The 72089-nt window shown below is 35.5% G+C and overlaps 4 protein-coding genes across 6 annotated transcripts; 1 reads left to right on the top strand and 3 right to left on the bottom strand.

Moving 5' to 3' along the window:
• Positions 1–41040: 41040 nt before the first annotated feature.
• Positions 41041–48199, bottom strand: LOC137806869 (PHD finger protein Alfin1). 2 transcript variants are annotated; one of them, XM_068607208.1, is made up of 5 exons: positions 47740–48199; positions 47623–47655; positions 45921–46149; positions 41664–41793; positions 41041–41564 (listed from the first exon to the last, which is right to left on the bottom strand). In XM_068607208.1, exons 1-5 carry the CDS (start codon positions 47834–47836, stop codon positions 41292–41294), a joined length of 762 nt encoding a protein of 253 aa, XP_068463309.1. In that variant the 5' UTR covers positions 47837–48199; the 3' UTR covers positions 41041–41291. The 2 variants fall into 2 exon arrangements, with proteins under 2 accessions (XP_068463309.1, XP_068463310.1); XM_068607209.1 differs by having other exon boundaries at positions 41667–41793; positions 47740–48189.
• A 1585-nt stretch (positions 48200–49784) lies between these two features.
• LOC137806870 (GTP-binding protein) lies at positions 49785–54238 on the top strand. 2 transcript variants are annotated; one of them, XM_068607211.2, is made up of 9 exons: positions 49785–50171; positions 50267–50411; positions 50505–50729; positions 50955–51214; positions 51488–51714; positions 52001–52126; positions 52936–53121; positions 53386–53523; positions 53618–54238. In XM_068607211.2, the coding sequence occupies exons 1-9, from the start codon at positions 50129–50131 to the stop codon at positions 53924–53926; spliced, it is 1659 nt and encodes a 552-aa protein (XP_068463312.1). In that variant the 5' UTR covers positions 49785–50128; the 3' UTR covers positions 53927–54238. The 2 variants fall into 2 exon arrangements, with proteins under 2 accessions (XP_068463312.1, XP_068463311.1); XM_068607210.2 differs by having other exon boundaries at positions 49959–50171; positions 51482–51714.
• Positions 54239–56695: 2457 nt separating this feature from the next.
• On the bottom strand, positions 56696–59075 carry LOC137806871 (UDP-glucose 4-epimerase GEPI42). The gene is made up of 7 exons (XM_068607212.2): positions 58448–59075; positions 58133–58373; positions 57831–58058; positions 57671–57752; positions 57504–57586; positions 57300–57391; positions 56696–57020 (listed from the first exon to the last, which is right to left on the bottom strand). The coding sequence occupies exons 1-7, from the start codon at positions 58690–58692 to the stop codon at positions 56936–56938; spliced, it is 1056 nt and encodes a 351-aa protein (XP_068463313.1). The 5' UTR covers positions 58693–59075; the 3' UTR covers positions 56696–56935.
• Positions 59076–68580: 9505 nt separating this feature from the next.
• Positions 68581–71482, bottom strand: LOV1 (NAC domain containing protein 35). The gene is made up of 3 exons (XM_068607213.2): positions 70715–71482; positions 70111–70379; positions 68581–69466 (listed from the first exon to the last, which is right to left on the bottom strand). The coding sequence occupies exons 1-3, from the start codon at positions 71001–71003 to the stop codon at positions 68801–68803; spliced, it is 1224 nt and encodes a 407-aa protein (XP_068463314.1). The 5' UTR covers positions 71004–71482; the 3' UTR covers positions 68581–68800.
• Positions 71483–72089: the final 607 nt, after the last annotated feature.

Here is a 72089-nt window from a genome sequence, read left to right as displayed (position 1 = left end):
GGGGGTGTTCATGGTTACCATCAGGGCTCCAAGTGAGGAAGGGGTCGCCCCATCAGAGATAGCCCGAGTAGAGATCGCCCGAGAGAGGCGACCCGAACCAGTCGGGGAGGTTATGGAGAGGGAAATTGGAGGTAAGACATTCAAGCTTGGCAAGTTGCTAGGCCAAACGGCACTGGACTAAATCGCCGAGGTCATAGCACGACATCTGGATGCCTTCGCATGGTCCGCCTCGGACATGCCAGGCATAGACCCAGACTTCCTGTGCCACTGCCTCACCATGGATCCTAAGGTCAGGCTTGTCCTCCAGAGAAGAAGGAAATTCAACGAAGAAAAGCGACAGGTCATTAAAGAAGAAACAAAGAAGCTGTTGAACGCTGACCACATAAGGGAGATCCAGTACCCCGAATGGTTGGCCAATGTGGTCTTGGTGAAGAAGGCCAACGGGAACTGGAAGATGTGCGTTGAATTCACCGACCTCAACAAAGCATGCCCGAAAGACTCCTACCCTCTACCAAGCATCGACGCCTTGGTGAACAATGCTTCGGGCTGCAAGATGTTCAGTATCCTGGATGCTTTTTCTGGATACAACCAGATTAAAACGCACCCCAGGGACGAGTGTGCATTGTTCATGACAAAACTATCTTGCTACTGTTACACAGTAATGCCTTTTGAGCTGAAAAACGCAAGCGCCACCTACCAAAGGCTGATGGACAGAGTGCTCGCGCCCATGATAGGGCGAAATGTGCAAGCCTACGTGGACGACATGGTAGTGACCTCGCAGGTAAAAGATCAGCATGTGGTTGACTTGGAAGAGCTATTTACAACGATAGCTAAGTACAGACTAAAGCTAAACCCCGAAAAGTGCGTGTTCAGGGTGGAAGCAAGTAAATTTTTGGGTTTCTTACTCACCGAGCATGGGATAGAGGCGAACCTCGAGAAGTGCGTTGTAATCCTCACGATGAGAAGCCTAATCTCAGTGAAGGAGGTGCAACAGTTGACAGGGCAGATGGTCGCTCTGTCCAGATTTGTATCAGTTGGAGGAGACAAGGGTCACCCTTACTTCCAGTGTTTGAGGAGGAACAACAGGTTCATTTGGACCATAAAATGTGAAGAGGCGTTCCTCAAGTTGAAAGAATACCTGGTCAGTCCTCCAGTGTTGTGCAAGCCACAGTTAGGTACTCCACTTCGCTTGTACTTCTCTGTGATGGAGCGGACGATCAGTTCGGTCCTTGTGCAGGAGTAGGACCAAGTGCAAAAACCCATATACTTTGTAAGCAAAGTATTGCAAGGGCCCGAGGTAAGATACCAGGCCCTGGAAAAGGCGGCTCTAGCAGTGGTATTCTCAGCAAGGAGACTTCGCCATTATTTCCAAAGTTTTACAGTGGTGGTGATGGCAGACTTGCCTATTCGTAAGGTCCTATAGAAACCAGACGTAGTGGGAAGGATGGTACGATGGGCAGTAGAACTCTCAGAGTTTGATGTCCAGTAAGAGCCTCGAGGTCCTATCAAAGGCTAAGTCTACGCAGATTTTGTGGTAGAGCTCTCATCGGCAGATGCGCACCAAGAGGAAGCCAACTTCCGGTGGGTGCTCTCCGTAGACGGGTCCTCTAACCAACAAGGCAGCGAGGTAGGTGTCATCTTGGAGGGACCGAATGGGCTTTTGATTGAGAAGGCCCTACGGTTCGCCTTTAAGGCCAGCAACAATCAGGTGGAGTACGAGGCCCTCATTGTTGGCATGCTGTTGGTGAAGGAGATGGAAGCACAAAGTCTGTTGGCAAAGAGTGACTCCAATAGGCCAGGTGACTAGAGAATACCAGGTCAAGGACCCTCAGATGGTCGCATACCTTGGGTATGTCCAGATTCTGAAGGGGTCATTCGTGGTGTTCAAGTTGGAGCATGTCCCAAGAGAGCAAAATGTTCGAGCTGACTTGCTGGCTAAGCTCGCCAGTTCGGGAAGGGGGCAGGCAGAGGACGGTCATACAGGAGACCCTGAAGACACCTCGAACATTTATCGTAGATAACTGGGTGGGGGTGCACCAGATCAGCACGACAAGAGGAGGGACGATGAGTCATCGGTCGTTGACCCAAGAGACACTGCAGACCCCAAAGATAAGCATGTATCCAGTCTTGGGGGAGGAAGCAATGCAGGTTTGCCTAGTCGAAGGAGGAGAAACCTGGATGACGCCCTACAAGCGCTACTTGGCTGATGGGGTACTTTTATTGGAACCCGCAGAGGCCAGGAAAATCAAGAAAAATTCTGCCAAGTACACTCTCATTAACGGAGAGTTGTTTAGACACGGGTTCACCCACCCAATCTTGGTATGCGTAAGCTGAGACCAATGCACACGCACAATGGCGAAGCTCCACGAAGGGATATATGGGAGTCACATCGGTGGACGATCTCTAGCATCAAAGGCCATTCGTGCGAAATATTATTGGCCGACCGTAAGGGAAGACTGCACGAGGTATGCACAGCAGCGCAAGAAATGTTAGCAACACGCTGACTGGCACAAGGCGCCGCCAGAGGAGCTTAGGTCGATTTATAGCCCTTGGCCATTTCATACGTGGGGGATCAATATCCTGGAACCTTTTCCTTTAGCAATAAGGCAGATGAAGTACCTCGTGGTCGCCATAGAGTACTTCACGAAGTGGATCGAGGGTGAGCCAGTGGCGCAGATCACGACCCACAAGATCACGCACTTCGTGTGGAAGAATATAGTGTGATGTTTTGGGGTGCCGAAACGTTTGGTGTTTGACAATGGCACACAGTTTGCAAGTCAACAACTGGGCAAATTATACTTAGAAGTTGGAATAAAGCAGGTGTTCGCATCAGTCGAGCACCCTCGAATGGGCAGGTCGAGTTTGCCAACAGACTCCTGCTCAGAAGTCTGAAGAGGAGGCTTGAGAAGGCCAAAGGAACTTGGGCAGAGGAAGTTCCTAGAATTGTGTGGGCTTACACCACTCCCCACTCCACCACCAGAAAGACACCCTTAAGCTTGGTGTATGGGTCGGACGCGATGATTCCAATGGAGATCTAGGAGAGCTCGCCACGCTTCCAGAACTTCGTGGCTGAAGAGTCCAACGAAGAGAGGAAGGTGAACCTGGACCTACTGGACAAGGTTAGGGAGGAAGCAAGAATTAAAGCTGAAGCATTGAAGAGAAGGGTGGAGTACAAGTACAACTCGAAGCTGAAGCCTCACCAATTCCAAGTCGCCAACCTGGTGATGTGGAAGGCCCACCCATATCAGCTAGAGAACAAGTTATCCCCCAAGTGGACTGGTCCTTTCAGAGTGATAGAGGCCCCTGGGAATGGAGCATACAAGCTTGAGACGCTGGAGGGAGGCATGATTCCTCGTACATGGAATTCGACCAACCTCAAGTTTTATTTCAGTTGAACAGTAACATTGTACATTGTTCTTAGGGAACGCTTTTTTCCCTTTATTAGGGTTTTTTAATGAGGTCACCCAATAAATTTCTATTGAAGTATATTCTCGAATTTTTGTACAATGCAGATACGAACTATTCCCTTGCATTAGAGGTCTCCAGAGCGGGAAAGGTAGGTTCGTAGAGAACACCCCCCCTCGAGTGAGAACATCAAGGTTGAACGAAATAGTTCACCAGTTAAACCCTCCTCGCCTTTGAGCAAAGATGAGGTCAGTTTCGAGTTAGTTCCCTTGCGTTAGAGGTCTCGAGAGCGGGAAAGGTAGGTTTGCAGAGAACACCCCCCCCCCCCTCCCTCAAGTGAGAATGCTAAGGTTGAACGAAATAGTTCACCAGTTAAACCCTCCTCGCTTTTGAGCGAAGATGAGGTCAATTTCGAGCTAGTTCCCTTGCGTTAGAGGTCTCGAGAGTGGGAAAGGTAGGTTCGTAGAGAACACCCCCCCCCTCCCCCCCTCAGGTGAGAACGCCAAGGTTAAACAACCCAGTTCACAGCTAAGTCTTTCCCAGGCTTTATGAAGCAGGTTCGAAGAGTGACCCTCAGAAGTTCGCTCACCTTTGTGTAAGAGGGTAAGCTCAGTTACAGGTTAGCACACACAACCTCGCTGTCTGAGGAAGAGCCTACAGTGGGGTCAGGGTGAGTAAGCGTGCTACCTAAGGTTCAAGTATTGGTCAAAGGTGTTGTTAGAAACATCAACGCGAAGTACAACAGTTAATGATCCTAAACGAAGAATGCAAGTTAGGCGAAATGAAAGAGCGACATTCAGACATGTCAAGACCAAGCAAGTTATGCGCGAAGTTCAAACAGATCAAGTTTGAGAAAGATAAAGTAGTTGAAAATTTAAAGCATGCAAACAACTCAGATAGTTGAAAGAAAATGGTGCACTCATATACAAAGAGGAATTGTTCACTGGGGGACCAAGTACAACCTATGATGGTGGCACCCTGGGCACGATCTGCCCATCCACCACACGATTTGATGTGGTGAAGGGTGAGGCGTCCATCTCAGGGTGCGTGCAGGCAACCTGAGCAAGGAAGTCCTCGAACCCTGCAACATACGCATTGGCAGCGTCCTCGATCAGCTCGGCCTCAACTTTTTTGAAGTTTTCAGCCTGTTGAGTGAGCTCAGCCTCCATGCGACCCAGCTGCACCTCCTGATTGGTGGCTCTCTCTTCAAGTCTAGCCATCTTGGCCTTAGCCACCTCAACTTCCTTCTTCAGCTCCACCGCCCTAGTGCACAAGGGCAAGACTTTGGATTCAAGCTCCGTATACTCTTGACCTTTTTCATTGAGCCGTTTCTTGATCTCTTTCTCGGTCTGGCGGAGACTGCTTAGCTCCTAGTCTAGGGCGGTTTCCCGGTTGGTGAAGATCAGGACCAACTGGGCCAGCTCTTCCTTCTTTTTTTCTTCCGCCAGTACCAAGTCCTCTTTAGCCTTCGCCGCCACCAAGGCCAGCTGCTCCCTCATTGCCTTGGCCTTGTCAAGGTAGGCAGTTGCTTGGGCAAGGAGCTCACCAAAGCCAAGTCCCAAGCTTTCCCTGGTCGTGTCCTCGCAAACCTCCGCTGCTACCCGTTGTTGGAAGCCCTTGAGGGTGTGCTGAAGGACGACATGGAGCTTGGGCGCAGGTGGGGTTTGCCCATCACTAGGGGCGCTCTCCCTACCACCATTAAGAACGAGAGGGCCACGAGGTGAGGAGGCACTTGGCAGGTGCTCCCTAAAAGAGGCAGGGCGACCCTCGGTTGTGGAGTGTGAGGTTGCAGCTATCATCGGCCTGCGTCTTTTGAAGACAGGCCCCTCCGTTGAGTCCTCGTCAGACGCAATTTCCAACACCCCCTTGCCTTTCTCAAGGGGGGCTGAAACGGTTGATGCTTGGACGGCGATGAGGGGGACTGCAACGATGGGAGCGGAGGGAATGGAGGAAGGAAGAGTGGGGGAAGGCGCGCGGCGGCAGAGACGGGAGTGGGAGGAGAGAAGGCACCCGCGGCCCCAAGCGCCCCTGAGTGCCGAGCAAGGGTGTTAGCAAGCCTCGCCCATTTTTCCTCGTTCAGTACCATACCTGCACCAAGGTCGGAGCCCAAGAGGTCAGCAAAGCAATTCAGAATACAAGAGTAAGCATGAGAGCATAAAGAGGCAGAGTATGCAAGTATGGCAGTATTCTAATAGAGGAGCTAAGAAGCAAAAACAAAACTCAAGATGTGCAAGATGACCAAAAACACGCAAAGTAGGTGAGAAAGGTATGGAAACAAGTACCGATATAGTCTTTGAGGTCAGGAGGGTTGAACTCATGCTTAATCAACTAGGCAGTGTTGAACACCGCCCCTAGGCTGGTGAAGACCTGGCAGAGCTCGCGATCCTGAGGAGTCAGCTCCTTAAGATTCCTCGGCTTCTTGAAATCTAGCTTCTTCACCCAATAGAGTGGGAAGCCATCTAGAAGTGTGCGGTCGTAGTCATTACAACACACTCTGAAGAACTTCTCTTTGAAGCCCTTATACAATTGTTGAAACAAGGTGAGGAGAACTCTCCCTACCACCCCATTAAAGCTTACCCAAAGCTTTTTCCCTAGATTCTTGGCCTCGAAGAAATAGAGGAACACGTCCATAGAGGAGGCGTGTCCGATGTGGTTGCAGAGAATACTGAACGCCTTCACGAAGGCCTAGCTGTTAGGATGCAGTTGTGCAAGGGCCACGTTGATCTCCGTCAATTGAGCCCGCTCGAACCTTGTGAGCAGCAAACGAAGTTTGATTCGTTTGAAGACGGTGGCGTGAAGGAAGAAGAAGGGTTCCTCGTTGTTTGTGCGTTCATTAGCGCACACGGGTTCGCCCGCAGTGCAGGGTTGGACGAATACATAAGCATCGCACTCTCGCCCAAACACACGAAGCATGTGAGCGGCCTCATCCTCCCTATGTTTCATCACGTCCTTACAGGAGGTGAGAGCGGAGGTCTCAACAAGGAGGTCCTCAGAGGCCCAGGGGTATAAGGCTCTGTAATATACTTGTGGATGAGGGTTTGAAGTTGTTTTGGTTCTAGCCATCTGAAAGGGAGTCAAAAAGGGAGAAGAAAAAGAAGGAAGAAACGAAGGTTCAGTGGAAGATGAAGGAAAAACCCAGAAAAACCTAAAATAGGGGTGCAACGCAAACGGGGAAAACATAAAGTGCAGAAAACCTAAATGCGAGAATTTAAACAGTCCCATACAATTATTCAACAGTAAGATAGCAGAGCAAGGGTGAGAAATGCACAAAGTTCATACCTTTTAGATCGAGATGGTGGAAAGTCTTGAGCTTTGAAGAAGGAAGGTTAAGATAGAGAAGTGCACTAACTCTTGTGATGCAAGTCTTGATAGAGAAGTTGTTGATGTTGCTATACTTGCCGAATCTACTAAAAAAGATTGTGCACTAGCAGATGGCTCTGACATAGTTTTGGAGGTAATACAAGAAGAGGAAGAGCAGATGTTACCCATCCTTCAAGTAGACACTGCTAGTGGAGAAGAAGATGATATTATTCTTCCATCCTTAAAGCTTCAAAGAATACAACCTCCACTATTTAAGGTGAAGCCCATATCACTCATTCCATCATCTCCACTGGCTACACCTTCTACCATAATTGGAACATTTGAAAGCACCCTCTACCAGCCACCACCACCTTCTAACTTACATTTCATTCCATCTCGCACGCCAACTAGATCATCTACCCTAGCTAGACTGTCTAGCCTTAGACCACCACCCTTAGACGATCCCCAAACAGTTACCCATATTAGATCGTCTATATTGAATAAATTTACATCTTCCATCTATACTTTGGACAATACCATCATCCATTCATGGAAGAAACTGTACCATTTCACACGCCCTCCAGACCTACCCCAGTTCTATGCACTATTTCAAGGCTTCTTCATCATAATATTTTTGTTACATAGTTTACCAATGTACTGCATGCTTTGGTTAGATGCTCCAGCTAATAGTGTTTCTACACCACTGTGGATGAAGAGTCTTGGCTTATACTGTAGAGGGGATGGTTGAAACAACTCCGGCTGCCACTTCCCTCAAGCTGAATGAGGGAGTACTTCTTCTCTCACTTTTATTATACACATTTATTTATTGATTTTACATTGAGGACAATGTATGATTTAAGTGTGGGGGAGGAGAATCATAGTTTAGGATTTATCTTTTGTTGATTTATTTTTGTGTTTTTTTTTTCTTTTAATTGTTTGAATTTTTTTTTGCTTCTGTTAAAATAAATGAGCTTTTTTAGGATTGTCTAATGGCTGACATGTTTTATAATTCTTGAAAATCTTGGTTTCTTGATCTTTGTTGTTTGGATTTTCTTAAAAATTGATAAATAAGTTGGTTATGAGAAATTTTGGGTTGAATCTTTTGATAGAATGTCCCAAGTGAGTTTTGAGCCTTAATTGATATATCATTTAATACTCTTTTTAGTGTGTTTTCACTCATGTTTGCTTATACCCTAGAACTTAGCTTGATTCTTTATTTTACAATTGTGATTTACATGTATGAATTGATATGATAGAGGCATTCTTTGTTTAAATTAACCCACTAGCCATATTAGCCTACCTTTATGATAATCCATTTGTTAGCCCCTTGAGCCTATAGCCTTTTTCTTATTTTTAACCCTCATTACAAGCCTCAAAACAGAAAAACCATGTTTGTCCCTACCTTAGAAGATAAAAGAGCTTTGAAATTATTTGGGAATAGGTTTTTGAATAAGTGTGGGGGTGTATGTCACTTTCATAGTTTACCTCTTCAGTTTTTTTTTTAAAAAAAAAGGAAAAAAGAAAAAAAAATGGATATAAAAAAATGGATAGAAAAAAAAAAGAATACAACAAGAAAAAGAAAAACAAAGCAAAATAAAGAAAATAATAGTGGATCCTCTAATACATTGGATTGACTGTCTACTATATGAACAAAAATATATCTTGAAATAAAAAGAGTAGTTGAATTGTCATAATACTTACACTTGTTTTTAGACCTACCCACCATTGCTCCTTTGTTTTTTTATGGTTTTAAGCCTCTTTTCCCCTTTTACCTGCCTTTACCTTAGCCTCATTACATCCCTTATGAAGTCCTTTTGATCTTTGATTGCATGTTTTTTTCGGTTGTTGTGAATATTAGAGTCTTGCTAAGCATATGGTAGTGTTTGTCTGCATGGGTGCTGAGCGTAAATACAAACCCTAAACACTTGAGAGTTTGAGAGTGTCCAATGAAGTTTTGTCAATTTTAATTCAACCTTCGATTTCAATTACCTACTTGTATATTAAAATATAGGAATTTCCATTCACATTTTTCTTGATTCCTTGATTTCTTGAAATTATATCATGTCTTTCATTATGAATTCTTAGAATTTTCTATTTGTTATTTGCATTGTTTTTCTTTTCTTTCTAAACCTTAGAATGTTTTGCCCGGGAGTACAAAAGGATAAGTGTGGGGGTATTTGATGAGCATATATTTATTCACACTCACTAGCCTTATTCATAGATTATTGAACTATAATAATAAATAAATCCATTGTTTTAATTAATATTCTTATAATTGGGTTTATTTGGGCCTTAACTATTATTATTGTTAATTTTGTGTTTTTAGAGTAAATTATCCAGAGGAAGCATCTACCTTTGTGAATGGGCCAAATATGCAAAAGTCCAAGTTCCTTCTTGAACCAAAACAGAAAACAAATTATGAGGAGAAGAAAGAGAAAATAAAATCTACAATATCTCAGAAACATAATTGGAAGCAAATCTTCTGCAAAATACAAGAATTCTGGAAAGATAGAAACTTGGAAACGGTTAACAAAATATAAACTACAATATTCTCTCAAGATCCTTAGAGCAGAAAAGCCTATAAAAGGACACAAGCATCAAGGAGAAAAGAGAGAGCTTCATAGGGTTTTCTTAGTTTATTTTCTTCTTAGTAATTCTTTTGTTTTGCCTCCGCATGGAAGGCTAAACCTTTTTGGTTGATTCTTTTGTAATTCCCCATTGAGTTCTGAGGTTTTGTTCAATAAAAGTTTCGATTTTTAATTCTCTATAACAGTTGTTTTTATTGTCTAATCTCCTGGAAAACTGGTTTTTGTGAGAGGTTGTACTTGAACGCATGATTGAGAGTCTTCCTTATCTTAAACTTTGGTTTCTTAGTTAGTTCCATTGTTCTAATTAATTTCTTGGGCGCATGATTCAAGGGAGAGGAGGTAAGCATTCCCATGGAGTATACGCATGGAACAAAGTGGGTATTGATTAAACTAGTAGACGCATGCTTTACTAGTGAGTTTCAGTTGAATCAGATCGGCGCATGTTCAATCTGGTTTAGCTCTGTTGGAGGATTGAGAAAAGATTAATCTTTAGAGAACCTGTGAAGAATTCAATGGTGGAAGAACTTGGGATCAACCGCTTTTTATTTGCTATTTTAATTTCTTTTATATTTTCTGCACAACTATCTCAAACCCCCTTTTCATCTTTATTGTTATTGCTAACTTTTATTGCTTGCAGATAGATTTTAAACCCTGATCAACTGATTTTACTATTGGATTCGTTGGGAGACGACTTGGGGACATTTGTCCACAATTATACTATCATCTCTCTAGTGTTAGACAAGTCTACGCTAGAGTCATATTAATTTGACAGCAAAACGACAGCTATCAGTCCCACTAGCGGTATGCCTAGAGTGTCACGCAGACAGTACGCTCAAAGGATCGAGGAGTGGTCAAACATCGGTCATCAGAATATGCTAACCTCGGACCTCGACAAGTCAAATAGCAAAGCTGGGCCACGAGAGGTGGATCCCAGACCACTCACTAGTTAACAGTTAGGGAGAAGCCTAGGTCACGAGGGTCCATGCGTGTGGTGCGGATGACGCGTTCAAGCGTAACACAAGTAAAGAGCAACTGGAAAAGATACGACCTGAGAGGGTCACGTTCTAGGGATGAGCTGCATGCATGGCACGTGAACGGCTAGGGCACTCCCAGGGACAGGTGACCCTAGAGATCAGGTGCACAAGTTGGCACCCAGGTGGTCATCCCGTTAGAGGTTGCACTCTAGTAAGGGAGCCTTACGCGCTAGGTTGCCCAAAGAGTGAGTAATAGCGACGCTAGGGCCCACCCTCTGAAATCTTAATTTGGGTAGCGGAAACAGTGGAAACCCTAGGCTATATAAAGGGTAATAATAAACCTAACAAGGTACACTATTCATTTGCGCCGCTTCACACACAGAGTTTACGCAGAGCTTTTACGCTTAACAGTTTTGGTGTTTCCTAGCCCTAAGATTGACTTGAGCGTCGGAGTGCAAACAGCCTCTAGGGCGCCCTTTGTCTTTGTGATTTTAGGTGTTTGATCGAGAGAAAGGCACGAACAAAGGCACAAAAAATTGGGAATAGGAGTATCGTGAGACGTACAAAGACAGTCGAGTCAACCGGTAGGAACATAAGATTTTGAACAATTTAGAAATTTAATTTATTTCTGAATTTTATTTAAGTAGAACATTAAGTAATTTAGGTTTGAAATTACAAATTTTAATAATTTAGAAATTTTATTTATTTTAGATTTTTATTTAAGTAGAACATTAAATAATTTTGAGTTTGCATTAATTTATAAATTTTAATAACTTAGAAATTTTATTTATTGTTATTTTTGTTTATAACACTCAATAATTTAGGATTTTTATAGGTTTATAATTTTGAATAATTTAGGTATTTTATTTATTGTAAATTTTTATTTAAGTATTACATTAAATAATTTAGATTTGTATTTATTTAGGATTTTGAATAATTTAGGAATTTTATTTTTTTGAGATTTTTATTTATGTATGATCGTAAATAATTTATGGTTTGTATTTATTTAGGATTTTGATTAATTAGGAACTTAATTTATTTCCGAGGAATCAATGACACTACAATTACATTGAATAGTTACTATAGTGACTAAATTAGAGATTATTTTATAAACTAAAAAAAATTGTTTTTAAATTAGTTTCTATTATTGTTAAATGGTTTCTAAATTAGTAACTAATTAGCTACCAAGGTTTTTGCTACCAAATTTAAAATTTAAATAATTGATAGTTAAAACTTGTTAACTAATTAGATACCAATTTAGAAACTATTTAACCATAATAAAAACTAATTTAGAAACCCAAATTTTTATTAGTCTCTAAAATGATCTCTAATTTAATCATTATAGCAGCTAATTAGTTTTAATTTTTAAAATTGGTTTATATTTCATTGTTTTCTGGTAATGTGTCAATATACTGTGGACTTAAAAAAAACATATCCCACATCTTAGAATTTTGAATGCATGTATATAACAATGTTTGGAATGTAACCTAAGTATAATTCTAAATGCACATCAAAGGGTGTTGTACAAAATTAATAATTTCATCATAGAATAGAACCTTTTTTTTTGCATGGCCTTGTTTCTTTACGGAGATCCTGGAGGTCGTTTGCCATAGAAGAAGAACGCAACAAAAGATGAGAATGAGTAAAGATTAGAATGCAAAAGAAGTGTTTTAAATTCTATCCCAGACTATCAATTATATTCTAATTGTAATTTTAATTTTAATAATAATTGTAATTTGAATTATTATAGTAATCTAATATTAATATTAATATATTAATAATATTTATTCACGAGCATTCATTCTTTTTACAGAAAATTGTGTTTTTTTTATACAAACTTAGTTAAAATCATTTTTAATTCGAATTGATAAGATGAATGTTTAAATTTAAAAAAAAAATTTGTTTTTCATTTTTGTCACCTAACTCTATCCAGACAAAGGCATTCATCGAAGATATGTAACCCATATAGTTTTGAAAACAATAGATAATTCTTAATTTTGTAAATGAATAATAAATTAATCATAAAAATACGAAATATTTGATGCCTAATTCTGTTTGTGAGAGGATCACTCATTGAAGATAAAAAAAAAATTAAGGACAAATAACCATTTTAGTAATGATATTTATAAATAGATGGCAATTTAATTTAGATTTTTTATTATTGTATAACTTAAATACAAATGACTAACTTAATGACAAATGAAACAATATAAAGTACAACTTAAGATTACATTGATTTGATAACATGCTAATGATAGAACTTTAGGTTTTTTTTATCAACGTCTGTGTGCACAATGGATCTACTATAGAAGTGAGAAAGAAGATTTTAGAAAGAGAGCTAAATGCAAAGCCTTTGGGCTTGGTGAAATTTTTCATTTCATTTGTGATTCGTGAGTATCATCCTATGCTTCATATATGACATGTCATAATGGATAGATATGAAATGAAGGAGTAAGAATTAGAATCCATCATTACACTTAATTAATATAAATAAATATATGAAGAATAACCACTCTGGTGAAATTAAATAATAATAATAATAATTATTATTATTATTATTAAATAGCATAAACGAGGGAAACACAAATACATTTTTAAAGTTGGATTAAATGCGCAAATTACATGGAAAAAAAAATATGAAAAAGCTAGAAATAAACCCTGAACAAAATATTCATGATAACAATGTATTTGAAAACACAATCTGTTCATAATAACACAACTTACATGAACATATTGCAGAAGAAAACTGGAAAACGTAGAACAAAATTGGAAACACAAATTAAACTGGAAACACAAATTAGATGAACAGATTGCAAAAAGAAAATATGCCCTAACACACCTTCAGAAATCCTAACACCTCTTCACATTGGGTCGATTCCCTCATTTTGGGCTAGCTAAAGCACGGGCCCATTTGCTTCCCATAAAGACTCAGGAAGCCTCACAATGCACCACGTGTAAAACATTATTGTTTGGGTAAATATGATTTTTTGTTTTTTTTTCAAAAAACATGGGAGTGACACGTGGCAGATCTTTCTGTTTGTGCTTCCTAGAAATGTTATAAGTATAGATTGGATGATCATAGCTCTTATGTAGATCACTTATTCGAGGTCAAACATATCTATATCATTGGAGAAAAATTTGTCGTTAACTTGGACATAAAGGAATGCAGTTGCGAAAGATGGATGTTGACTGTAATATCTTGTTGTCATGCACTACATGCAATGAAATTTGTGAATTTGGATGCAATTAACTTCATTTCATTTTGGTCCAATAAGGCAACATATGCAGAGGTGTACAACTCAATTATCTATCTAGTGAACGGTGAACAAGTGTTGGAGAAACTAAAATGCCAAATGTTTTGTCACCTCCCACAAAGAAGATGCTTGGAAGACCAAAAAAGAAGAGAAGGTTGGAAGCATGGGAGGTAATGAAGAACAAGACTTAGTTTGGCCAAACTAAATTAAAGAAAAAAATATGGTATATGTCATAAGCTTAGCCACAACAGAAAGTCATGCACTGAAAAACCATCTCAACAAGCTCTGTGTGAGGCAGGTCCATCTGAGGCAACTCCAAGCCAATGATATCCATCATCTCCCCCTTCTCAACCAACAGATTCCCAACCACATCAATCATCTCAACCAGCTCCAAGGACAACAAGATCAAGTGCAAAATTGAGTAGACCCAACACGAGACTTATGTTACAGTCTAAGAGAAGGCACTTTTAAAAGTCAAGATTGATTTTAGTATATAATTGTGTATTTTGAAAAACAATTATTGTAGCCTCATGTTAATGTATTTTCGAATGACATTTAGGTTCATGTTCATGTAGCCAATGTGTTTGATAATTTTGGCAGTACATTGATATTATCAAGTGGAGAATACACTTCTTATTTACATGCACTGAATAAAGTTGTACATGGATGGTAAGTTTGGTAGTACATTGATGGCTTTGCTTATTTGGTTTGCTTCATGGTTTCATTTTATATTATACAACACATTTTCTATCATTAAATTTCATTCTACATTTGGCATGATACTGAAATCAAATTCAAATATTTGGTTCATTAATTAATACTCAAATTCAAATATTTGGTTCATTAAAATAAATTTTCATTACTTATACTAAAATAATAAAAAAATTGGGATAACCTCAATACATTGTACTAATACATATTACATTAACTCATTCAATCACAATCCTAAAGGAAACACATACATCATGGGAATTTTAAGAAAATAGTCAACATAACAATGTTTAGTACAACAACAGACAATCCTACTAACATTTTAATCCACGTTCTTGACACCTTAAGACATTTTTCCAAACTACAAATCTTATTTCTTTCTCTTGCAATAATTCCATCTTTGTCATCCTCAGTATCTTCAATGCACCATCTAAAGAAATTGCATCTCATGCTTACGCCATTCCTACTTTGTATTGGACAAAACGTTAATCAAAATAATCAATATCAAATATGCATATTTTTTTTCATAAAACACAGTTCAATACATCTCGCCTTGTACTTTGGACACCCCCAAAATTGTATCCCACCATTTTTTACAGTTGTTGCTATCAAAACTGCAAATTCTATCCAATTGCACATAAGAGTAACCAATGTGGTCTTTCTCCCACCATCATGGCTACAATTGGACCGATTTTGCTCTCTCATCCAATTACAGGTGCATGATGATGCAGATGTATACCTATAGCCAGACATTCATGCCCACTCAAGGAAACACCAAACAACAACAAATCCACAAAAGTAAACTCCTTCCTCCTATCAAAAAATCCATAAAACTGAACTCCACAACAACCTCCAACACACCCTAGTATTGAACCACCTCCACAAACGACCCTAGTATTCGTTGATAGACCACCCTCCAAAAACATTAACGAATGGGAGAAATCCTAACCCCCAAACTTTTCTAATATCTTCCAAACCCCTCCACTTTCCACCTCACTTAACACCCAATCTCATTTGTCATTTAATTCACATTCCAGATCAACAATTTTCTCTGCCACATAAGCAACACTTGACGTCGTTGGGAGGGAGTTAACATAAATGACCATTTTAGGTACTTTTTTAAAATCAAAGGGACCAAATTGATTTTTTTTAAACCACTATACTAAATTGAATATTGAATCTAAATGTATGGACCAATAAGATAATTATACCTTTATTTAATAATGTTACAAGGATTTGGATCCCATGTGTTGTTTGCTTGTAATTTGGGACCAAGGCCCTTCTTCATATAAAAAAAAAAGAGTATTGAGAGTAAAGCTCTTTCTTCCTGCACCCTCATGATTTTCTCTTGCATCTCTGTAAAGTGTGAAAAATGTCAAAAGTACCCTATTCATGCAAATTTGTTGGGAAAACTTTGAATTGAGTTATTCAAAAAGTTTATATTGCACAATTTGAGAATTAAAATATTTGGTTTTGCATTTCAAATTTCATAATCTAGTATTATTTAATTTCAATATTATTTAACATTTCAAATTATGCAATCCACAATGAATTTCTAGATAATGCATTTCATATTGCATATTCCATAATGTTAAATGTTATGCAATCCTAAACATAGCACAAAAAATTTTAACTTCTGCATTATGTGATGCATAATTAAGTTTTTCCACTCTGGATTAATCAATCTATAACTTTGTTTTTTATAAAAAAAATAAATTTGAAAGTAATTAATAATCCAAAAAGTATATACAAACATAATGAATTGTTTGAAAAAATGTGTAGTTTCAAACTTCATGGTGGGAGTGTTATGCATGGTGTGAATGCAAAAGAACTTCAATCAACCTTAAAAGGTCATCAACAACACTCACTTATGCATGCATATATAATACTATTTCTTCTTACTAAAATTGCATATGAAAATGATGAAGATTTCCACTAATACTTGTCTCTACTCTTTCATGTTATCTTTGTTTCAATAGATAGCTCAAAAGACATTGTACTAAAGCATTGCCAACATTTACTTGTTAATATGTTATACCTTAGTCGAACATGTCACTTAGAGCCATAAGAGGTGAAAAATAATGATAAGAACAAATAGAAAGTTATGAGCTTATTTAAATATGCACAATCTAAGCGAGGAAGTATGATATGGGAGAATGAAGATCCAACAATTGTCAAAACTATTTCATTATGTTTATAATACTTTTCAAATTATAAAAAAACATTTGGACTAATTTCTTTTATAGAAAAAAAAGTTTTGGATTGACTAATTTGAAATGGAAAAACTTAATCCATATTATATAATCCAATAAGATGTAAATGTTTATGATATTTTGTTCCTTGTTGGTTCTATAGTTGCATCGTCATGAAATACGAAAACACATTAATCCAGAATGCACAATCCAAAATGTAATAAATGCATTTTGAATTGTGTATTTCAATATTGTAAGTAAAGATGGCTTAAACAAGAGGGGAGTGAATTGTTTATGAAAGTTTTTCGCAAATAAAGACTAAGAATGAAGTTCTTTAATGATTTACAGAAAGAAGAATCAAAGAAGCCAAAAGCAATGAGCAATAAAATTGTTATCAATAAAACAATCGATGATATTTCGATATAACCGGTTGTTTATATCACAAAGATAAAAGCAGGTATAACCAATTTATAAAGCAAGAATATTAGCCGATTCAAATATGAAATAATCGGTTGATTATGACAGCAAATCAAATATCAAACAAATTATAATAAAGAGAGATAGAGAGATTTACACAATCAGATGATACTGGTTCACTCAACCCTGAGTTACATCCAGTCCTCAGAACAACTTCTGAGTATTCCACTAGTAATCAAAACCAAATTACAACACACACCACAAAGAGGTGACTTTGAATCCCACAACATCAACTCACCCTCTTTGCACCAACACACACCTCAAGTTAGAATTGTTAGAATATATGGCCTTAAACGAGAGGGGGGGTGAATTGTTTACAATGGGTTTTCGAAAAAAATTTCAACTAGAACAAAATCCTTTGTATGAAACTCAATCAGAAATACAGTTAGCCAAGATATAAAGCACAAAACATCAAAGTACCAGAAAAACAATCGGTTGTTTCTTCGAAACAATCGGTTGTTTATACCAGCAAAGCAATAACAACTGAATTTAAATGAGTTTAAGGGAAGAAAGAGATACACAAACAGTTTATACTGATTCACTCTTAAACCAAGAGCTACATCCAGTCCCCAAAAGTCACTGCGCAATCCATTAAAAAATCAATACAGATTACACACAAACCACCAAAGAAGTGACCTTGAACCCTTCAAGAAACACACTTCCTTTGGCACAACACTCACCAAGAATGTTGATCTTGACAACCGCAAGAGCACACAACACTCCTTGGCAACAACACCAGAATTTACAAAGTATTTAGAACGAATTACACTTGTTTACAAAATAAACTGAAATCAATACAGATGTAATCCTATGCCACTATCTCTTGAGAAAACCAAAGCTGAATGTGAATGTTCAAAAACTTAAAAGCAATCTTTCACAACTGAAAAACTCAAATATGTTTTTCTTGTTTGTTATAAAACATAAACAAACTATTTATGGTTTTCAAAGATTGGTCAAAGCATTTAATAGAGGAGCGCATTCAGTTGAAAAACATTTAAAGAACATTCAACTAACAAAACATATTTTCAAACAAACAATCGATTGAAATCACAAAATAATTGATTGTTTTGGTCAACCAACCAAAACAGTTTTCAACCTTTTCAAAAACACCTAAGAGTAAAACAATCGGTGTTTCGACAAAACTACAAGTTGTTTTTTTACTTAGTTTGAAAAACACTTTAAACTTAAAAGGTTTTAAAAACATTTTAGCTTTAGATTCAACAAAGAGTGGATTACACAAATAAACTACTCATATCCTATCCTAAACACAGCAGCAACTTCAGCCTTGCATCAAATACTTGGATTTGGATTCTTCAAAGCCTTTGATCACTCTTAATCAGCAATCTCCCCCTATTTGATGAAGACAAATCCTTGGTTGCTTGTGTTGGACTTGTTTGAATCTGAAGCAGTTCCTACAAAACAAAACTTTATGCAATACACATCATCTATAGTAGTAGGTTAGAAAAGTAATTCACTAAGCATTGTATCAGACAAACAACTGGTTGTTTCCTTGATTCAATCGGTTGTTTCTATCAGCAGAAGTAGAAAATAGTTCCAATTTCTGAAATTGGAGAGATTTAATAGTTTAAAACATTTTATAGAGAGCAGACAACACAAAAACCAACCAATTCTCCCGCTATTTGTCTTTACAAATAGACTTTAAGAATTAAAAACAGTTTAAGAGAGATTTTGAGAGTCAAGAATGCCTAACTCATTTCTTAAGAAGAAAAACATTTCTTTTTGTAGAGGTTTTGTGAATATATCAGTCAGTTGCAGTTTTGTTTCAATGAATTTCACTTCAATCTCCATTGTTCACATGATACCATATGAAGTGATGACGAATCTCAATGTGCTTAGTTCTTGAATGTTGAATCTAATTTTTGGTGAGATTTATAGCACTTGTGTTGTCACAAAGCAAAGGAACCTTGCTTATCTTCAATCCAAAATCTGCAAGTTGTTGTGTGAGCCAAAGTATTTGTGCACAGCAGCTCCTAGCAGCAATGTATTCAGCCTCTGCAGTAGAAAGAGCTACACAAGCTTGCTTCTTACTGTGCCAAGAGATAAGGCTTGATCCAAGAAGATGACAAGTTCCACTTGTGCTTTTTCTGTCTAGCTTACACCCTGCAAAATCAGAATCTGAATAACCAATTAAATGTATAAGAGAGTAAGAAGGATACCATAGACCAACATTTTTTGTTCCTTTGAGATATTTAAGAATCCTTTTTGCAGCTTTGAAGTGAGATTCCTTGGGATTTGCTTGATATCTTGCACAAAGACATACAACAAACATGATATCCGATCTACTTGCTGTGAGATAGAGTAAGAAGCCAATTAAACCTCTGTATTTTGTTTGATCTACCCCTTTTCCAGCAGCATCCGCATCCGTATAACAGCTTGAAGGCATAGGTGTGCTTGCTTCCTTGGAACTTTCCATTTCAAATTTCTTGAGAATTTCTTTGCAATATTTTGATTGGCATAGAAAGATTTCATCCTTTGTTTGCTTGACCAGCAATCCAAGAAAGAAAGGAAGCTCTCCCATCATAGACATTTCAAACTCACCTTGCATTGCTGCCACAAATTCTTCACACAAACTATCTTGAGTAGCACCAAAGAAGATGTCATCAACATAGATTTGCACTAGGATAATTTCAGAATTTGACTTCTTGATGAAGAGAGTTTTCTCAATCATTCCTTTTTCATAACCATGTGACAAAAGTGTTACAATGTATGGCTTTAAACTAGAGGGGTGAATGGTTTAAAGAGGGTTTTCGCAAACTTTTAAGTCTAGAATGAAATCACTTCGAGAAAACTTGATTAAGAAATCAATTTTCCAAAAACACAAAGCAATTTAGCACAGCACCAGAAAAACAATCGGTTGTTTCGCAGAAACAATCAGTTGTTTATACCAGTTCACAGATATAAACTGAATTTAAAGAGTTCAAGGGATAGAGAGAATGCACACAGAGGTTTATACTGGTTCACTCTTAACCAAGAGCTACATCCAGTCTTCCCAGAAACCACTGGGGAATCCACTAAGCAATCAACCCTAGATTACTTACAACACCACCAAAGAAGTGACCTTGATCCCCTCAAGACACACACTTCCTTTGGCTCAGCACAAACATCACTAAGAATGTTGATCTTCAATACCTCAAGAACACACAACACTTCTCAACTTCACACACAGAGTTTCTTCAAAGTACAAAAGGATTACACTTGTTACAGAAAAGATCTGAAATCAATACAAGATGAAAATCCTATATCACACTCTCTTGATCAAAGCAATCTCCAACTCTTCAAGAGCAAAATCAGTGAAAAACTCAAATCTGTTTTTCTTTTATTAAAACTAAGTTCTTGTTTGTTACATAATCTGGACAAATTATTTATTGCAATCAAAGACTGGTCAAAGCATTTAAAACTGGAGCGTAATCAGCTATAAAATCATTTAATGCTCAGTCAAAGCACAAAACAGTTTTCTGTTACGGTCCCGAAACAAACAATCGGTTGAATGCTCGAATCAATCGGTTGTTTTGGTTTGACAACAAGTCAACCATCAAAAACAGTTTTGAACCTTTCTAAAAACACCTAAGTGTAAAATAATCGGTTGAAACAACAGGTTGTTTTTCACTTAGTTTGAAAAATACTTTCAATTAAAAGGTTTGAGAATGCTTAACCTTTGGATTCAATCAAGAGTGGATTTAACACAGATAATCTACCCCAGATCCTATTCTAAAACACATCAGAAACAACAAGCACATCCTACCTTCCATCAACCTTCAAAGGGTTTGGATTCTTCAAAATTTGAACACACTTGATTCAACAATCTCCCCCTATTTGATGAAGACAAAACCCTGGTTGCTTGTGTTGGATTTGATTGAATCTGAAGTAGTTCCTGCAAGACAAAGTTTAAGAAAGGCAAAAATATCTCTGATATAGGGTTAGAGCAAAAAACTGAAACAGTATATCCGTAGTTTTAAAACTAGCATAAATAAGGCTTACTTAAACATTCATACACAACATAGAGTTTTGCAGAAATAAAAGATAATGAAAGACAACACAGCATAAATCTCCCCCTATTTGTCTTCATAAATAGACAAAAGGAAGAGATAAAAAGATAATTGTTTCAGATCATACAAAAATCGAGAATAGAAGCAATAAAACTGATACAAGACCAAAAAAACAATCGATTGTTTCGTGAATTCAACTAGTTGTTTTTCCTTTAATCATCTTTGCCATAGTGAAGTTCAAAAATCTGATTCTGAATAGCTTATATATGTTCATCCAAGGTCATGAACCGTGTATCCATGTTGTTGAACCTGTTGTCAATACTCTAGAAGTTGCTTACACACAAATCATGAAGATTTCTTTGATTCTCGGAAAATCCATCAAGCCTATTTACCATGTATCTTTCAAAAGAAGACATGGATGGCATTTCATCTTCTTGATTTTCTGCACTGGTTCCAGCACCTAGATTAATTCCAGGTTGTTCCTCATGGTGAAAATCCATGTCAGCAGCTTGATCTTCTTCATCAAAATCAGCAGTTGCAGCACTTGATGAAGCACCATGATCTCCTTCTTTGCTCAACCATTTCCCATTTATTTTAGTGAATCCCATCTTGCTAAGAGAGCCATTGTTCATCTCTTGTGTTGACTTGACCAACTCAGATGTCTCATCCTCAATATTCACTTCAAAATAGAGCAAGAATTTAGAGATTAAAACAGCATAGGGATAATGATAATCACTTAACCTTATGGCTTTTTGCATGTGTTCTTTGATGATGTGGATCCAATTGATTTTGATCTTCTTCATAATGCAGTAGATGTATACTAGGTCTTTTTCTGTAAGGACAGAATGGTTGCTCCCCCTTGGAGTAAGAATCCAAGTTACAATAAGAGCAAGCACCCTTTCATCTAGCTTTAAGCCTCCAATCGAACAAGTTCTCACTTGGGCATTTTGATTCTTCAAGCAACTCTTGTAGTATTTGACTTTGTTGAAATCCTCCACTACTCCAAGATTTCCCTTGTTGATTCTTAGGCCAACATATTTCAGACCAACAACAGCAGTCCACACATCATAAGTGATCTCCATGTCAACTCCCTTCACATGAGAAACAAGGTGGTTTCCCTTAAACTTGAGATTGGTGTAGAACACCCGAATCAAATCAGGGTATATGTTCCCATTCATCTCCAAGAACCTTCTTAGAGATTGGTCCTTGAGCAGCTTCCTTACATTATCTAGCTTTTGGCTTTTCAGCCAATCAAAGGAAACAACTTTGGGGTTGTTTATCACCTTTGTGCTAGTTTCAAACCTATACCTTTCAATGAGCTCATTGTCTCCAGAAAACCAACCCTCTAATCTCCCTCCAGACCTCACTGCTCTGGTTTTGACCCTCTTTGATGTAGGAGGAGTTGATTCCATGACAGCAGAAAAAAGGGGCAAAGAAGACTCACACAAGGAGAGCAAGAGTTGTTGCAAGAGATGGCTCAATTGATTGTTCTTATGAGAGAGAACAACTGCAACAGAATTTAAAGAAACACAAAACCAAACTGCATTCAATGATGTGAGTGGGTTCCAGTTTCTTAGAGAGAAAAGACTTGACCAAGACCAGCACAGAAAAAGCAGAAAATCACATGGTCATCACATGTGATCTATGACTAGTCATAAAAGCTCTTAAATTTTCAAGATTTTTGGAATATATTCCTTTATGACATGTTGTAACTTCCTCCAGAACATAAACAGGCTTTCAACACAACTTTATTGACCCAAATCTTTTCGTAATTGTTATCTGCAACAGACAGAAATTAAAAAGAAATTAAATCCATTCTTTCACAGTGTTGTCAAATACAAAACAATTGGTTGTTTCAAGGAAACAATCGGTTGTTTTTCTGCAGCAGTAAAACAGATTTTGAATTTTAATCATGAGCAGAAAGGATTCAAAACAGATGTATTTGATCTTGTATTTGATCTTTTAAAAGAGATATTCAAGCATGAATATAAATTTAAAAAGGAATTAAAGATAGAGATAAGGAAGGTCTTATCCTTTATGATGTTCCTTCAATGAGACAAATGTCTTTTGATCAAGAAGCCTCTTTTGACTATTGAGAACCTTGGACTGATACATAACATTGATTCAACTTCAATGTTGATCTTTTCCTTCCAAGAACCTGATCAGATGACTCAGTGCCTGATGTTTCTCTAGATTCCATCACTTGAGCTACAAGACTCATCATCTCCTTCAGCAATCAAGCATATGTTTTCCTTTTCTTCTTCACTTGATGATGAACTTGATGAGGAGACTTCATTCTCATCCCAAGCTATGTAGGCCCTTTTTTACTTTCCCTTCTTTTCTTTGTAGCTTGACTTCTTCTCCTTGCTTTCTTTATTTGGGAAATTTTCCTTTATGTGCCCTTGCTCACCACAACCAAAACAAGTATAGTTATTGGAATTAAAATCATTACATTTTTTTGTTTCCATACCTTTCTTTGTTAGTATCTTTATTGCGGTTCATTTTCAAGAATTTGCTAAACTTTCTAGATAGCAAACTAAGGTTCTTTTTATCACTTTCATCACTGGATTCCTGCTTGCTTTTGTGCTTGACAACTTTTAAGGCAATGCTTCTCACATGCTTATCTTCACTTTCTTGAACATTGAGTCTATTCATTTCTAACTCATGTTCCCTAAGCTTACCAAACAAAGAAGCCATACTCAATGATGTTAGATCTTTCGATTCAGATATAGCAGTTACCTTAGGTTGCCAAGATCTATAAAGACATTTGAGGATCTTGATGTTTAGCTCTTCTTTTTCAAAGGTTTTTTCAAGGCTCATGAGATGATTGATGATGTGCGTGAACCCTTTTTGAACTTCAGCAATTGTCTCACCCTTGAGCATTCTGAATATTTCATACTCTTGGATTAGAGTATGCTTTCTAGCTCTTTTCACCTCATTGGTACCTTCATGAGTTACCTCCAAGGTGTCCCACATTTCCTTTGTTGATTTGCATTGAGAGACCCTGAAAAATTCATTTGAATTCAAAGCAGAAGTTATTATGTTTTTAGCAATGCAATCAAATTTGGCCTTCTTGCTTTCAGAATCAGTCCATTGAGACTAAGGATTTTCAATGGAAGATCCATCTTTTTCAAATTTTGGAACAAAGGGGCCATTTTCAATTGCATCCCAAATACCTTTGTCAAGTGATTCTACAAAGATTTTCATTCTGACTTTCCAAAATTGGTAGTTCAAACCACAAAACAGAGGTGGTTTGTTGATTGAAGCACCTTCCTCAAAAGGTAGTCTATCAGCCATATAAAAACAGTTTTTGAATCACACTTGAATAAATTTCAAGAACCAAGCTCTTGATGCCAATTGTTAGAATGTATGGTTTTAAACTAGAGGGGGGTGAATGGTTTAAAGAGGGTTTTTGCAAACTTTTAAGTCTAGAATGAAATCACTTCGAGAAAACTTGATTAAGAAATCAGTTTGTCAAAAACACAAAGCAATTTAGCACAGCACCAGAAAAACAATCGGTTGTTTATACCAGTTCACAAATATAAACTGAATTTAAAGAGTTCAAGGGATAGAGAGAATGCACACAGAGGTTTATACTGGTTCACTCTTCACCAAGAGCTACATCCAGTCTTCCCAGAAACCACTGGGGAATCCACTAAGCAATCAACCCTAGATTACTTACAACACCACCAAAGAAGTGACCTTGATCCCCTCAAGACACACACTTCCTTTGGCTCAGCACAAACACCACTAAGAATGTTGATCTTGACAACCTCAAGAACACACAACACTTCTCAGCTTCACACACAGAGTTTCTTCAAAGTACAAAAGGATTACACTTGTTACAGAAAATATCTGAAATCAATACAAGATGAAAATCCTATATCACACTCTCTTGATCAAAGCAATCTCCAACTCTTCAAGAGAAAAATAAGTGAAAAACTCAAATCTGTTTTTCTTTGCTTAAAATTAAGTTCTTGTTTGTTACATAATCTGAACAAACTATTTATTGCATTCAAAGACTGGTCAAAGCATTTAAAACTGGAGCGTAATCAGTTATAAAATCATTTAATGCTCAGTCAAAGAACAAAACAATTTTCTGTTACAGTCCCGAAACAAACAATCGGTTGAATGCTCGAATCAATCGGTTGTTTTGGTTTGACAACAAGTCAACCATCAAAAACAGTTTTGAACCTTTCTAAAAACACCTAAGTATAAAACAATCGGTTGAAACAACAGGTTGTTTTTCACTTAGTTTGAAAAATACTTTCAATTAAAAGGTTTGAGAATGCTTAAGCTTTGGATTCAATCAAGAGTGGATTTAACACAGATAATCTACCCCAGATCCTATTCTAAAACACATCAGCAACAACAAGCACATTCTGCCTTCCATCAACCTTCAAAAGGTTTGGATTCTTCAAAGCTTGAACACACTTGATTCAACAAAAAGGAAATTGTTAAGCCTCTTATACCACTGCCTTGGAGCTTGCTTAAGCCCATATAATGCCTTTTTCAACTTAAAAACATGATTAAGATGTTGATGATTCTCAAAACTCGGTGGTTGCTCAACATACACTTCTTCATTGATAAAGTCATTAAGAAAATCACTCTTCACATCCATTTGAAAGAGTTTGAACCCACTCATACAAGCAAAAGCCAGCAACAACCTCACAACTTCCAATCTTGCAATAGGGGCAAAGGTTTCTCCATAGTCAATCTCTTCCTCTTGATTGTAGCCTTTGACAACTAGCCTTGCCTTGTTCCTTGTAATTACTCCATCCTCATCAAGCTTATTTCTGAAAACCCATTTAGATCCAATTATGTTCATCTCATCTGTCTTAGGAACCAGAAACCACACATCATTCCTAGCAAACTGATTCAGCTCTTTATGCATAGCTTCCACCCATTTTTTCATCTTTAAGAGCTTCTTCAATAGACTTTGGTTCAACTTGAGAGACAAAATGATGGCATTCTCAAGGATCTCTTCTTGGATGTATGGTAAAAATGGTGCGGAAGCTTATGTATGAAATGGGCAAGGTCCTCCTAGGAGTTATGGTGACCTTGAAGGTGCATGAAGAGTATGGAAGAAGAGAGGTTCGGCCAGCCCTTTGATAGATGGTGAAGGAAGATTAAAACCTAGAAACTAGGTAAGGAGCAAGTACGGCACAAAATGGGCAGCATAACATTACTCAATTTAATCTTGCAAATACAAGTGATGGGCTTCTCCTTTTATAGGCTAAGGAGGGCGTAAATGTTAAGCTAATAAAAGATGAAAGGCTAGCCAAATGAAATGGAAATGTGAAGGCACATGGCACATGAAGCACATGGTCGTTCCTAGTGGAGAATCTTTTAGAAAACGTGAGCTAACTAGGTTAAATCAAAAGGAGACAAGTTTATGCTTTCTAACACTACACTAACTACTAAGCCACCCCTAATGGGCCATGTATAGGTTCCTTTCCCTTCCATCCGTTGCTTGCCCCAAATGTGCGTGGAGATGCTTGGCCATGGACCTAGTGATAGGTCCTAGACGGTCTAGGCTTCCTCCTAGACGCTCCTTTTGTAGCCGCCCCTCTTCTTGTGCTAGACGCTCCATACTTGAGTCTAGACGCTCCCCACATGGCTCTAGACGGTCTAGACTTGGATCTTGTCTTCCATAGTGTGATGAGCTTGGCCCTCCTCCATCATCCCCTCCCCCTTGGAAAGGATTTGTCCTCAAATCCAGTTCGTCCTCGTTGTCATTGGTACCTACAAATGGAGAAAGATCAATTACATTAAAAGTATCATGTACTCCATATTCAAGAGGTAGGTCCAATTTGTATGCATTGTTATTGACTCTCTTGAGGATTTGAAAGGGTCCATCACCTCGGGGACTTAGTTTGGACTTCCTTTGAGTTGGAAATCGGTCTTTGCGAAGGTGAAGCCAAACTAAGTCTCCTTCCTCAAAAATTATTTCTTTCTTCCCTTTATTGTTGTATTTGGTATACTTTTCATTTTGTTGTTGTATTTGGATTTTAATCTTCTCATGCATTTTCTTCACAAAATCGTCTTTGATTACTCCTTCCTTAAGCACAAATTCTTGTGGATTAGGAAGAGGTAACAAATCCATAGGTGTGAGAGGATTAAATCCATATACTACTTCAAAAGGAGAAGCATTAGTAGTCTTGTGGACTACTCGATTGTAAGCAAACTCTATGTGGGGAAGATACTCATCCCAAGATTTATGGTTTCCTTTCATGATAGCCCTAAGCATAGTCCCAAGAGATCTATTGACTACTTCAGTTTGGCCATCCGTTTGAGGATGACAAGAAGTTGAAAATTGTAGTCTTGTTCCAAGTTTGCCCCAAAGAGTTTTCCAAAAGTGGCTTATGAACTTGGGATCTCTATCGGATACTATACTTCTAGGTAGACCATGAAATCTCACCACTTCTCTAAAGAAGAGTCTGGAAATATTTTGAGCATCATCTACCTTGTGGCAAGGAATAAAATGGGACATTTTGCTAAAACGGTCCACTACCACAAAGATAGAATCATGGCCTCTTGCAGTCCTAGGGAGCCCTAAAATGAAGTCCATGCTAATGTCTTCCCAAGGAGCATTTGCAATCGGCAAGGGAGTGTAGAGTCCATGAGGCATTGTTCTAGACTTTGCTTTTAAACATGATATGCATCTAGAACAATGTCTTTGGACATCTTTTCTCATGTGTGGCCAACAAAATTTTTCATTCAAAATGTCTAGAGTCTTATCAACTCCAAAATGGCCCATGAGTCCTCCTTCATGTGATTCCTTGACAAGGAGTTTCCTATGTGTGCCTTGGGGAATGCAAAGTTTTCCTTCTTTAAAAAGATACCCCTCGGTCACATAGTAACCTCCTTGCGCCCTATGTTGACATTGGGCATAGATGGATGAGAGTTCTTGATCCTCTTGGTAAAGCTCTCTTATGTGATCAAATCCAAGAATTTGGGCACCCAATTTTGAAAAGAGTGTATGCCGTCTTGAAAGAGCATCGGCTACTATATTGGTGCTTTCTTTCTTGTATTTGATTACATAAGGAAATTGTTCAAAAAACTCCATCCATTTAGCATGTCTCTTGTTGAGCTTGTGTTGGCCCTTTAAATATTTTAAAGACTCGTGATCACTATGGATGACAAATTCTTTGGACACAAGGTAGTGTTCCCAAGTCTTTAGGGCTCGCACAAGAGCATAGAGCTCTTTGTCATAGGTGGGATAGTTGAGGGTGGCACCATGGAGTTTTTCACTAAAATAGGCAATGGGGTGTCCACCTTGCAACAATACCGCACCTATGCCTACTCCCGATGCATCACATTCTATCTCAAAAGTTTTGGAAAAATTTGGAAGAGATAGAATTGGTGCATTGGTGAGTTGAGCTTTTAGCCTTTGGAAGGCTTGCTCATGCTTATCATTCCAACAAAATGCAACATCTTTTTTAACAAGTTCATTCAAAGGAGAAGCTAGGCTTGAAAAATTAGGCACAAACCTTCTATAGAAGCTAGCTAACCCATGAAAACTCCTTACATCACTTACATTTTGTGGAGTGGGCCACTCTCTGATGGCTTTGATTTTCTCGGGGTCAACATGCACCCCCCTTTGGTTAACTATGAAACCTAAGAAAACTACACTATCTACACAAAAGGTGCACTTATCCCTATTGGCAAAAAGACTATTTTTCCTAAGCACTAGAAGAACTTCCCTAAGGTGACTTAGATGGTCTTCTAGGGTCTTGCTATACACTAAGACATCATCAAAATAAACTACTACATATTTACCTATACAATCTCTCAAGGTATGATTCATGAGCCTCATGAATGTACTAGGGGCATTAGTGAGCCCAAAGAGCATCACCAACCACTCATATAATCCAAACTTGGTCTTAAAAGCAGTTTTCCATTCATCACCCTCTTTGATTCTAATTTGGTGATACCCACTTTTAAGGTCAATTTTAGAGAATATGGTTGACCCATGTAGCTCATCAAGCATGTCACCAAGCCTTGGGATTGGATGCCTATACTTGATGGTGATGTTGTTGATTGCTCTACAATCACAACACATGCGCCATTTTCCATCTTTTTGGGGCACCAACAAGACAGGTACAGCACAAGGGCTTAAGCTCTTTTGAACCCAACCCTTCTCCAACAAGTCTTGAACTTGTGACTCTATCTCCTTGGTTTCCTCGGGGTTAGTTCTATAAGCAGGCCTATTTGGTAGGCTTGCCCCCAGAATGAAGTCAATTTGATGTTCTATACCTCTAATGGGGGGAAGTCCAATGGGTCCCTCATTAGAGAATATATCTTCAAATTCACTTAAAAGTTTTTCTACTTGAGGAGGTAGACTCATGAGTTCATCACTTGTGGCAGTGCATGCAAGTGTTCCTTTACAAAAGACTAGGTTTGGTTGTTCAACAAGAAGCAAATTTTCCAAAACGTTTTCAAAAGGCTTTTCTTGTTGAGCAACCTTGCGGGAAGGAACACTCTTCTCCCACGCCTTTCTATCCCTAAGGATTTTCTCTTTTTCTAGCACTTTTTTTTTTGTTTTCCTCATCTCTCTTATGTTTCATTTGTATTTGGTCTTTCACCACTTGAGAAGGTGGTAAAGGACTAAGTACAAATTTCTTATGCTTATGGGTGAAGGAAATCTCGTTAGTGAGACCATCATGCAAGGTTTTCTTGTCAAATTGCCATGGTCTCCCTAATAAGATGTGGCAAGCTTCCATAGGCACTACATCACATAAAACTTTGTCTTTGTAGTTCCCTATGGAAAACTTGATTTCCACTTGCTTATCTACACTTAGTTCCCCAATTTCATTAATCCATTGTAGTTTGTAAGGTTTTGGGTGAGGAACTACTTGTAGATTAAGCTTATCAACCATTCTAGCACTACAACAATTACAACTAGATCCACTATCCATAATGAGGGAACATATATTTTCTAAAACATTGCATCTTGTATGAAAGATGTTCTCCCTTTGTGTTTCCATGGATGTGCTAGGTTGATTGTTGAGGGTTCTCCTAATCATTAGCAATTCTCCCTCTAAAGGAGCTACCCTCTCATCCTCTCCCCCTTCCTCTCTCTCACTAGGCTCATCCTCTCCACTAGTGTATTCATCTACACCCTTTAAAAACAAAGTCCTTTGGTTTGGGCATTGTGCTTGCACATGCCCTCTTCCATAGCACTTAAAGCACTTAACATCTCTAGCTCGGATGGATGGGGTGGAGGTTTCTTTTGTTAAGAGTTTGGTAGTTTCTTTTTGGTTTTTCTCTAGATGTGCTACCCTCCCTTCTATATTCTTTCTTGGGATAAAAGCTAGAGTAGGAACTCACCCTTTGACTTGAAGTTTTGCGCAAAATTTGTTGTTCAACTTTAATGCAAAGTTGAACCAAGTCATTCAAGTCTTGGTAGGGAAGGAGTTCTACCCTATCTCTTATCTCAAGAGAAAGGCCACTAAGGAACCTAGCTATGGTGGTGTCCTCCTCTTCCCTAATGGATGCTCTCATCATGTAGAGCTCCATTTTCTGCCTATACTCCTCTACACTCATATTTTTTTGTTGGAGTCTTTGGAGCTTGTCCATTAACTCCCTATGGTAGTATGAGGGTATATGTCGACGTCTTAGGGCTCCCCTAAGGTCATTCCAATACATAATGGGAGGTTCCCTATGAAGACTTTTTCTCTTTCGAGAGAGGTCCACCAATACATGGCATTCCCTTGGAAGCTAAGGGTGGCTAAGGGTACCTTGCGTTCTTCACTCACCCTATGGCAAGCAAAGAGTTGCTCTACTTTCATCTCCCAATCTAGGTAGATTTCTACATTCTCCTTAACATGGAAGTGAGGTAGGTCTACTCTAACCTCCCTTGGCCCCTCTTGCTCCCTTTGCCTATTTCTTCTAGGGGGTGGTTGGTAATAGTCATTGATTCTAAGGCTTCCCTCCCCTAGAGACTCATTACTTTTAGAATGGGATGTATGAGTATGAGTTTTTTTTTATTTTTGAAACTTCTCTTCCTTGGCTTTAGTCAACTCATTGATTTTAGTATCATTCTCCAATTGTCTAAATGAAATCATTTGCACAGCTTGTGAAACTTCTTTCAAAAGAATTTTCAAAGATTTTACTTCACTTTCAATAGACTTTGCAGAATGAGAAGAAGAAGACATGACTAGAGCTTTGTGTGTAGAAGTATTTTACCTTGAGAAAATTTAAGGAAGTCAAAGAAGGTAGCCTTCCAGGTAAGGGAGGTGAGTCACAGTGTACTACTTAAATACCAAGCCTTGCCTTAGCCAAAGACTATACCTTAATGTCTTCACACAAAGTTTTCTCTTAGTAAATCACTTAAAACACAATTAAGTTGGAGAAATCAAAATTTTAATGCAAGAAAGCAATGCAAACTAACTAATTAACCAAGCAACAATTAACAAAGCTTTAAGCAAAACAAGACAATTAAAAACGTAACTATCTAAAGCAAAAAGATGCAATTAAAACAATTAACAATTGCTAAACTAGATAGTTCCACACTAGTCGGCCCTAGGTGAGGCTTCTTGGACACTTGGAGCCCTTGAAGACACACTCACCGTCTAATCACGTAATTAAAGAAGTAATTAACAAAAGTTAAGTTGCAAAGAAATAAAGAAAACTCCCTTTGTTGATCTTTTTTGCTATTGGCACTTCCTTGGTTGTCTTTTCTTTGTTGGGCCTTCCAATGTTTGTGGTGTTTTTGGTAGGTATTTGTTTTCTGCCCTTGCCTTTGTTCCTCTTAGAATTAGGGAATTAATTCTCCAATCCAGCACCTATCAAGCAAACTATACCTCACTCAAGTCAAATTTCCACTCAAATAAGCACCAATTGATAATCAATCCACCACCAAATTTAGAGGCCAAAGAATTAAAGCAAGAAACAAGTTAATTGGAAAAACAGTACCACACAAATGGAATTAAAATATGACAACTAGAAAGAGTTCCAAAGAAATATTAGACAAGCAAATAAAGGTACTCAAAGAAAGGTAGGCACACAAAATGGATCCTAAGAATAGCACTAGAATTGATTTCAAAATCAAAAACAGCACCACTGAAAAAATTGTTGTGGGCCAGAGAGCGTGATTTTCCCCGATTTATGCTGAGCTGTCCTTTTAAGATTTGCTTCTGAAAATTTATATGCCAATAATTCAAGATCTCAACTAAATTCTGGCGTTGGTTTCACTCCAAACGCATAAACCATTGTTTTTTAATAAATTTTCTAAAATTAGTGTTCAGTTACGCCAACTGTAGCGCCAGATTTGCACACTGTTTTTATAATATTTATCATTTTTTTTCTATTGACTCTTTTGAACTGATTCTTTTTTTGTCTTTTCTGTAACACCTCAATCTTTCATAATCCAGAGGATCAGAAATTTCCTATGTGGGAAAATAATTTTCTTAAGCAAAACAGCCAGCACAGAGTTATGCAAAACAGGGGATTCTGTAAATCTGAAGAAAAAAAAAACAGCAAGATACCAAAAGAAAAACACAATGGAATTGGTGAAAAGGAATTTGTGTAGATCTAAACACAAATATGAACTCAAGCTAAAAATATTAGGCACCAAAGGATCAAAAACACAGCAGATTCAAAACAAACATTTAGACCAAAATCAAGAAACAAATAAGCCAAACAAAGTACTACTATGATTTGATGACATTTTGGAAAAACATGACTAGACAAAACACATATAGATTCAGAAATTAAAAGACTCAAAGAGCATAAAATGAACCAAATAAAATTGCAATAAGGACTCAAATACCTAAAATAAAAAAACAGCAACACAAAGTGTATGGAATCCTACCAAAAATTGCACAAAGATTGCTCAAGAACAATTGAACAAGATGCACCGATTGGAATTTCCAAACAGCACACCAATTCAAAGCAAAAATTAAAAAACAGCAAGACAATATGTAATGTAAAGAACAACACGGATTAAAGAAGAACTCAAAATGAAAATGACCAAGAAATACTCATCTTTGAAGAACCTATGCTCATGATACCAAATGATGGCATTCTCAAGGAGCTCTTCTTGGATGTATGGTAAAAATGGTGCGGAAGCTTATGTATGAAATGGGCAAGGTCCTCCTAGGAGTTATGGTGACCTTGAAGGTGCATGAAGAGTATGGAAGAAGGGAGGTTCGGCCAGCCCTTTGATAGATGGTGAAGGAAGATTAAAACCTAGAAACTAGGTAAGGAGCAAGTATGGCACAAAATGGGCAGCATAACATTACTCAATTTAATCTTGCAAATACAAGTGATGGGCTTCTCCTTTTATAGGCTAAGGAGGTCGTAAATGTTAAGCTAATAAAAGATGAAAGGCTAGCCAAATGAAATGGAAATGTGAAGGCACATGGCACATGAAGCACATGGTCGTTCCTAGTGGAGAATCTTTTAGAAAACGTGAGCTAACAAGGTTAAATCAAAAGGAGACAAGTTTATGCTTTCTAACACTACACTAACTACTAAGCCACCCCTAATGGGCCATGTATAGGTTCCTTTCCCTTCCATCCGTTGCTTGCCCCAAATGTGCGTGGAGATGCTTGGCCATGGACCTAGTGATAGGTCCTAGACGGTCTAGGCTTCCTCCTAGACGCTCCTTTTGTAGTCGCCCCTCTTCTTGTGCTAGACACTCCATACTTGAGTCTAAACGCTCCCCACATGGCTCTAGACGATCTAGACTTGGATCTTGTCTTCCATAGTGTGATGAGCTTGGCCCTCCTCCATCATAAAAGGAGCATGCCTGCAGAAGTTTGAGATAGAGCTACGTGTAGAAACACCCTCCTTTATCTGCCCAATGATGTTCTCCACTGACAGATCTCTTGGTATTCTGCATTCTTTAGGCAACTCACTCTGCTGCAGAATTTCCAATCGGTTGTTTCGATGAATCAACCCGGTTGTTTTTCTGCACAGCAGTCCAGCTTCTCCAAAATGATGTTCTACTCATCCTCTTCTGTGTTGTTCTTTGAGACTTGAATGCTTTTGTGATCAACTTCACCAAACACCACATGAACAGATTCTTCTACTGTCATGAGCCTCTTATTGTAGATCCTATAGGCATGGCTATTTAAGGAATAACCAATAAAGATTCTATGGTCAACTTTTTCATCAAACTTTCCCAGATTTTCTTTCCCATTATTCATAACAAAACAGCTGCATCCAAACACTCTTAGGTGACAAATGTTTGGCTTCCTTCAATTGAAGAGTTCATAGGGAGTTTCCTTCAACATTGGCCTTATTAGCACTCTATTCATCACATAGCAAGAGGTGCTAACAGCATCAGCCCAAAAATACTTGGGTAAGGAAGATTCACTTAGCATGGTTCTTGCTAACTCTTCAAGAGATCTGTTCTTTCTTTCTACTACACCATTTTGTCGAGGAGTTCTTGGTGCAGAGAAGTTGTGTAAGATCCCCATCTTCTCACAGAATTTGCTGAATTTCTCATTTTGAAATTCCCTTCCATGATCACTCCTTATAGAACCAATGTTGCTATTTTTTTGTGTTTTGTAACCTTCTAGCAAGCTTTTTGAAGGCAGAGAAGGCATCACTCTTTGATTCCAAGAAGAGAGTCCATGTGTACCTAGAGAAATCATCCACAATAACAAGAGCATAATAGTTGTCACCAAGAGTCATGGTTCTTGAAGGTCCAAACAAATCCATATGGAGCAGCTCAAGAGGTTTTAAAGATGAAACAACATTGTAATTTTTAAATAATTTTTAACTTTTTTCCCCTTTTGACATGCTTCACATATGTGGTCCTTCTCAAACTTAAGCTTGGGCAACCCAATCACAAGATCTTTTGAGATTAATTTGTTTAAGTGATTCATGTGAATGTGAGCAATTCTTCTATGCCATAACCAAGATTCATCATGCTTAGAAAGAAGACAACCTATAGAACAATGAGAAGAAATATCCAAGAGATAGACATTGTTGATTCTCTTACCAATCAACATTACCTCTTTTGTGTTAGGAAGGCAGATTTCACAAGAGTTTGTCTTGAAGATTACTTGATAGCCTTTGTCACATAATTGGTTAATGCTAAGCAAGTTGTGTTTTAGTCCCTCTACATACAAGACATCATGAATGAGCAAGATACTCTTGTCTCCTATAGAGCCTCTTCCAAGAATTATTCCTTTGTTGTTATCTCCATATGTTACATGGCCTTCTTGTTTGAAGGTGATGCTCACAAACTTTGATTTATCTCTTGTCATGTGTTTTGAGCAGCCACTGTCCAGATACCACTATTGCATGCTCTCCATCAAATTTCCCTACAAAGTAAAATTTCAAGTACAAAGATTTGGTCCCCTTTTAAATGTGGGTCCTTTTGATTTACATTCATCACTGGGAACTCCAGAATCTTTAAGAATCCATCTCATAATGCCTTTAGGAACAGAATTTTTCCTAATTTTATAGAATCTAACAGAATAGCCTCTTTTCATGCGATAAAAGCATGTAACAACCGGTTGTTTCGATAGAACAATCGGTTGTTTTTCTGGCAGTTTCGAAAATGACTTTGAAAACTTGTCTTGCTTGTTCTATGGATTAAAACCTAATCCAGCTTTTCCAAAAACACAATTTTGAGATGCCAAGACATTCTCAAAGTTGGATTTACCCTTTCAAAGCTTATCCACAGTTCTTACAAGATAATGAACTTTCTTTTCAAGATTTTTACAATTTTCACAAATAAGAGAGTCACACCTTCAAGAAGAGTTTTTGAAAAGAATTTCAAGGTTTTCAAAATCTGTTTTTGAATTTTCTAATTCTTCTTCCAGTGATTTGACTCTGTTTTCAAGCCAGTTGTTCATTCCCTTCAATCGGTTGTTCAAGAGAGTCAATCGGTTAGCTTTTTCATGTGTTTCTTGAAAAGCTTGAAGCAATTAACTGTAATTTTCAGTATTTGAAGAATTAGAGGAACTTACACTGCTTGAATCATCTCCCTTTTTGGCCATGAAGCATAGATTGAGACCTTTTTTATTCTTCCTCCTTTTTCTTCTTGTCTTTGATTTTTTTTATTTCAGTGGTACTCTCATGAGTTGCTTTGAGTGTATCCCACATCTCCTTAGCAGATTCACATTTTGAGATCCTGAAAAATTCTTTAGAATCCAAAGCAGACGTTATTATATTTTTGGCAATGCAATCAAACTTGGCCTTTTCACTTTCTTCATTAGTCCATTGGGACCAAGGTTTTTTAATAAAAGATCCACTCTTTTTAATCTTTGGAGAGAAAGGGTCATTTTCAATTGCATCCCAAATCCCTTGATCAATGGATTCAACAAAGATTTTCATTCTAACTTCCCAATACTTATAATTCAAACCACAAAATAAAAATGGTTTGTTAATTGAAGCATCCTCCTCAAAATGTAGTTTTCCAGCCATTGAAAAAAGATTTTAGGATCAAACCTGAGTATTTTTCAAGTACCAAGCTCTGATACCAATTGTTAGAATATATGGCCTTAAACGAGAGGGGGGTGAAATGTTTAAAAGGGGTTTTCAAAAACTTTTTCAGCTAGAACAAAATCCTTTGTATAAAACTCAATCAAAAATTCAGTTAGCCAAGATATAAAGCACAAAACAGCAATTGTTAGAACATATGTTAGAATATATGACCTTCAACGAGAGGGGGGGTGAATTGTTTAAAAGGGGTTTTCGAAAACTTTTTCAGCTAGAAAAAAATCCTTTGTATGAAACTCAATCAGAAATACAGTTAGCCAAGATATAAAGCACAAAACAGCAAAGTACCAGAACAACAATCGGTTGTTTCTTCGAAACAATCGGTTGTTTATACCAGCAAAGCAATAACAACTGAATTTAAATGAGTTTAAGGGAAGAAAGAGATACACAAACAATTTATATTGGTTCACTCTTAAACCAAGAGCTACATCCAGTCCCCAAAAGCCACTAGGCAATCCACTAAGCAATCAATACAGATTACACACAAACCACCAAAGAAGTGACATTGAATCCTTCAAGAAACACACTTCCTTTGGCACAACACACACCAAGAATGTTGATCTTGACAACCGCAAGAGCACACAACACTGTTTGGCAACAACACCAGAATTTACAAAGTGTTCATAACGAATTACACTTGTTTACAAAATAAACTGAAATCAATACAGATGTAATCCTATTCCACTCTCTCTTGAGAAAACCAAAGCTGAATGTGAATGTTCAAAAACTTGAAAGCAATCTTTCACAACTGAAAAACTCAAATTTGTTTTTCTGGTTTGTTATAAAACATAAACAAACTATTTATGGCTTTCAAAGATTGGTCAAAACATTTAATAGAGGAGCGTATTCAGTTGAAAAACATTTAAAGAACACTCAACTAACAAAACATAATTCTGTTAGGATTTTCAAACAAACGATCGATTGAAATTACGAAATAATCGATTGTTTTGGTCAACCAACCAAAACAGTTTTCAACCTTTTCAAAAACACCTAAGAGTAAAACAATCGGTTGTTTCGACAAAACAACAGGTTGTTTTTGACTTAGTTCGAAAAACACTTTAAACTTAAAAGGTTTTAAAAACACTTTAGCTTTAGATACAACAAATAGTGGATTACACAAATAAACTACCCAAATCATATCCTAAACACAGCAGCAACTCCAGCCTTGCATCAAACACTTGGATTTGGATTCTTCAAAGCCTTTGATCACTCTTGATCAACAAGAATCCCACTGACTTTACAGGATTTTACCAACACTTACACAAGTTTATCAAAGTACAATTACAGGAAATTAAGCAAGAATAGAAAACACCTAGAATTACAAAACCAGAAGCCCTATGATCAGTTCTTGCACCAGAGCAAAGCTTTATCAACAATCTTGCTAAACTTTGAAAAAATTCTTTCAAAAACGAATCTTTAAACTCTCTCTTGATTCCACAACAATGTGTTAAACTTGTATTTAAAACATTTGAAAGAAGGCTATATTTATAGCTTTTGAAAACTAGTCGTTTAAGGCAACATAACAGAACCTAAATCAGTTTTGATCTCATTCAAAACAGTTAAAACAGGTTTTCAAAAAACTGTTATGAAAACACACATTTAACCGGTTGAAACCACGATTTAACTGGTTGAATGAGTCAAGCAGTTGCACAGTTGATTCAAAAAGCAGTTTCAAAACATCCAGCCAGCTAAGTGACAAACAACCGATTATTTCAATAAATCAACCGGTTGTTTTCCCTTTGCTTGGAAAACACTTAGTTTCTTAAAACAGCTTTGATCAAGCTTTGCATAGGCTTTAAGGACTAATCTTAACAAAGATTCTAAAGAACCTAATCTAAACCCAAACCCAGAAAGCAGCACAACTTCAGGCTTCATGTGGATTTGAAACATCAAAGCTCCCATGCTCAACTAATATGTATAAATACATTCAAATCGATAGTGTTGATCTGTAAAAAGGATATGGAACAAATTGTCATTGTCATTGATGTCGGTGTGTTGCCACCATTCGCTACATGACACAATGAACAAGTAGGATTTTCTATGGGACAAATTGATACATTGTTGTTACTGAGTTGCGCTAACCATGTGACTTGTAGATTGTGGCAGGGTGAGGATTGAGGAAAACTGAATTTGGTCTCCCATGGACACAAGTTAAGTAAGTATGGGATCCCTTATCCCTAAATTGAGGTTGTGATATTTAACACTGGGTTGTTGTCACTGTGCAACATTAGTTATTAAATCGGTGATAAATGTTCCATATTAGACTATGTTGAGAGGTGGCACCGTGACACCAACAATTTTCACCTTTCTATTGGTGAGATTACCATTACTCTAGATTATATGTCAGCTTTGCTGCATCTCCCCATTATAGGTCAATTTTGTTCATAAGTGAAGTTATATTTCACATTAGTGTCATCATTATCGGTTGAGCTCTTTGAGGTGAAGTTTAGTGACGCCATAATAGAGTTGAGACAATATCATGATGCTCACCTCGAACTAAGTCGGTTGCACATTTGCCACAGTTGGGAGTATACAACTCTCACTCATTTGTTGCATCTAATAGGGTGTACAACATTTGTTGCAACATTTTTCAACATATCATATTTTCGTTATTCAACAATTTGAGGATGTGTGGTGGGTACGCATGGGAAGCTGACAGACTCACCCACATGTATCACCAGTTGGAGGATGCTTTTGCGCAAAGCAGTTAGGAGGTTATGTCACGCTATTATAGGTAAATAATATACAAAATTTCAACAACTTAAAATTATTTTTAACAAAATATATCAATAATTTTGAGTTCATGATAGATCATGAGTAGATATATGAACACTTTCCAAAGATGGAAACGAGATATATGAATCTCACATATAAGGAGCTCCTTCCTCGAACGTATCATTATGTCACAGGATGCTATATATGTACAATTAGCATTGTGCGTCTGCAAATCGATGGTCTTACCAATGTTAGGATGCTTTGAAATCCTTACAATGACCATCATCCTAGTCTATTATTTGATGTGATAATCATGTTCTTGAGATATATTTGGCTAAAGGTGTGCTAACAACCATAGTGTGTATTACAGTAGTTTGGATACAAGCAGATGATTACTTAGGCTCCCCACCATTGGAAGAAGGTGTAGTTATTATTATCGATGATCGATGATTGCAGTTTGTCGACCATCTTGTTAGCAGTGTGACACTGACTTCACATCCCTCAACATAAGCAGTTAGATACATGTACTAGCTCAGATCATTGTCACACCCCACATACTTCCTTGGACGGACGAAAATCTTGTGTTATCGTATGTATAGTCTAAATGATAGTTAGACACTACAACATCATAACAAGAGCATATTTATTTGATAATTTAGTTACATTGTTCTCATGTTTCACCATCATTTATTATTTTAATATTTTTTTAAGTGTCTAATATAATTTTTACAAATACATATGATATTAAAGAGGATTGTCGACTTTCTACTAAACAAAAAAAATACTCCAAAAATGAAACTCATTATACGTTATAGTAGTCTATGACATCACGGATGAAAAAACCATTTAGACCAAATATTTGCATGTTGTATGGAACAAATGATAAAATCATGGTTCCAGTTCTTAGAACAAATACTTAAGTTTTATATTTTATATTTGACAATTATATTATAGAATTTATTTTATCATTAATATATAAAATATTGTCATAATATATTATGTTTACTTTACGTTATACTTTTGAAAAAAAATTGTATTAAATAAATTATTTATGTTTAAAGTACAAAAACAAGTCTTTAAAATATATTAATAGGATTTGAAATCAATTCTATAAAAATATTAAAAAATGAAAAATGAAACGTCTTGAATTATATATTTTGAAATACATATTTTATATTTTATATTACATTTTAATACATCATCCAAAATATATCCAAAATATAAAAGATAGAGTAATTCGGATTGCACATTTCAAAACATAAAAAATTATTATAAAATATGTAATTTAGAATATACTTTTTCTTCTTGGATTATACATGTCAAATTATATATTTTATATTTCAAATTTTACATTCACGATACAAATTTACAAAATTAAATTTTCAGATTATATAGAGATGACTTTTTAAATTATGAAGGTGCTGGACGTAACCCCAATAACATAGTATCATACTAAAATAATATCCTTTGATAAACAAATAGTCCACCGCCCATTGATTTAAATCTGTTATCCATATTAATAGTTCATTTTGATAATTGGACCAGCTTATATTTTGCTTCGAAGTTCAAATCCAAAAGGAACTGAAATTTTGCTTCAAATTATCTTTTCACCCGATTAAATTTGGGAGCAGATTATCGGTTCAAAAACAGGCATTCTAAGCATATAGTGATGCACGGCCAACAATTTGTAATTCTTGCTTTAATTCCCTGAAAGATTACTTTGAACCTGCTAACAAGACCCGCCTCCAATGATGGAAACAAATATTTCGGGTGCGACAGAATATCATTGCTCTTTGCTTTTTCTTTCTCAAAATTGACTAACAAAATTAAAAACCGGTTCAAGCAATATCAAAGCCCCTTTGTGGACACTACTGATCTTAATTGATTTCCGTTGAAGGCACACTATATAACAGTGGTTCCCACCGCATTATAATGTAGAAGTAAATAAAATGTTTATTAAAGCAAAACCAGAAACTGCATAATATATTTATATAATATCTTCGTTGTCAATGACTACTTAACACAATTCCCAAGAAGATTAGACAGTAGGAATGAACACAGTAGCAAAACTTGAAATTCCATCTGCATAGTCATTAAAGTGCACCATTGACTAGAACAGGAAGCAATTTTCACTTGTAAAAATGTTATCAAACATTCTAAATCTTGTCTGTTTAATTGCTGATGGATCCAAAGGTTAGTGCTTTCAAACTCTAACCCTCTTGTTACTGCAGCTGGGGCACTTGTATTGCTTGATGTGCTCAGCCTTAGCGGGAGTAATTTTAACACATTTACCATGGAACCATCTTTCACACATATCACAACAGATCCAGAATTCATCAGTGCCATAATTATCACCGCAAGCACCACATGTTGCACCTTGTTCATCATCTTCTTCTTCTTCCTCTCCACTCTCATCCTCCTCTTTAGGTGGTGCAGACATCTTCATCCCCTTGGCTTGAGACTCAGACTGACGAGACTGTTAACAGGAAGCATCCAAAACAGGAAGACCGAAGTGACTTTTCACACAAGGACAGTTATACAAACATAAATTAAGAAATGATTGAAAACTACGTACCACCTTTCCACTTGATTTGAATTTGCTACCATTGTTGTGAGCAGCTGGTTGATCCTTTGATTGCTTAACACTTCCAGTCACAAGTTCGAAGATTGTTGGCAGATCATTTATCATCTGAAAAAGCCTTTTCCTGAAAATATCCATTTGAACCAAAATTAGAAGAACCTCCTAAAATGATATCATATACGATCTTCAAACCAAGTATCTCAATATTTGTAGCAGTGTACTTTTTCTTCTTGGACTCCTTGAGTCTGTTTTTTTCATTTTGTTTTCATCACCCTCCCTACCCCAAAGACCAAACTTTCCGTGAAAGACACATGATTTATCTCCCAACTTTTAGTATTGAATTCAATCGGACTACCTTTGTACTCAGATATTAAATTGAGTACCACAAGTAGGTACCGAGATTAAAGGGACCAATGGGAGGCTCAAATATACCCCAGAAGAAGAATATTAGTAATTGGCCTTAGTTCAAATATATAGAAAATATCTACTATTATATTGACTGTATCACAGTATTTCTCAATATGCAAGAGAATACTATCCAAATTTGTATACTCTTAATTTCTTTCCCCAATACCTAGAACCCTATAATTTCAACAGGGTCCATATGAACTCCCAATGTTGTTCTTTGTCTTTTAACTTTAGTATTAGTAATACATCTTATTTGTGATGATTTAAGTATCCATATTCCTGCACAAGGGTCTTAGGACTCACCAGTAAAAAGCTGCAGTATCACTACCAATGCTGGGGACCTTAAAAATTTAAGTAAGCCACAAGCAACTATCCCCACCTTCACCCTTTGAACCCATCCTTAAATTTGTTTGGCTTAAATATACTTTTCATTCTTATAACCTAATCTTTTTTTTTTGTTTTAGTCCCTAAACATCTTTTCCATTTGATGTTTAATTTATTGACATTGTTACTTTTAGTTCCTGCTGTCATAATATTATAAAATGACGACAAGGCAAATAAATTGCCACATTATCATGTATACATGAATATCTACTTGGCATATACAACATGGACATCTTTTACCATGTCACCTTCCAAACCCATTATGGTATGGTAGTGGCCTATTACCATACTCCAAAGCGACTTTACATTCTGACCATAAGCACTTTCTATAAAATTTTCTATACTTCCTTCATCACCCGTAGAAAACCAATTTAACTACACCACAAACCAACTTCACATATGATTGCTTCCACTGTCCAAGTACCACAAGTAGCAACCTTCTGCATCCATTCCCCCCCATAGCAAGACTCAAATTTCTGTCTTCTTCTACTCTTTCCCAAATCCCCTTTCCTACTAACACATTACTAAATCCATACATACAGTTTTAACCACATCCAATTTACTATGTTGTTTCATTGGTTCTAATACAGTGGCCCAGAGGAAACACGGGTTATGGCCAATTATTCACTTTCTTTCTAAAATCTCAACTCTTAAGATAACCTTTTCTTCACTCTGCTTGGCTGTATTGACCCTTCAATTATCACTTATGCTTGGCTCTGGTTTCTTGTGGCTTTGGTTTACAGTTATTATGTAGAATTCAAGGACTTTGGAGGCAATTTTGATCAGCAACAAGTTGAGGACGTTGGGTTTGGGAGACTAAGGCATAGAGAGGGAATACCTCATGGGGTTAGTTTGTAGGTCTGTGTAAGGGTGGATCATTGCCATAGTATTTTGATGCAATACAGCAAGAAGCTTCAACAGTGGCATGGAGTAGTGGCAGAGGCATATTTTTTGCTTTAGTTCCTGGTTTCATTTGGGAAGAAGACAGGATTGCCTTTTTTTTTCTCCATGCTAGGAGGATGTGTATCAAAATCCCTCCCTAATTCTAATTTCTGTGTTGCACTCAATTTCCTCCCTCTTTATTTTGTTTTTGCTCACTTATTTTTGAGGTTAGTTTTCTTATGACTTGCCTATGGCCAAAAAAATTATCAAATAAAGTTTATCCTGTATATTCACCAACAATATATCACCAAACTCCAACGATTTCATACTTTACTATAACAAGTTTAAAATTCAATTAGAGTGTGAACTTAAATGAAAAGGAGCATAAAGTGAAAATGAAGAAAATTTAAAACTGAGAGTACAGAGAAAATTAAAAAATAAATCGTACCAACAAACAGAAAAGGAAGCTCCTCTAGACAAATATTACAAATTTAACAAGTAATTATCTCTACAGTTAAAACAGTTTCCAAGACTAAAGAAATAGATAGTCACGGTACACAAAAGGGTTAAAAGGAGAATAGGGATACATTTAGACATAGACATGGTCAGTCAGTATCTAGCAGGGTGAGAAAAATCGTGATTGATATGCAATTTATAGACAAGTATAAACCTTAAACAATGAGGAAGAATATGCACGGTCATGCCATTGGTTTCTTGACAAGATAGAGATGAAAAAAACTGGTATTTTGGTCTCTCAACATACTCTTTACTTTGATCAAAACTTTCAAACACATCAATCAACAATATAATTCTGCAGCTGAATTCAACCACCAATGAAATTCAGCCTTTAATGATTGGGCACATAACAATTGTCTTAAAAGGACTGGATTAAGTCAAATTTGGAGACTGTGGTGACACTTGACAAAGTCATTTTTGTGTCCCATGTTGAGGTAAATCCAATCTTCAAGAACCAATACATAAATTAATAAAGCCGAGTTTTATTGAAATTTCACAACCCATTTTTATAAGACTTTCTAATTGTCACTTGCATTAATCATTCTTTTTACAAAATTCCATTATTTTAATCCATCATAAATAATAAATATTTAGTACAAATTGTTTTTCTCTATCTTGTTAGGGGTGCGTACACAAACCCAAGTCCGTGTGCAGACTGTTAAGAACCATATCCTTGCTGTTTCGAGCCTGTCTTTAAAACATGCAGATAAACATACGAGATTTTTATGTTCGGCTGGTTTAGTCAGTGAACTTTACAGACGGGCTAACCTATTACACATTTAACATAATTTATTTTTAATACTGAAACAAAAGTGCAAACTATAGTAAAACAATGGTTCAAATGTTATAGGAGATGCCTAAATGTTGAAACAAACAACAAAATGCCATCATATTTTAGGTATTTAAACAATTTAAATGTTTTTATTAGAATTATTAACTACTGACTATAGAGACAAACAATTTAAATGTTGTAATATTTTTAGTAATTAAAACAATTTTAATGTTTGTATGTTTAACTTTTGGCACAATTTAGTTTAACAATGTAAAAGAAAAAACTATGTAATGGTATAAAAAATGTTCTCTTTTTCGGAAAAGCTTGACAGGCTAGCAGACCGGTCCATTTATCCATGGCTTAGGGGACCAGCAATAGATGTGGACAAAAAACCCATTTACTTTGCAGGCCAGATTTATCCAGCCCATTTAAAACACAGACTTCATGGGCCGAACCTTAAACGGGTTGGGTGTATACCCATCCCTATCTCTTAGGAAGATTTGAAAGTAGAAGAGTTTAATTTTTAAAAATTAAAACTCCACCACCAATTATTCTCTTTCTGTCATTATTTCCTAAAGAGGATTTGGAAAATATTACAATTACAGAAAAATTAAACATTACTAACTGAATTTTAACAAACTGTCTTAAAAAATGTGAATTGGTTACTTATATATTCTTGGAAAGTGGCTTTAGGCCTAATTCAACCCTACAAAACAAGTTTGTAAAGTGAGGTTGACTATAATTTGGTCACATCTCTAGTTGGCATCGGATCTACAAAGATTATCGATGTCTTTTATTTTCGAACAATTCCATCCACAGTATGCTTATCCTGTAGAATTAAAACTGCAATTAAGTTCACAAAAACACACAGAGAACCTTGACTTTCATTTGGTTCGGCGTTTCAAGAAAATTTACACATATTGCTACGTTTCATCTTTGACAGTGGACTGCAATAGATTATTGAAACATAAAAATTCTTGCAATATCTTACTGTCGTAATGTATAGAAGAATTCTGTAATGTATAAAAGAATTCGACGAATTATAACTTTTATTCCAAAAACTGTGTACTGCTTGAATCGAGTGATGTAAACAAGTTAGATGTATCAAAGAACTTCAAAACTAGCAGGGCAGGGCTACAAAAAGCCAAATACTTATTGGAAAAATACAAGGAAAAGATGGAAGCAAGTTTAGAAGGTTGTAGTTCTACAGTAAATAATATAAAATAAGTTAATAAGGCTAATAAGAATAAAATGTTTTGCAAGTGTATAATAGAGAACGGGATTCTTACCTTTCATTCTTACCAAATCCAAAGCGGGCACCAAAGTAGAAAGCAACAGCAAGCAGCCATGAGTCACTGTGAACTGCAACCAGTGATAACCAGTCCTTCTCTTGCATGCCATCCCTGGCAAAGTTTATACCTAATGCCGGCTCAGGAAGTTCAGGTGGCACTTCCTCAACAGGCAAATTTACTTCCCAGGTTTCATTTGGAAACCCATATAGACACAGATTCTCCTTCTCTACAATGAGAATAACATATTGTTAACAAAAACATTACATGTAACACTTCAAAAATACTCAGTCTTTCAGGTTCTTCCTACTTTGGAGGACAAATTTTGTAGATTAATAACATAATGTTAAGAAAATACATTACGTATAACACTTCGCTTTTGGGTTCTTCCTATTTTGGAGGTCAAATTATGTAAATTACTTCAATAACCATTCATATATTTTCTATTCAAATCAAATTTAATTGTAGAAATTGCATTTTGGTATAGTACTTTATTAATAGGACAAACAATTATTCAAGATTGATACTTTGCCCCCATTCTTTTTTAAATTCCCTTCATATAACCATTAATTTCCTTCTAACAACTTTCAAACATTGCGCAGTCGGAAAAAACCAACAACCCATGGTGAAGATTAAAGAAACCGAGTGACACGCACTCAACCTTGTAGTAGTGACACTTGTGCACAGTGACAACCAAATTCACATTAAACACGTCAAACAACAAACATTTGCAGTAGAGGAAGAAAACAAAATTGTTGTTAGCAATGGTTCAACATCACCCGTAGATTCTCACATTTAACTGAATGCATTTGAATCATTGTTACTATCAGTTCAACATCACCCGTAGATTCTCACATTCAACTGAATACACTTGAATGGTTGTTACTAACGGTTCAACGTCACCAGTAGATTCTCACACTCAACTGAATACATCTGAATGAGCATTACTAACTGTTCAACATCACCAGTAGAGTCTCACATTCAACACATAACAGCTATGAAACTTAAACGGCCTGATATATATCACATAAAAAAATATACACAGGCACCCAAGGAAGGAGGGGGGAAAGGGTTAAAAAAAAATCCGAAAAATGAGGAGGAAAAAAAAAGGAAAATGAGGAAAGAAAACGTATAGAAATAGCAGAAGCCTGGGATAGCATTATATTTGATATTATATGTCCCTCTCTGATTTCATACATACACAAACCCTAAGCGTATGCGTACTCTCAACTAGGGAGCTAAGGAGTTACACGGTGAGCAGTAGTGTTAGTTTTTTTATGGAGTGGTAGATGCTAGTTTGATCGAAGTAGAGGAGAGATTTTTTTTTTTTTATCAGCAAAGATATTACTCCCTCAAACTAAAACTTTCCTTTTTTTTTAAAATAATGGTTGTACCGTTTTTTTTTTCTTTGAAAATTGATCAGAAACCTTTAACCTGTCCCCCTCCAACAATTTGCGTTTCTCAATGGCTTCCGAAGGAGAAATTCAAGCAGTGCAGACAAATTCTCAAACATTAATGGATGAGCGAGCGCGAGATAGATGTGTGCTTTGTAAAGTAGAATGATACTCCAAATGGGGTGTAACAGTTGAGAAAGGCAGCAACATTGATAATTGGGGAGCATAGTAAAAATAGCGAAACAGAAGACGAATAATGGGTACGAAAGCAGAGAAAAGAGCAATAATTGAAGAAAACCGAAACCCACCAGGATCGCACTGCTGGTAAAACTTTTCAACGTCTGCAAGAAGAAGAGAGTGTAAAGAGAATATGTTATGATAACTGTAATGAATAAAAGTAAAGAAAAAAAGGAGAGAAAGAGTACCAGTGGTGAGGGCCTTAATCAAACCAGAGCGTCTGCCCTTAAAGTCGGTGAAAACCTCTTCGACAGTTCTGGGTACTGGGTGCGGTACTCCTTCCATCTCCTCTCTTCTTCTCTGCTGGACTAATTCAATTATCCACCCACGCCACCCCAACCAAGGAGGTTTTTCTTTGAGATATATCCTAGGCTAGGGTTTTGTTTTTGCCCTATCAGATAGAGAGAGATTCAGGGAAAAGGAATTCAAATAAGGAGAAGCAAAAGCATGAAAGAGTAATAGTTGCAGTGATTGAAATAAGAAGGAAGATGCATTGGAATTTGGTGGTGTGGTTTGCAGAGAGAGATAGAATGATGGATGGGGTTGGGAGAGAAACAGAGAGAGTTGAAAGAGTGAGAGATAACCAAAACGGGATGGGGTCCGGTCCAGGACGATTCATTACAACTATATATTTTCACTACCCTCTCCTTTTTTTTATTTAACTTTATAACTTTCTATCATTACAAATATTTTTTCTTTTTACTTTCTTTCTTTAAAATTATTTTTTTATTATTTATCATGAATTAATATTCTTCTAAGTTATTTGTGCTGTGTTGAACAATCTCGTTTATACTATCTAAATTCTTATGTATTAAAAAAATCAATCAATTTTATGTTTATTGAATTTAAAATATAACTTTTAAATATATGAATCAAAGAACGGAGTTTATTTATTTACAGACACAAAGTGAAGAAGAATTAACCGTTTTTATACTTATTGTCTTCTTTATTGCTTTATTTACAACGCTCTCTTCCATCTTCTTTATTGACAACTTTTATGTTACAATACCAATATTTTTAGAAAATATTAAAAACTGTCATATTTAATTACGTTTTATTAAAGACTTTTAAAAATGTTTCTTTTTCTCACGCATATTATTCCACTTATTTCTTCTTTCAAAATATGTACAATTGTTAAGTATAAACAGTATTTATCATAAAATTTATTTGAACATACTTTTTATTAATTTAATAAAGATTTGCATTAAATGACTAAAACTTTAATAGGACATTTATCTTAAATAAAATCAATGTTGGTAGTGTAAAAATATTAATATTATTTTTACTAGCAAAAACACAAAAACATTTACGTCGATGTATCCTCATTTTATTTTAATTATATTTTACGTTGATAGAAATTTAACATACATACAAAATAAATTTGGATGAGTCAAAATTGAAAAACAAAAATTAACATGTAAAAGAAAAATGATTAATTGATTAAACAACCTCTTTTTTCTTCTTTTTTAGTTTAAGTCTCTTTTCTTCTTTAAACTTTTTCTCTTATTCCATTGATAGTTTTGGGATCGGAGAGTCTAAAGATGTTCACGTTAATGTTAGGATTGACTTGATGGTAAATAAAAAAAATAATGGTTTCACCAGAGAATATATTTATTTGAAAGAGAGTGAAGAGGTGATTGAAAATTAAAATCAATTTATTTCTTGAGTAATTCATATTCATATGAAATCACAAAATACTTCATTATACTAATAAAATAAGATAAATAAAGGTAGAATAAAAAAATATTTATGTATAAAAAAACGGTTATAATGAAGAATATCTTTGTATGTAAATATAGATTAAATATAAATTAATTATATCAGTTTTTAAGGAAAATGTTAAGTAATAAATGATTAAATAACAAAAATATGATGGATTTAAAAAATAATTAACTTTTTAAAACATTTTACTTGATTTTCGTTAACATTTAAAGCTTTGTTTTTTTTCAACATTTTCTTATTGCATGATTTTTACTTATTTAATTGAGATCGATTTCTTTTAGTAGAAATATATTTTCAAAATATAAGAAAAATACTATGATCAAGCATCAAAGTTAATTAAACTACATACCCATAGATGTAAACAAAACAAAAAACGATTTCTTTTAAACCAATAAAATATAACTCAGAAGTAAATAAGTAAAATAAATTGTAAAATAAAACTATAATTACATTATTCAAAATTAAAAATGGTGTACTAGTATTAGATTGTAAAAACAAAGGCGGTGAGCTTGTAAGAAAAATAATTTCATTTTACATATGGTTTTGAATATTCCCAAGAATTTAAAGTGTGAAAATAAAACTATATTGATTTGAAATTTGGATTAAAAAAACAATTAATCTAATTTCATAAAAACTTTTTGTATATTTTGCATTTAATGTATGAGTATAACACTTATTCTTCCTTGTATTTAACGGAATGCATATTTGTTTCTACATTTGAAAAGGGAGAAGCTAAATACTCAAACTTGGGAGCAATCTCATCACAATGCCGTGTCGTGTAAACTGCCCCACAACGTGTTTGTTAAAATGCTTTTGAAACTTTCACATTTTTCATAGCCTAGCTCGAGGGATCAAATGACCCGCATCCGGAGGCTCCTTTTTTTCCACAACTTCGCTTGTAACTTCCTTCATCTCATTATTCCTTTCACTTCGCAATATGAAACTTCACTATCAACTCTCTTCACCAGACAAAGTTCCTCACTTTCTTTGCAGTTGCAGCACCATCGTTGGAGGTCACTGTGAGGGGGTTTTGTACCCGTGCTGCACCTCTTGATTTCACTCAAATTCAAATTAATCGCCTCCCCACTGTCGTCATTCTAGGGCGACCTAATGTGGGCAAATCTGCATTGTTCAACCGGTGAGGCACTGAAAACAAACACACACACAATTTGATGATTGCTTAGTCATAGTGATAGTCCCCCAGGCAGTTGTTAATTATTATTGGTTTTAGTCTGATTCGGAGGAGGGAGGCTCTGGTGTATAACACCCCTGATGATCATGTTACTCGTGACATACGAGAAGGAATTGCCAAGTTGGGTGATTTGCGATTCAGGGTCTTGGACTCTGCTGGCTTGGAAGCTGAAGCCTCTTCCGGTTCTATCCTCCACAGAACTGCTTCTATGACAGCAAACGTGTTGGCGAGGTCTAACTTTGCACTCTTCCTCACTGACGCAAGGTTTGTTTCCAGTTTTCTATTGTATGCGTATACCATGCTTCCCTTACGCTGCCTTGGAGTCAGTCAGACAGACAGCTTGTTGTGTTGGCATTTAGTTGTTATTTTTCCTCAATTTGAATGGGATGAATGAATTACACATGTCAGACAGATTTAATTTATCTCTTTCCCTCGATTCAAAGTACTAATATGTGCTGGTCTGCTTGTGTTCCTTTGGTTGGTCACCAGAGCTGGAGTTCATCCTCTTGATCTGGAGGTTGGAAAATGGTTAAGAAAACATGCACCTCAAATCAAACCTATTGTTGCCATGAATAAATCGGAATCCCTCTTCGATGCCAATGATTCTCTGGCAACAGCTGCTAATGAAATCTGCCGTTTGGGTTTTGGGGGTCCTATTGCCATATCTGCTGAGACTGGACTAGGCATGCATGAGTTGTATGTGTCTCTGAGGCCTCTCCTGGAGGACTATATGCTTCGAGTCTTGAATGGTAAGTAAAAGCTTATTTCATTCGGCAATCAAAGAATGATAACTATTAACCATCACTACAAGGTTACTTTTTGGTCACTTATGATAACTTTTATCATTTTGGGTACGTGGAAGGGCTTGCTAAACTAATTATTTGTTGGTGAGTTTTTTTGTGGTCACAAACAGGTGGGAAAGACCATTCAATTTAAACTTGTCAAACATTAAGTTCATCATTGCGTTGCTTGTAATCACTTATTTTAATTCCACATTCAATTGTTACTAACCATAGATATAGATGAAGGTGATCATGAAAATAGCCATGACGAGGACAGCAGCAACCTTGATGTTGACAAAAGTAAGCTGCCATTGCAGTTAGCCATTGTAGGACGTCCTAATGTTGGTAAATCGACCTTATTGAATGCATTGTTGCAAGAAGAGCGTGTTCTTGTGGGCCCTGAAGCTGGTCTAACAAGGGATGCAATCAGAACCCAATTTGAATTTCAAGGAAGAACAATTTATCTGGTAATCCCCCTTGAATATCTTGGTTCTGGATTTCTGGTTGTATTGATAAAGACAGAGACTGATAGCGATTAGACATATAAGTAGGAATGTTGCTTGTAAGAGGAAAACATGACAGTTCTTGTTTCTCTGACCTTCAAGTTAGATGCTATGGGCACATGCATCTTTTCCATTTAATGTGTGCATGTGAGCATACATGTACATGTCTTTTGTTCTGAAATGCAGTCTATATTTAATATTAAAATTTCAGTTATATTTTATAATTATAATCATTTTTGCTGTCATTCAGGTTGATACTGCTGGTTGGTTGCAGAGGACAAAACAGGAGAAAGGAGCAGCATCCTTGAGCATTATGCAATCAAGGAAGAGTCTACTCCGGGCTCATATAATTGCTTTGGTACTAGATGCAGAAGAGGTATATGATTTGACAACGCCATACAACTATAATATAATAAAGACAATTTATTAGCTTGTTAAATTGCTATTCCACGAAGTCTATTTTTCCACTTTTGTTCACATGTTTCTATGAATAAACACAACTTTGAACCTTTCAAATATGTTCTGGTAATTCATTTATTGGTTGAAAATGTTAAGTTAGCGGCTTATATTTTCTGATGGTTTATGGCTTTGTTACACATTCTATCATTCAACTATCCATATTTCGTGAATTTTACCACTGAATTTTTTTTCTATATTTACCATCTCATATTTTTAAGTTTTGTGCATTTTATCGATCCATTAAATATGTAATAGAAGGCCGATATGTGTCACAAAAAAGGTTAAGAAAACGAAACAATGTCAAAGCAACATTGTTTTTGCAACGTGTTTTTTTTCTTTTTTTACATTTTAACAAGTTATTACATGTTTAATGAATAGGTCAAATACAAAAAAGAAGAACTTAAATGATAAAATTTTCAAAGATGATCAAAGTTTACTGGTAAAATGTACAAATATATTAATGTTCCATAGAGTATGCTTTCTTTCTGACAGGTGCACTCTGTGTCCCCATTTCATCTCCTTCTTTTATGTGACCTACCCCTTATATGAAGTTATCCTGTCTATTATGATGGACGTGGTGCATGATTTCCTGTGCAGTATATGCATCTTTGCGGAATATCCTCTTTTATAAGTTTGATCTATCAAAAAGATTGGTCCTCTCATCTCTCTGTCTATTTGATAATTAGTAAGTTTTTTTTAATTGAAAAAAAAATACTGTTTGACCAGATTGTAAATGCAAAACGAAGTATGAAACATGCCGAAGTAGTTATAGCCAGACGGGCAGTGGAAGAAGGGCGAGGTCTGGTTGTGATTGTGAACAAGATGGACCTTCTAAGAGGCAAACACAAATCATTATCCTATGAGAAGGTTATGGAAGCTGTCCCACAAGAAATTCAGACAATTATACCTCAGGTCTGTCATGTAATAATAAGCTCAACTGTAAGTCTAGCAGTTCAATAAATTGGACAGTCACACATCAGGCTTTTTAGTGTTTATGCCTTTGACATAGATGTCAAAATTGGTCATGGTAGTACAAACTGGAGAAGATAAGTGCTATGAGAGGCTGTCGACTTATCATACAGTCCTTACCATTTTCCCCTTAGCTTTTTAAGGGCATGAATAATGAACTTATTTTTTGTTTTTTGATTTAGCATTGACTTTTGACATTGTCAACAGATAACAGGAATTCCAGTTGTATTCATTTCAGCATTGGAGGGAAGGGGCCGAAGCACTGTCTTGAACCAGGTCATTGATACATATGAAAAATGGTGTTCAAGATTACCTACAGCTCGTCTTAACCGTTGGCTGCAAAAGGCAATTACTCCATCGTCACCTTTTGTAACAATGAAATATGCAATTGGTGGTAAAATTGCTTTCTTATCTATCACTTTGGGTTGGTTTTAATCAGGTTATGAGCAGGCACTCTTGGAAAGACCAAGCAGCACAGCCTAAGGTCAAGTATTTCACGCAGGTCAAGGCACGGCCTCCTACATTTGTTGCGTTTGTGCGTGGGAAGACTCAGCTTTCCCAAACAGACATTAGGTTCTTAACCAAGTCCTTGAAGGAGGACTTTGACTTGGGTGGAATTCCTATTCGGATCATGCAACGTTCTGTCACTAAGAAAGATACCAGTGAAACTAGCAAGAATAGTCATTCAGTAGGCAGAGTGGTGGCTGAAAGAATTGTCTCGGACAAGAGAAGTATCTTAGCTGAATAACAAATTTGACTTCTTATTAAAGGGCATAACCATCATTCCGCAAAATTTTCTTAAACGAATTTAGAGTAGTTTAATAATAATTTTATCCTCAGTTCAAAAACTAGATTCTGAATATTGAACTATGTGCAGTTAAGAGGAGCACAAGTTCAAATGTGCTGAGTTGGGTGTATGCAACAACAATCATATATGTTTGTATAGCTGTTAGAATTCAAATAGATGGTTTGGATCTTGATTATCTAGTGATGTGTATCATGAAGTGTAGATGATTTTGAACAGGGCATTACATGAATGAATTGTTGCAGTTTTGTATCAGTAACATTTAATAATTGTTTCTTTTGTCATTCATTTTAGGATTAATTACATTTTTATTTATATTATTAATGAAAAATTGGGTAAGAGCATATATTGTATTTATGTTGTATTTCCTTCTTTTTGTTATATTTCTCTCTTTTCTAGTAATAACGTTAAAGAATGACGCTTTAATAAAAAAAATTAATGACATTTGTATTTCTATTAATAGTTTAAGAGTAATATTATTAGATAGAAACTTTCATCTGAGTTAATTAAACTAACATTTGTTTGTATATAACACTTATATTTACTAGTCGATTTATATCCACATTTTTCTTTTTTACTCAATTTTTATGATGATAGAAATGTAACATACATGCAAAAATAATTTTGGATGAGTCGATATTGAAAAGCAAAAATTGGAGTTAGAGAGAGTGATTAAAAATATAAAGGTTATTTTATTTTATATGTGAAATTTGGTGTGAGAATATGTTTTCTTTGTTGTCTTAAAATAAGAAACTAAGAGAAGAGGGTGAGAATCATATAAAAACTGAATATTAATTTAAAAACTTAAAAAATAATTCATATAAAATGAAAAAATAAATAAAATGAGATATATTAAATAAGGGTATAATTGGGAAAAAATTGTGTATACCAAAAAACAGCTATAATGGGAAATCTCCTGGGAAGTACCTATATAGGAGAGAGAAAATGGAAAGTAGGATATGTGGGTTATGTGTAGGGGAGAATCATAAAATCTGTTTCTTAAATCAATTTTAATAAAAAATATATCAGTTTAAATCAGAAAAGTAACGTATCAAATCTCTACTCTCTTGCTAAAGTGGTCCACAAAATATTACAAATATCTTTAATTTTTTATTTAATACAAAAAAAAAGATTTTTAAAACAGAAAAGTAACTAATCAATCTCCACTCTCCAGTTAAATAATAACAAATAAAATAAATTTTAAAAATTAAAAAAATATTTTATTAATTTTTGAAATTATAAAATGTCCAAATAACCAAAATAAATTAATACAATAAATTATTAAGTAAGGATAAGATGGAAAAAAAAATTAAGAGCAGTTAAGAGGGGAATAAGAAATGACACAATGATCATAATACAATAATAAAATTAAATATTAATATAGGATAAAATAGGAAAAAAATTAAGAGCAGTTAAGAGGGGAATCCCCTTTATATATAGGTATAGATATATAAATATATGTAATTTAATAAATAAGTTAAATTATTTTTTATGCAATGAAAATAATTATATATATTCATCTATTTTAATTGTTAATATTTTTTCCTTAGTAACTAAAAATAATTTAAATTATAATTATAATAATTATTTTTATTATCATATATTAATATTTTGTCATTATTTAGGCTTTTCCAAAAAAATTACAATTATAGAAATATAGTAGAAATATTTTATTTGTTATTAAATATAAATTTATTGGAATTAATTGCTCGTAAATATATTTAGATTTTGTAAGGTTATTTTCTGTTTTTTTTTCTATGTTTAGCATTTTGTATAATACTTAAAGTTAGTAGATTTTTATAATTTTTTATTTTCCATATTTTAATTATGATAATTTTTTCATCTCATTTTAATAATAAATCTTGCATAAAAAATAATTTTTCAAAAAATTATAATAATAATATTTTCTTCTTTTATATCTTTGTTCTAATTTAGGGGAAATCACGAGTGAGTAAAATTGCATTCTTTGTTAATTAAATATTAAATAAAAGGAAATGAAGAGCAAGATCCGCTTTATTTCTACTTTATACATTTAATAGAAATGATGATAATCATACTTGTGGGCGCTTCATCACATGTTTCTTTAAAATTTTGTTGAATGAAGTGAAAATACTACATTATATTTGTATTGTATGCAACACCACTTTAAGTCCAATCATTAATCTAATTGTCTCCACAACTCACCATTCACTTTCACACACCTTTTTCTTAGGTGTTGAGGGCACGATTAGATTTTGATGTATACGTGGCCGCACCACCACAAAATTAGCCTCATAATCCATACAAAATTATAAACCACCGACAACTCTTTCTAAGACAAGGGACAGACTAACACTACCAATCTGCATTTCCCTTTCCTATTATTTTCTGAACTAAACCACAGAAATAAATTGCACTCACTGGTTAAGAAATTAATATTATTAATTTCTGCGCTAAGAAAAAAGTAAAAGAATAAAAAAAAATCAAGTTATTTCATATAATTTTGGCTATTCCCGTTTTCTACAAAAAGATTGAAGGTTTTGAGATAGAACAAAGCAAACACATGGTTGGTATGGATGGATTGATCTCAACGTGTGCTGCACAGAGCATAGCCAGCCAGCAATCTCTTAAGAAAATTGGAACAGCTGTCTGTGCAGCAACAATGTGTAGCAAGATAGCATGTGATAACAATAAAAATAATAATAATCTTTTTGAAGAGACATTCGATCACTGTTTCATGGAAAATAATTTAATTGGCTCTCATATATGACTCAGAAGTTCTGTTTTCTACAATATCAGAAATCAAAATCAGACAATTATTTAGGCTAAGATAGTATAAAGAATCAAGCAATTGTATCAACAGAAGAAAGAAAGATGAAATATTATTAGTGAAGATGATATGGTATAGTGGAAGAATCCGAAAACGACAAGGAGTGGGAAGTCTGGTACAAGGCACACGTGTCCGGGATGAAGCTAGTGTTTCCCCTGGTATCCCCATGGATTTTTGCTCGCCCAATTCCATAGGTCCCTGCACATTTCCTCTATACCGTATTTTGCCCTGTACCAACACACAGTCATTTTAATTCTCAAGAACATGCCAATTTCATTCCTAACTTTAATTTCAAATCACTACATTTTATCTCAAATTTTGCTTTTAGTGTGAATCAATTAATCAATCAAATTGGTAGGTAACTAAAACTATAAAATCCAGGACTGATTTTGTAATATCAATTAAAACAAAATCAAGTAGCAGTATCAACTATAGAGATTAAATTGATGGATAATTATAGTTTTAGGAAGTAGCATGATGTAATTGGAGGTGAAATACAAAACTTACTTCCAACCAAGTTCTTTCTCAGCCTTCTCCGTGGATGCATATACAGCAGTAGCATCTCCGGGTCTCCTGGGACACATTTTAATTGAAATTTTCTGGAAAAAGGAAGAACAGTTAATTTGAGTGCGTAGGTACACTACATTTACATGGATCATATGATGTGATGTGATGTGAAGTGAGTAAGGAAGATACAAAATGAATAATGACCTTGCCGGAAGCTTTTTCAAATGCAGCGACCATTTCAAGCACCGATGTACCACGCCCAGTTCCCAAATTATAGGCAGTACAACCTAATGAGTGAAGCAATTGTTTGTGAGTTATAGGAAATTTAAAGTAGTAATTGTGAAAGTGGGTTTGTTAAAGGTATGACGGACCAATGTTGTCTGTTGCAAAAAGCTTTCGAAGGGCAGCAATGTGACCATCTGCCAAGTCCATTACATGTATATAATCCCGGATCTGCATTCACAGTCATAAACTGTTATTGGTAAAGTAATTTTGAAGGTGAAGAAAAAAGAAGGAGATTGAATGACGAACCGGGGTGCCATCCTTGGTGGGATAATCATCACCATAAACTTTGAGCTCAGGTAATCTACCAACAGCAACCTGATGAATGTAAGGCATAAGATTATTGGGGATACCCCTTGGATCTTCCCCAATCTGGCCACTCTCGTGGGCCCCAACCGGATTGAAGTACCTCAGCAGAATGATCCTCCACTCTCCCTCTGCTCTCTCAATGTCTCGGGCTATTTCTTCAACAAAGAGCTACACACACACACAAACACACTCTGTCTGCCAAGTTCTTTCATCTTAAATTCAACCAGAGTATAGTGTGGTACCTTGGTTCTTCCGTAGGGATTCATGGCGTGTAAATGCAAGTCCTCCTCGACGCAGGGAACTTGTTGAGGTTGGCCATAAACAGTGGCGGAGGAGGAAATAACCATGTTTTTGCAGTTAAATTTAGCCATTGCCTGAAAAAGGTTGATCGTGCCCACCACATTGTTGTCGTAGTAACGGCGGGGCTTTGCAACGCTTTCTCCAACACCTTTGAGGCCAGCGAAGTGGATGACAGCATCAAACCTGACGGCGATGGAAGAATGCATTATGCAAACGGAGAGAGAGAGAGAGAGAGAGAGAGAGAGAGAGGAAGGTACTTGGTCTGGGAGAAGAGTGGCTCCAAATCGTTGGGATTGCGGAGGTCGCCGTGGCAGAAGGTGAGGTTGTTGGAAAGGTGAGGACCGACAAGACGGCGAACCCTGTGAACGGCTTCGATGACGGAGTTGTCGAGGTTGTCGATTATGGTAACCCGGAAACCCTGCTTGAGAAGCTGAAGCACCGTGTGGGATCCGATGAAGCCCGCCCCACCCGTCACCAGAATCGTTGACATCGGGGACACCATCTTATCACACTTGTTTCCTCACAACTTTCCCTTCTTCCACCCCAACCTCATTTAAACTACTCTTCTAATCACCCCTTTTTTCTATTTCTTTTTTAATTATAAATAAACACACAATAATTGCTTCTGCACTGTTGGAAAGCAATCTCCCTCCTCTCCTCACTCACTGTCTCTTCTCCTTCAACCTTCCCATCAACATTATCTTTTACATCAATTCACCTTCCCCCTAAACTTAATCATACTTCTCCCTTTACCTTCTATATATTACAGATTACATTCCAAACTCTATCGTTTTCTTTCAAATTAATACGATCAAAAGCCAACGTCCCACCACTTTCTTTTCCTACCTTGCATCTACTTTCCCCTAAATTCCACACTTTTATCACATTCTCAAACATAATTTCAACTAAATTTATTCAAGGGGTAGTTTTTTTTAAACCAAAGTGAACTTCAAAGGAAGAAAAAGTATACAAATATCAAAGGGAAAAAACAAAATACCATAGAGTGTAGTTTTCTGTAACAAGTACTATACAAAAATTCCATTTTCTTTTCAGTTTTCTTCCTCTACAAACCAAAGCAAAAAGGATCAAAGAACCTTTTTAAGTAATCATAACTTGGACAAGTAGCAATGCCAATGAAATACATTTTCTAGCACTCCTTAATGGCTTGTGAGATTTGAATTCAGCATTCAGTTTCAACAAATTCTTGAAATTATTAATGAAGAAAAACGTGCAAATGTATATAAGTTATATTTAGGAAGAAATATTACAAAATAAAATGTATTTTTCATTAATGTGTGGATAACTAAGAAAACATCAAACATGGCATATTGGAAAATTGAGAAGACCAAGAAAATAAACTTGAAATTCCATATAAAACAATATGAATTAACAGGCATGCTTGATCAAGAGTCTATTGAAGAATATACTTCAATGTGATGTAATTCCCTGTGAATTTTATGAAAACTTGTCATTGATCAAATTTGGATTAGAAAATCATGAAGAAGATCTTTAGGACATTAACTCCTTAACTTCATCATGTAATTATTACAATAGCAGAATCCAAACACTTGAAGCACATAACTTAATGAAAGGGCTATAACACAAGAGAATACCAAGTTATACAAGTTCAAACCTTAAAATTATAGAAGATTTTCACAAGAAAGATTGAAAGAAGGATAAATGGAAAATTAGTCATAGAACAAAGAAAGAAACAAAATTGAAGATAAATCTGAATCCTCATAAAAATGGAGGAAGGAATATAAACAACCATTGAAGAAATAAAAGAAAATGTGAAAGAAAAATGTATTATTATAATTATGATAAGTAGGATCATTATGCCTCTAAATACTAAACATACCAATAATATTGAAGAGAATATAAGTGTAGTTCGAGATAAGGATGTTACAATTACGTTTATTGTAATCAATGATGAAACTTTTCACTCAAAAATTGGTATCTAGATATTGGTGATTCAAAATTATATGATTCGTCATATAAAGTGACTTTGATGAAGTAACCGGAAAAGCATCATACTTGTGGTTTAGTATAATCTTGTCAATTGAATAATTGAATGCAAGGGATACATAGTGACATAGAGAAAGAAAGACAAGAAAACATTTAAAAATGTGTTATTTGTGTCAAGAATGAAGTGTAATAAGATATTGACAACAAATTTCTCTTTCCTCTCGAAAGCAAGGGTTCTTAAATCAAAATACGAGTTTTAAATGGTTTATAAATCCTCGTCTTTTTGGCTTGAAATTAAACAATTTTATTCTACTATACTTTATTATACTTCTTGGACTGTTGGTACAAGTTCTTTTATTAATTTCTGGAATGATAAATGGTGTGGTACTAATTCTTTAGAGAATATTGTACGATTATCTTATGGTGCTAGCATTCTGGATACAGTCTCTCAATTTTGGACAGGTGATAATTGGAATATTTCACTGTCTTTACACTAGATGCCTCATCTTTTTAGTCATATCATGGTTAGGGCGAAACGGGATATTCCTAATTGGATTCTAGATGAGTTTGGTCATTTCACTCTTAAATCGGCTAAGACTTTTCTTTTTTATTGGATCCAGAAGTTCCCTATAGTTGGGGTAAATTTATTTGTTCTTCATATCTTCCGCCTTCCAAAACTCTTGTCCTTTGGAAAATTTTTCATGGACGGCTTCCTACAAATCAGCATATTCAAAATAAAGGTCTGCATATTTGTTCTATGAGTACGTTTTGTGAAAAGTACGGGGAATCTATTCAACATTTATTTTTTTGAATGTTCTAATGTTTTGCGTATTTGGAGTTGGGTTCGACAGATTTGTCCTACTTCTCATTTCTCTAATAAGGATGATCTCCTCTCTTTTATCAAGAGTGATGGTAGTCCTTTGGTGAAATTGATTAAGCTTGTTGTGCTAACTTTTTCTATTTAGATGATATGGCGTATGAGGAATTATGCTCATTTTCAGGATAAGATTGAGGTTTCTTTGGCTATTTTCGTTATTAAAGGTTTAACTCGTCTAGTGGGAAATTCATTTAAAGCTTCAATGAAGAATGATATGTTGGATTTCAACGAGATCAATTTTTTTGGTATTAATACTCGTACTATTAAAGTTCTTCGTCCTCTTCATGTTAGATGGGAGTTTCACCAGGCTGGGTTAAAATTAACACTGATGGGACTGCTAGGGGATACCCTGGTCTTGCTACTCGTGGAAGTATTTTTCATGGGAGTATGGGAGAATTTACTGGAGCTTTCTCTGCGTTTCTTGAAGTTCAGATTGCTCTGGTTGCTGAGTTTTATGGGGTTATACATGCTATGGAGGAAGCTCAAAAGATGGGACTTACTAATGTCTGGCTAGAATGTGATTCTGCTTTGGTTTGTGCTACGTTTTTTGCTAGGACTAATGTTCCTTGGATGTTTCATAATCGATAAATACTTGTCTTAATTACTGTGGGAAATCAAGTTTAGAGTTACTCATATTTTTCGTGAAGAAAATACATGTGTTGATAAGTTGACTAATTTAGGATTTATTCATGGAGAATCTTTTCATTGCTATAATAGGCTAACATCTAATCTGTTCTTAAAATTCTTTATGAATAGATAGTCTACCTATGTATCGTTTTTGTTAACATATGAGTTTTGGTCTAGTCCCTCCATATTTTTGTATTTTTTTTCTTTTTTAGTAATATTTTTTTTCATGTGATGGCAAATGATTATTGTTACTTAAGGTGTCAACATAGCTAATATGTCAAGTTACATAATAATACCTAACATTAAAGCTTTTATTTAAAGATGAGAGACATGGAGGTGGGTATACGTCAAAGGTTTTTGAGATGTTAAGAACAAATAAAAGTGGAGAATATATATCATAGATTTTCGAATCATAGTGTGAAAAACATGGCATTTTGCATTAAGTAACAATATCATACACTCCTAACATGATGGACTAAGCTATAGGAGAAATAAAGCAATAATTGACATGACTAGAAACATGGAGGAGAAAAATATCACTCCCATTCATTATAGGGTGAAATTGCAAGTATAATACTCTACTTGCTAAATACATGAACCAAAACATTAAAGATGAAATTACTTGATGAATATTGATTTTGGAGTCTTTCATTCTCTTTGTTTCCAAGACATTCTTGACGAAAGAAGAAAGAAGTTAGTAGACAAAATAGACATAGTTGGATATCAAGCAATTGAATCTCGTGTGCTTTACAACTAAGAGAAATAAATAGTTAAAAAGTTTATGATAATGAATGAAGTTGACTCGTGAGATCTAAAAAACTAAATAATAAACTTGTATCAAATACTTTATGCTTTTTCATATATTTCTGTTGTATTTTTAATCTTCCTAAAAGATATGTTTTTGCTGGTTGACTCGATTACCGGTAGACTCGAACGACAGCTTCAGGGTCCGCCTGTCTCCTCTTGAGAGAAAACTTCCTTGGGTTGAAGAACGCTTTCTTGCAAAGACAAAAGGGCGCCTTAACGGTCGTTTACACTCTGACGCTCAAGTCAGTAAGGACTAGAGGAACAATAATGTGTGTAAAGCAGTTTCAGTCTTAGAAACGACGTACCTTGCTAGGGTTCATACCACCCTATTTATAGGTTGTAACTAGGGTTACTTCTGCGATGCTCCAACGTCTCTTAGTGGGCTTAGGGTTCCTGGGAGAATGTCCTTGCACCGCTATCACACAATCTTAGCGTAATCTGGCGCATAGGACTTCCCTTTTTTGGAGTGCAAAGACCTAATAGCGTAGCCGCGAAGGTACCTATTCGTGTACCAGCGTTGCGGCATCATTTGTTTTGTGGGTGCCCTAAGTGTTCACGTGCCATGCATGCAGTCTTCCCCTGGAAACCCTAACCCTAACCGGCCTTAGCGCCTCCAAGGAACACTTGCTTGTGTCGTACCCGAATGTACCATACACACCCCATGCATGATCCTCTCGTGACTTGGGTCTTTATCTGGGATCTGGATGTTAACTTCATGTTAATTTATACTGTTTGTGGGATCTAGCTTACGTGGCCCACCGTTACTATCAGTCCACCGATGTCCGATGTCCGATGTCTTTCTCTCAAGCTGATGACCGAGGTCTGGCCTGTATAAGATATAATAATTAAAAAATTACCGGTAAAGGTCGTACGATTGATCATGTCTCGGTCTTCATCATTGGGTCGACCGATGACTAAGTCCCCATCAATGAGCCGACCGACAACACGAATCCAATTACGCTTAACCAGAGTCAGTGAAGTTAATCCATGATTAAGAACTAGGTAATGTATACTTAAACATGGTCCAATTCCCTAATAAGAAAGGTCCACTAAAATAATATAAATAACACAAATTCCAAGATCCAGGTACGTCATCATATATAGTGCTCTGACAACCGAGAGTGTCGAATACTAAACTGACTTAAGCGTTAGAGTATCTTCTGCAGGTACTATCCGAGTTTGGGTTACGAGAAGATCGATAGGTGAAATGAGTAGAGAGGAGGAAAGGGCTTGCAAGAAGGAAAACTAAGTACGATAAGATCTATTGATCGAGGAAAGAGAAGAGTGATCTCAATAGTTTTCTGGGCCCACCCCATTCGAAAAAAAAAGAGATATTGAAAATTTTATGTGAAATGTAAAAAAATGCATCATAATACATTAAATATTATTTAAGACATTTAGCCAAATTTACTTTTCCGTAAGATAAAGTAATATATTTATCTTGGGTGAATGAGTAACAAAACCTGTTATTTATGGATAAGGTTATTTGGAACAATATATTTCTCTAACACATCTTACTTGGATGTTTAAGACGAAATTTTTTATATCATTTATAATAGGAGTTGTGTTTTCTTCACACATCTTTCACTCAATCAATACATTAATCTAATATTCAAGAAATTTATACTTTTAATTAAAATGCTATGTTTGGACTAAGAAACACACATTTTTGTTATTATTTTATTTCTATTTGAATTTGCACTCAATTTTTATATAAAATGACAAAAATATCCTTAAATAAAAGGGGTGTGGATAAAATTACATTTTGAAATAATTTTTCTGGAATACATTTCTGGATTTGAATTTTCAGAACATTTTTTCTGGACTCTTAAATCCTTTTTTTGAAATACATTTTCAAAATTTATTTTCTGAAATATATTTTTTTGCATTTTGGAAATTTTCTTTTAGGAATGACAATGTGGGTTAGTTTACCCCATGTATATTGGTTTGTCACGTATTGACTCGGCCCACTTAAGTAATGCAGACCCAATCTATTGACTCGTCCCATATAAGAGATGAATTGCGAGTTTACAGGCCAGCCTACATAAAAATTAAATTTTATCAAAAATAAAAATATATTAATTCACTTGTTATATATATAGAAAATAAAAGTTAAAGGAGACAATATTTTTATTAAGGTATTTCTTCTTGCATCCTATCAAATTTCTTCTTACACCTCATCAATTTCGAAATTTAATTTTCATAACATAAAATTCAATTCTAGAAATGAAAATTTAGAAGAGAAAAAAAAATTCCAAAATATTTGAGAGGTGTAGGAAGAAATACTCTTTTTACTATTATGGAGGTTGTCCCATCCTTGACCCACACAAATTGTAGATTATGAGGGACAAGCTTAAGTTGGTTAGCGGGCCAAAATAATAAGTCTGTCATGCGTTTTTCATAATGGACTGTGAGCCAATCCGCACGGCCCGTCCCTACATTGCTTCCAAAATGAGATTTTGATTTTCGAATTTAATTCTGAATTTCATTTGTAGAACACAATAATCTATTAAGAATTTTCCTTTTCAATATAATTTTTTTATTCCAGATTTTCATATCCACAATCAAGTGTAATTTTTGGAAATTTAAAAGTGTATAGGATGAAGGTTGAAAAAAGTTGGGTGTAGGATGAATTTTTCATTCTAATGTGCATCAAATATCAAATCTTGGTCCACCAATTCTGGCTTCAGCAATTTTTTTCTTCAGCATGGGCCATTTTAGAAAAATGGACCGAATGAAAATTGATGGTTGTGACCATATACGAACCCAATTTCAACGCATGAAGCCTTATTTTTTTGATCAGCAAACGCATGAAGCCTTATGATTCTGGATTCTAATTTATTTCAAAATCCAAATTAAAAATATAGTGACATATAATAGTTGCACACTACAGTGAGAAGAAGAGAAAGCTAATAAGGTGTCGCTTAAGAAAAGAAAAGAAAAGAAAAGAAAAAAGAAAAGAAAAGTGGGTTGTCCTTTATTTTGTTCACGGGAAACACTGCCAGGCTGTGACCACACACCACACCTAAACTCCATTCCTGTCATTACATACTTCTTATTCAATTCACTTTTTCCTTTTTTCCTTTTTAATATTACATATAAATCTTTTCTTAAAATTATCCTTAAATATAATTCTTTTCATTTATACGGAGTCATGTATTTATACAGCTTTTATTTGCTTTCTTCTTAATTATTATGTCGCCTTTAGTTATTTTTATATGCGAGAATAAAAATTAAGAGAATGCAGATGTATTCCAGAACCAACCCCCTTTTTTAAAAATATTTTTCTAGTCTTTTTTTTTTCTACAAAATATTGATATAAACTAGAACCACTTAAGGAATTATCATCAAAATATGACATTAAAAATGTATCTTCCATCACCAAGAAATTTTAAAAAAATCATATAATCATCATGACTTTATATATAGATTGTATAATATATATATAAATACACTATTATTTAATATATTCATAGCATAAGTTAATTTGATATACTATAACAAAATTTCTATAATGTGATACATTATTCGTTTAGATAACATTGATACTGAGTAATCTAATGTTCATTTAATTTTTTTCAGTGGGTCAAACTTTTGGTTATAAGCTCAACAAGGAAGTAAAGGAATGCGGCATGCTAATAAATTGGAAATCAATACCATTAAGTGTTTATGCCAATCTGCATGGCTAATTTTTTATACCAACAACGTTTTTACCTTTAATATATATTTTTTTTAATCAAAATAAATAAATAAATACTACCTTTTCTATTGGAACAAGTTTTATTTATTTATATAATCACAATTAAATTTTAAAAACCGTAATAATGTTAATTTTGCCAATTTTTTAATAATACATAGAGAATATAAAAAATTTCAATAAAAAAATCTCTTATGCAAATCATAAATAATTAAAATTTTAATTTTATAATTTTAGTTTATATATATTGAAATAAACATATATTTTCAAATTAAATGAATAGTAAATATACATTATTTTCTGTTCAATTGAAAATCATGTTAATTTAATTAAATGAATATCTTCAAACTTATATATCAACATGATAGAAACTTCGCTTAGAACTATCACATTGGTATACACAAATAAAAAACAACTGATTAAATTACTATTTTTTAATTAAAACATTCAGTAAATATATTTTTATTACAAACTATTGGAAGAGTTAAGTTTACCTCGCTAAAAACCCGATACTGTGTTTAGAAATGTATATCTGAAGTGAAAAACTATTTGTATAATTACTAAACAACTTTAAAGCATTTGTGTTAATTTTTATTGCATGTTCGTAGATACTATAAATTTCATATTTAATTTATTGATGATTTTAATTATTTGGAAGAAGGCATAATTATATTATATAAACTATTTTATATACGAAGCATGCATATCAATATATATAGTTTATAGAATCAAGCATATACTTCACTTGCAAATGAAGTTCTTACACGAGCTTGTATTAGTATATAAATTACACAGATAAAAAAAATATATATATTAAAGTAAATTCATGTAACACGTATATCTGAATTCCAGAATAACTTTTTAGAAAATATATGAATCTATACATTTTCATGCATCACATTCAAAGTGTAGGAGTAAATATTGATATCAATAAAACAAAAGCTTTACATGTGAACATATATGAATATGATATGAAGTGATTAATAAGACAGATGTATTTGTATTTAAATAAGGATTATATGTTTTGCCAAAATGCGTAACACTAATTATGCAATGTATCATAAAATCATAATGCTAAGCGGAGAGACAAGTTATTAGGATATAATTAATAACAAAAATATACAATTAATTCATTCTTTAAAAGCATGTAAATACATTCTTAAGAGATTGATAGAAAGAAGTGCGGGAATTAATCTTTATATATATATATATATATATATATATATATATATATATATATATATATATATATTCTTCAAATAAAAGTCCAAAAATCTGGAAGATTTTCCACTTAGGAGTAGCATAGTATTGTTGAATGCTCGACCAGGAAATATTAGAAATTCGAAAACAACAATGATTTTTTTTTCTGAAAAGAAAGCATACTTACCTAATAATTAGTTATATGAATGAGAGGATTGATAATTATATGAATTTCTTTACAAGTGTTTTAGTCGATATATGTGTTATTTGACCACTATTTTGGCTTCTTTCTTAACCCATTCCACGAGCAATTTCTAATTGTTAACTTTTTCTATATATAAAACAATTTTTACCAAAATAAAATTACAACTTTAAACTTATATATATATATATATATCGCATAAAAATAAAAATAATGATTTTTTTTAAAAAAAAGAATAGAAATGTAAAGAATAAAAAAATGTAATAAGTGATGTTTGATGAAAAATGACAAAAATAAACATGGAAGATGATCATAAACATTAAGGTCTGAAAAATAAAATAATAAACTTGATTGGACAACTTCTCAGATTTCTCTAAAACACATTAATATCCATATCTGTGTAATTTATTCTGGAAAGCTTGACCTAATATAAGAATCTGTTATTTGATTTTCTTATAAGATTCATATTCAAATTTTCTCTCTCTTTTGCTTATTACTCTCTAGTTACATTTCAAAGTGTATTCTTGAAGTCTAAATGGTCATTTTTCTTATTCTAAAATTACCCTATTATTAACTGTGGCTTTTGACTTACTGTGGCCAAAGCCCGCATCTTATATAAATTTGTAACCCTAAAAGCACACATATATGTTATGTTTCTCTACATTAAATAAGCTGAAAATTGAGGCTGAAATTCTTTAATTTGGTATATCATTTCTACATTGGGTTTAGTTTTGTTTGGACCTAAAACCTAACTATATATGTAAAAATAATCTTATAGCTTTGTGTTTTGAATTTAATAATGAGAATGCCAAACTTAATTACTTTATAACAGAGGTGGCATGTATACAGTTTCGTTTTATGAAAAATCTGGAAGAAACGCTACCCTGCCTATCCATCTACCCAGTAGGAAGACGCCAGCATTTAACACAAAATTTGTAACTTCAAAATGCACAATCAAGAGCGCATATATAAACAAGAATAATGAAAAGGGCTTAAAACTATAAAACCCTAAAAGTGCTACAGACAAATACATATATTGGTGATTGATGAGAATGTGTCATACAATTATGTTATTGAAATCTAAGATAATTAAGACACGGGATTAATTAGAGTAACGAGAACAACCTAGATAAAGTTGATAGTAGAAATTAGCACAGATAAGTGTCTCTATCTCCCTCTCTCTCTCTATATATATATATGTATGTGCAGTTCACAGATATAATATCGATAAGTCATTACTTGAAGGACATGTTGCTGTACTCTTGATTTGGTGGCTCGGGGATTGGATTCCACTCCCACAGTCGGTCAGAGAAGGTGGTTGGAAGTGGATTTGGTAGCGAGCTGAGAGACACTACTGGTGATGGTTGCATCAGCAAAGTAGAGAACTGATTGGGATGGCTTTGAACATTGTAGTACTGCTGCTGGTAACTCATTAGCCTATTCAGATCATCCATGTTCACAACTCCATTGTTATTGGAACTAGAAGGCCCAGCAGGGAAGATTGTGCCAATACCAGGAGCACCTGCATGTGCTGCTGCTTGCTTAGACTGCTGCTGATGCTGCATCATCAGCAGAGCTTCCTCGTCCATTTGAACAACTGGAAGTGCCATTGTGGTGCTGAGTGCACCCATTGCAGCACGGTAAGCATTGTATTTGGAAAGCCCAAGAGCCGTGTTGACATCACTGCTTGCTTCCGTTTCATTCATTTTGTCAACTATGTGTTCAGTTGGCTTCGATTGTCCCACAAATCCCATGTTGTGATGAACCATCTCGTTGTGCTTCTTAGTTTCGGAGTGTGAAGAAGCCCTTGACGAAGATGGCCTTGTTGGGAGACAGCGAGGGAGGGAGGGATGATCCTCTACTCCAGCTCTCTTGTACACGCGGCAAAGCGATATCTCAGCCTGGAAATAGAAAAAACAAAACCATTTCAACATTCGATAGTTAAGCATTCGATGAAGAGACTTTGATGAAAAGAAATGGCTGAACAAACTTTGAGAAAAAACTCTGTACCAGTACGGAGGGATGCACGAAATGAATTTATGATAAGACTTCAAAATTCATGCATGCAGTCATAAATGTGTGCGAGAGAAAAGGATATAGAAAGTGAATTAATGACAAACGGTGCTGGTTGTTTTGATTTTCTGCCAACATTTTTATTTTAAATTTTCAATCCCTCCTTCTATCACGTATTCATTAATTGTTCACCTCTCAGCTTCTCGATCTTGGTCGAGTATTGACTTTAGACCATTAGTGGATGCAAGTTTCACGGTGCTATAGCATTTTGGTGTGCTATAGCTTCGAATCTAGCTTTGATTTCGGAGGCGAAGAATCTCTAGCAGCACCAGAGATATAAAGTGTAGCCAATAAAAACGATCTCAAACCCAAAACCAAGATATTCACTTTAGGTTTAAAACGAACTAGGGTTGAATAATTATAAACCAAAAGTAAGACCCGGAGACTTTTCCTAGACAATATCAGGAAAGAAAAAGAAGAAGCAGCAAGTGGAACGATTATTGCAAATACATACATATGTGGTATGTGGTACCTTTTGATATCGTTCGGTTTCGTGTTGCGGCAAGCGATACTCGTTCATAATCCAACTAGTTCGTATCCCTTTGGGAGCTTTGCCAGAATAGAAAACTAGGGTTTTCTTAAGGCCGATGGAGCGAAAATTCTCGGTTCGGATCATCCTATCAGCTCCTGTTGCCTTCCAATACCCAGAGGTAGTGACACGATTGGGACGATCACCGTTGCGATACTTTCTATCTCTCGGCACATAGAAGTACCACTCTTTCTCACCAATAGCCGCCAAGGCTGCTCATCACACACACACACACACTCACTTCATCAAAATTGGAAGATCCATAAACACAATACACATCTCTGAATTGAATTAAATAACAAACATGCGACAAAATTGCACATGATATATGTATCTGCCGGAACTATATGTATATACATGTGTGTGTATGTTAGTATATGGAAGCGGAAAAAGCTAGCGTCTAGGAAAAAGGAATGATATATATATAAAAAAAAATAGTGGGAGATGGCAGAAAAAAGGGGGAGTTAGTTCCCAGAATTGCTTGAGGAAAAGGGAAGCTAAACTTTAATATATGCGTAAGTGAGCATATATATATATATATATATACCAGGAAGCTCCCAAGGGTCATAGCGATAAAGATCGAGGAAAGTAATAAGCTCAACGTTGAAACGCTTTCCCTCCACCTTACGGCGAAGGTAGAATTCCACGAGCTCTTCTTCAGTTGGGTGGAAGCGAAAACCGGGCATAACCATGTCATGCTCGTGATCATCAGGCTTGTTATCGTTGTTGTTATTATTGTTGTTGTCGTTGGTGGTGGAGGCGGTGGTGACGTCCTCCTGGCTCTGGCTATGGGTGAGACTCATGGTGGGTGATGAGTTTGCGGCTGCAATTGCCATTCACTCTGCCTATGTATCTATGCAAGTAAGTAACTAACAAGTAGTTAATCTGAGACTGAGACTCAGACAGGGGCTACGACTACACTTTGCTTTGGCCTCACCTCTTTATACTCACACAAGTAATATTTGTACGAATTTGGTGGTACACCAGTGTTAGGCAAAGATAAGAGATTGATGGTTAACATCACTACTACTATGTATATGCAAATGACATACTCAATTAACTTTTCTTTTCTTTTCTTTTCTCACTCTAGAAAAATGAACCCAATTAATTTAAATAGATAAAAGAAAAAGAAAAGGAGAAGAGTTAATAGAAACATCTACATAGCTTTCAAGGAGGGCCTACATGCGAAGAGGGTATACGCTGAGGTGTTTTTAAGATGAGAAAACGACTTTTCAAAAACAAGACAGGGTGGCTACAGCCCCAAAGCGGTGCCCTTGGACCTTTCTTCCATCTCCTACACAACACAACACACCACACCACACCACACCACAAATCTTAATTCTTATATCCTTATAACCCTTCCATCTTCTCTTTTTTTCAACCTTCACCCAAATATATTAACCTAACTTTCTCTCACCATATCATATATCTCACCTAAAACACTCCTCTCTCTTTTACCCTAAATATCTTCTTTTTTTTAAACACTCGTGTGCTCTCTTCTCTCTCCTCTTTTCTGTCTCTTTCCCATACATTATATATTTTAGCTCTAAACTTCAACTGTTTTTAACTAAAACTTTACATTCACTATAACTATTTTTATCATATCTCTCTCTCTCTCTCTCTATCTATCTATATATATATATATATATATATATATATATAAGAATAATAATAGTATATAAAGAACTAAGGATGACTTATGTATTAGAAAGTGTGTTTTTTATGTAAAAAGAAAGAAAGGTAAAATGGTTGGGTTGTTATAGCAGTGGGATATGTTCCATGCAAATTCTTGAGTATATTGAAGGGTTGATTTGGGTTACTGGGTTGATTGGTTCTTTTCCCGCCCGTACATTGGCAGTTCACGTGCACCACATGAATCTTGTAAGTCTCATCAAATTATAATACCATGGAAATGTCATTCA

Source organism: Phaseolus vulgaris, chromosome 3, assembly GCF_051622355.1.
Source record: "Phaseolus vulgaris cultivar YP4 chromosome 3, ASM5162235v1, whole genome shotgun sequence".
Lineage (NCBI taxonomy): Eukaryota > Viridiplantae > Streptophyta > Magnoliopsida > Fabales > Fabaceae > Phaseolus > Phaseolus vulgaris.
The sequence above is the reverse complement of the archived record's forward strand: the minus strand, read 5'-3'. Positions and strand labels throughout refer to the sequence as shown.

Excerpts from the sequence above, each read along its gene's own strand:
- LOC137806871 (XM_068607212.2), bottom strand. The coding sequence starts at position 58,692 with ATGGTGTCCCCGATGTCAACGATTCTGGTGACGGGTGGGGCGGGCTTC. Across the intron at positions 58,059-58,132 it reads ATCCCTACGGAAGAACCAAG|CTCTTTGTTGAAGAAATAGC; the intron begins GTACCACACTAT and ends GTGTGTGTGTAG. Across the intron at positions 57,753-57,830 it reads CCACCAAGGATGGCACCCCG|ATCCGGGATTATATACATGT; the intron begins GTTCGTCATTCA and ends CTGTGAATGCAG.
- LOV1 (XM_068607213.2), bottom strand. The coding sequence starts at position 71,003 with ATGGCAATTGCAGCCGCAAACTCATCACCCACCATGAGTCTCACCCAT. Across the intron at positions 70,380-70,714 it reads TGACCCTTGGGAGCTTCCTG|CCTTGGCGGCTATTGGTGAG; the intron begins GTATATATATAT and ends TGTGATGAGCAG. Across the intron at positions 69,467-70,110 it reads AAACCGAACGATATCAAAAG|GCTGAGATATCGCTTTGCCG; the intron begins GTACCACATACC and ends TTCTATTTCCAG.
- LOC137806870 (XM_068607210.2), top strand. The coding sequence starts at position 50,129 with ATGACCCGCATCCGGAGGCTCCTTTTTTTCCACAACTTCGCTT. Across the intron at positions 50,730-50,954 it reads CTCTTCCTCACTGACGCAAG|AGCTGGAGTTCATCCTCTTG; the intron begins GTTTGTTTCCAG and ends GTTGGTCACCAG. Across the intron at positions 53,524-53,617 it reads TTAACCGTTGGCTGCAAAAG|GTTATGAGCAGGCACTCTTG; the intron begins GCAATTACTCCA and ends GGTTTTAATCAG.
- LOC137806869 (XM_068607208.1), bottom strand. The coding sequence starts at position 47,836 with ATGGAAGGAGTACCGCACCCAGTACCCAGAACTGTCGAAGAGGTTTTC. Across the intron at positions 46,150-47,622 it reads TTACCAGCAGTGCGATCCTG|AGAAGGAGAATCTGTGTCTA; the intron begins GTGGGTTTCGGT and ends TTCTCATTGTAG. Across the intron at positions 41,794-45,920 it reads GGATTTGGTAAGAATGAAAG|GAAAAGGCTTTTTCAGATGA; the intron begins GTAAGAATCCCG and ends GGATATTTTCAG.